This window comes from Crinia signifera, chromosome 3 (genome assembly GCF_055691185.1).
Source record: "Crinia signifera chromosome 3, ASM5569118v1, whole genome shotgun sequence".
Taxonomy (NCBI): Eukaryota; Metazoa; Chordata; class Amphibia; order Anura; family Myobatrachidae; genus Crinia; species Crinia signifera.
The window spans coordinates 151567273-151639361 of record NC_139219.1 but is presented as its reverse complement, the minus strand read 5'-3'; positions in this window follow the sequence as shown (position 1 = coordinate 151639361).

Sequence of the window (72089 nt, the reverse complement as noted above, 5' to 3'; positions counted from 1 at the left end):
GTCACAATAGCCCCAGGAGATAGTCCAAACCCAGAAGAGGTAGACAAGGCCATTGGCACAATAGGCCTGGCTGTGGAGCAGCATGTTTATTCTACTATCTGTGGGAAGGAGTCCGCTAAGGACATGTGGACAACTCTACAAGGTGCTTATGAGAATAAAGGCTTAATGAGAAGGATAAGTCTGAGACGCACACTGTATGGAACAAAGCTGAATGCATGCAAGGACATGAACGATTATATTGATAAGATACTATCGATAGCTCAGCAATTGGCATGTGTAGGAGCAAAAGTGGATGAGGAAGAAGTGGCGATGGTAATGCTGCAGAACTTGACAGAAGAATTTGACTTCCTAGTTGTCGCACTGGAGTCAAATGAAACCAAGCTTACATCTGAAGTTGTGAGAGCCAAGCTACTACAGTTCCAAGAGAGAATCCACAAGGATGCCATGGCTGAGGGTTCTGCCTTAGTAGCAAAGGGTGCGAAACCCAAGAAATGCACGTTCAAATGCTATGTGTGCCACAAAGTAGGGCACAAGGCTTCAGAATGCAGGATGAAGAACACTAGTGGCATGCACAAGCGGCATGACAAGAAGAACGAGTCAGCACTGAATGTAACAGACAAGCCAAGGAGGGATCTCTGGTACATGGACTCGGGAGCCTCTAGACACTTCAGCTGCAACAAGGAGTGGTTCAATTCTTTAACACAGTGTACACCCACAACAGTTACCGGGATTGGTGAAAAGGTCCTTACTGCATCAAATGTTGGGACAATCACAGTGAGACTAAGAATTGAGGGACAGACAGTAGTCACAGATATTCAAGACGTCCTGTATGTACCAGAATTGGGAAGTAACCTCATCGCTATCAGCGTACTCGAGGCAAAAGGCTACAGAGTCCAGTTTGCAAAGGGCAGGTGCATGGTGCATAATGAAAGAGGGACTGTAATTGCTTCAGCAACCCGATGCAACCAACTATATGTCCTAGACACAGATGAATGTGTAGCTTTGGCAGCCTCTGCTGAGAATGAGTCAATGGAGCTCTGGCACAGACGTTTGGGACACTTAGGATATGATAATGTCCAGAAACTAGCTGATGGGATGGCAACAGGAATCACAGTGAAAGACTCCGGAAGACCTGTGTGCGAGAGTTGCATAAAAGGCAAGCAGACCCGCAACCCATTTCCCAAGTCAGCAGGCAGAGCAGAATCACGATTAGCTCTGGTGCACACAGATGTGTGCGGACCAATGGAAGAGGAGTCAACCAGTGGTTACAAGTACTTCATGACTCTCATCGATGACGTAACAAGAATGACACACGTATACTTCATAAGGAAGAAAAGTGAGGTGATCAAGAAAATTGTGGAGTACAAGAACCTAGTGGAAACTCAGACGGGCCTAAAGCTAAAGGTCCTGAGATCCGACAATGGGGGAGAGTACGAAAATGGAGAAGTAACCGACTTTCTAAAAGGGCATGGCATAAAGCATCAGCTGACGATGGCCTATACGCCTGAACAGAATGGCGTAAGTGAAAGGGCGAATCGAACAATCGTTGAAAGAGCACGAGCGATGGTGAACGATGCTGGCCTGGAGAAGAGTTTTTGGGCAGAAGCTGTATCTACCGCAGTATACCTGAAAAACAGAACACCCACAGTGGCCGTGAAGGGAAAAACCCCCTTAGAGGCCTGGTCTGGGAAGAAGCCAGACATCAGTCATCTCCGTGTCTTTGGGAGCAGAGCTTATGCACATATACCAAAGGAGAAAAGGAAGAAACTTGACCCAAAATCAAGACAGTGCATATTGCTAGGATATTGTGAGGAGAGCAAAGGGTACAGACTCTGGGATGCAGAGAACAGACGTCTTCTGAAATCAAGAGATGTGATATTCCAAGAAACAGCATCACCCACAAAAGCAAAAGAACAAGAAAAGCAAGCACTAGTAGAGGTGTGTGAAATAGAAAGCATACCTGAAACAGAAAATACTGAAGAGGGAAGCGAACCAACAAACAGAGCTTCTGTAAGAAGGAACAAGGGCATACCAGCTAGAAGATATGAGGAAGAATATGCAAATATTGCTTTCAGTGAACCTCAGAGTATTCGAGAAGCGAAAGCGTGCAGTGATTGGGCGAAATGGAAATCTGCAATAGACACAGAGCTATCAGCACTGAAAGAGAACGATACTTGGACCATAGTAGATAGGCCAAGCGACCGCAAGACAGTCAAGAACAAGTGGGTCTTCTGCAAGAAGTTAAATTCAGACGGAGAAGTTGCCCGTTACAAAGCCCGTCTTGTTGCTAAGGGATACACACAGAGATCCGGAATTGACTATGGGGAGATATACTCACCTGTTGCGAGGTATAATACTCTCAGGTTAGTAATTGCAGTCGCCACCTTACAAGACTTACTGCTATACCAACTAGACTTCGACTCAGCATTCCTAAATGGAGAGTTACTTGAAGAAATCTATATGGAAACACCAGATCATTATAATGAGGATGAACTTCAGACAGAAAAGGTGTGTCTTCTGAAGAAATCCATATACGGCCTGAAGCAGAGTGGTCGTTGCTGGTACATAAAATTGGACACAGTACTACTTGAAATGAATTTTATTAGATCAGAGACTGACCACTGCTTTTATCACAAAACTCTGGGAGAAAAGTTGTTCATCATAGCAGTCTATGTGGATGATATACTTATAGCAGGTCACGAAGATCACATCACAAGTGTGAGAGATCAACTAAAACAGAGATTCAAGTTGAAAGACTTAGGTCCAGCCAATCATTTGTTGGGAATGAGAATTGTTCAAAACCTGAAAAAAGGAACAGTCACAGTCGACCAACAAATGTACATCGAGGCAACAATCTTGAAGTATGGGATGGCGGACTCCAAGTCAGTAAATACACCAATTGACAAAAGCATCAAGATTACAAAAGGTATGTCACCAACCACACAAGAAGAAGCAGAGGAAATGCAAGATGTTCCTTACAAGAGCGTGGTTGGAAGTCTTATGTATGCAAGTATTGGAACCCGCCCAGACATCACTCATGCAGTCAGTCGGGTGAGCCAATTTGCAATAAATCCTGGAAGGCAACACTGGATCGCAGTGAAGAGGATCCTGAGATACCTAAAAGGTACAAGTTCCTTGAAATTAAAATTCGCCAAGACAAGCAATTCAAATTTGAAAGTCTTCTGCGATGCCGACTGGGGAGCAGATGAAGATGATCGTCGTTCCCACACCGGTTACCTGTTCACACTGGCCGGAGCTGCAGTTAGTTGGGCGAGTAGAAAACAACCAACCGTTGCTCTCTCAACAACTGAGGCCGAATACATGGCTCTTACAGAGACATCAAAAGAAGCACTCTGGATCAAAGAGACTTTGTGTGAGTTAGGTCTACTTTATGAAGAAGAGACTATCAGTATCGCATGTGACAACAGGGGAGCAATAGATCTTTCCTGTACTACCAAGCATCATGGAAGGTCGAAACACATCGCGATAAGACACCACTTCATCAGAGAACTAGTGGAGAACAAGTCCATCGATGTTGAATACATTGCAAGTGAACAGAATGTCGCTGACATGCTCACTAAAGGACTGTCGTCAAACTTGCTTATTAAGTTCGTGAAGGACTGTGGACTTGTCTAAGTTCAAAATGTTGATTTGAAGTTTTGATGTTCTGAATGTCTTTTTCTCTCTAACCATATTTTCGGTTACAGGTATTACAAAAGGACAAAGTATTGTATCAAGTTCTTTTATGTAGCCGAAGACAGCCTTAAGCGAGGGGGAGTGTTAGATTGTAGCGCTCAGCGTCTGTCTCCATACACCGTCTAGTGTGCAGCTTACAGACTGCTTTGTCCCCTTGCAGCACTGTAGTTAGACGTCACCCTGAGTGACAGCTCGCTTAAGCGAATAGCAGGGCAGAGACCCCTGACCCTGCTGGCAGCGTTCCTTTTCCTGTAAGGAAGTCCCCGCGTAGTGTGTGCCTCAGAACGTGTGTGACTCCATCCATGCTGTTTGTAGCTCCACGTGCACCGGAGCGCGTAAGAGCAAGCCCCGCTGTAATCCCGTTACAAGCGTGACCATTGCACAGGGAGATCCATCATCATTGGCAGCAGCAGCGACTGGGAGAGATACCGCCAGCGTAAACCAGTTGATAGCCATTAACCCTGCACAAGCCAAACGCTACAGCTAAGTAACAATCAGACACTGTGATTCCCAATGTACCAGTTGTATTACTGCCTGAAGTTAACTGCAAAAGTACTGTTGTATCCTACAAGCCTGCCGCTTGAATAAATCCTTCAGTTGGTTATATCTTCGGAGTGTGTCGTCTAACAACCACACTGCACGTACTTATAGACACTCTGCCAATAAATCTCACTGTGTGTGGCTTTAAATGTAGCTATTTTAGCTTTTGTAGATTTTAACTCTCGCCCGGCTTCCTCTACAACCAGGACTATCAGGTCCAAGGAACAACGGTTCAATATGCCAATCCATTTCCTGACAAATTCGGGGTTGTGACGCCCGATTGTTGGAATATTACACACCCTGAATCCTCTAGGGATGCGTTTTACTCGATAGTAGTCGGACAATGATGATCCGTGTAACAAATAATCAATTTCTCTGCGTCGCAGCTTGAATAAATGATGATAAAGTTCCTCAATGCCTTGGTGCAATTCAGCAGGTATAATATCATCCTTAAACAGGATATCCTCAATTTGAGCCTCAGAAAAAAATAAAAGTCTCTAGCATAGGGATGGAGAAGTTGGGACAACCAGCCATATCTTGAGAGGCTGTTGCATTCTCCGGCTCCATAATGGTGCAAGATCACCACAGTAATGCAGGTCAGAGAGGTAGAAACAGTGTCCAGCTGGTATAAACAATAAACCAGAATAATTCACAGTGGTGCCTTGCAACAATGCACTATACTCCACAGGGAATAGCACATATATTTGTCCAACTCTGCCAGCACTCCAATAATAAATACATCCAGCCCCGGTGCCCGAAATAAATAAACACAGCTCCCCACAAGAAATGGCACTCCAGAGGCAATTTTCAGCGTTGCAAAAAAATGTGTATTACATCAAGCTTTCGGGGTATAACCCCCGTCGTCAGGACACACTAAAAAACCTACAGCAAATGACATGTGTTTACTCACCATCTTTTATCCATCTCCCTGCAGCGTGTCCGGCCTCTAGGCGGTCCCGTCTCTGCGCTGCATACGGAAGTGGTCAAATGACCTACTTCCTGCTGTACGCAAAGCCCGTTGCCTTAGCAACGCCGGGGCTTGCGTTTCAGGCTGACTGTACATCCGTCATGGCGCCCGTAGCACCAGGAAAGGGGGCTTCGCTTATGGAGGATGGACACTAGAAGAGAGATGGCACATGCATTAGATAACAATACGTACACAGACTACATAAAGTGAAAAAATTACATACAACACATAACACTATATTACATACAAGGCATAAATAGGAAGAGATCATCATAATCAAATCAGCGTATTCCAATTAATCTTGTCATTTAGACCAAAAGGTGAAATGGTATTGAGTCTAAATATCCATCTAGATTCCAGAATCAACAAGCGTTTGGCTCTATTACCGCCACGCAAGGATTCCTTTACCTGGTCTATCATGAAATACTTGAGGTCAGAAAGTTTGTGGCCCTTGAGTTTAAAATGGCGTGCCACCGGTTGGACTATATGCCTCCCACCTAAGGTGAGGTCAACAGCCGACCGGTGGAGAGCCATACGCTCTCTAAAAGTGCGAGTAGTCTGACCTACATAATATAATCCGCACGGGCAGATAATTACATAGACCACAAAGGATGACCTACAGGTGAGTACAGATCTGATGTCAAAGGATTTATTGTTATGCGGATGTTGGAAAGTCTTGCAGGGAATAAGATATCTACAAGTTGTACAATTAGAGCAACTGTAGCATCCTGAGGCTTTAAAATAAGTATTAGGTGCTACAGGGAGGCCCATTCCAGTGATATCTGATTTAACTAGCCTATTTCTGATGTTAGAGCCACGTTTGAATGCTGCTAGGGGGCGAGTGGACTTAAAACCTGGGAGATCTTGGTCCATTTTTATTATAGGCCAGAGAGATTTAGAGGCGTACCTGATAACAGGACTGGCAACCGAATATGTGCTAGTCCAGGGGAGTGTGGCCGATGTGTTACGTACAGTAGGCTCAAGTAATCTAGACCTGGGCATGCTGAGCACCTGATTTTTTTGGGCTTCAAGCATTCCCTGGTCATAACCCCTTAAAGCAAATTTGGTTATCAGAATGTCAAGGCGCTCTGGTAATACAGATGTATCACTCACCAGCCTAGCCACCCGCATCATCTGCGAAAGTGGCAGACCTTTCTTGAGGGCCTTGGGATGGTGACTGGAGGACATGAGAAAAGTATTGCGGCCTACATCCTTGAAGAATGCATCTGTGGATATCACACCATCAGTAATTCTTATTTCAACATCTAAGAAATGGGCCAGATTGGTACTATGGCTATACGTATATTTGATGGTGGAATCCCTGGCATTCACATCATGCATCAGCTGTTCAAAGGCCTCTACACCCCCCGTCCATAAGATAAAAACATCATCTATATAGCGGGTGTAGAGTAATAGATGTACATTGACCTCGGGGCAATTCAAAAACATTTCCTCTTCTTGCTTAAACATATACACATTAGCGTACGAGGGTGCGACCGCCAACCCCATGGCGCACCCTCGCCGCTGCAGGAAGTACTTTCCATCGAAGAGGAAATAATTGCGGGATAGTGTCAACCCCAAGAGTGTTAAGAATAATTCAAGATTGAATTGTCCCTGTTCCAGATGTTGCAGCAAAAACTCTCTCATGGCATCAAGTCCCCCATCATGTGGGATAGAGGTATATAACCTCGCCACATCTAAACAGCACATAATAATGCCCGGAGGAACCACATCAACCACATCAACATTAATCAAAAGTTTAAGAAAACTTGTAGTGTCCTTCAGAAACGATTGGAATACGCTGATTTGATTATGATGATCTCTTCCTATTTATGCCTTGTATGTAATATAGTGTTATGTGTTGTATGTAATTTTTTCACTTTATGTAGTCTGTGTACGTATTGTTATCTAATGGATGTGCCATCTCTCTTCTAGTGTCCGTCCTCCATAAGCGCAGCCCCCTTTCCTGGTGCTACGGGCGCCATGACGGATGTACAGTCAGCCTGAAACGCAAGCCCCGGCGTTGCTAAGGCAACGGGCTTTGCGTACAGCAGGAAGTAGGTCATTTGACCACTTCCGTATGCAGCACAGAGACGGGACCGCCTGGAGGCCGGACACGCTGCAGGGAGATGGATAAAAGATGGTGAGTAAACACATGTCATTTGCTGTAGGTTTTTTAGTGTGTCCTGACGACGGGGGTTATACCCCGAAAGCTTGATGTAATACACATTTTTTTGCAACGCTGAAAATTGCCTCTTGAGTGCCGTTTCTTGTGGGGAGCTGTGTTTATTAATTTGGGGCACCGGGGCTGGATGTATTTATTATTGGAGTGCCGGCAGAGTTGGACAAATATATGTGCTATTCCCTGTGGAGTATAGTGCGTTGTTGCAAGGCACCACTGTGAATTATTCTGGTTTATTGTTTATACCAGCTGGACACTGTTTCTACCTCTTTGACCTGCATTACTGTGGTGATCTTGCACCATTATGGAGCCGGAGAATGCAACAGCCTCTCAAGATATGGCTGGTTGTCCCAACTTCTCCATCCCTATGCTAGAGACTTTTATTTTTTTCTGAGGCTCAAATTGAGGATATCCTGTTTAAGGATGATATTATACCTGCTGAATTGCACCAAGGCATTGAGGAACTTTATCATCATTTATTCAAGCTGCGACGCAGAGAAATTGATTATTTGTTACACGGATCATCATTGTCCGACTACTATCGAGTAAAACGCATCCCTAGAGGATTCAGGGTGCGTAATATTCCGACAATCGGGCGTCACAACCCCGAATTTGTCAGGAAATGGATTGGCATATTGAACCGTTGTTCCTTGGACCTGATAGTCCTGGTTGTAGAGGAAGCCGGGCGAGAGTTAAAATCTACAAAAGCTAAAATAGCTACATTTAAAGCCACACACAGTGAGATTCTGGATGATCCAGATAACACGAGCTGGATGCAGAAGCTCGAGCAGCAGTGTGAGAATTATAAATTAGACTTGCTAAAATTTAAACGCAAGAAACGACACACGGTCCGATTATGAGGAGAATAGAGTTTATGGCTGGCTGGTTGGTGAAGTTGGGCCAAGACGCCCTGAAGGAAAAGATAAAAGACGTAAGCCTTGGCAATCAAGATATGGCAAAGGACGTGGTCGCCAGCAATCCTCTAATAATATGAGTGACAGCGACTTTATGCTGTCGGAATCTGATGACACAGCGGAATCATCTAGTATCCCTTTAGGCCAAGCCGAGGCCCCTTCTGCCAAAACCACCAGAGGCCGGCCACCCGCAGGGGCAAACAGAATGCAAGAAATAAGACGCAATCCGCCCCGCCTGAAAAGGCACTAATATTCAACTTATCTGACCGTGTGCTGTTACCTATGGAAACCCGGGTATTGGAAAAAGGATTATCCTTTGTTCCAACTAATTTCCATGACTCCTTTAATTGGAAGTGTGAACACCACAGACTTATGCGTAAATTACGTTTAAAAGAATATTTCCAATACCACCAGGATAGCACTCCCAACTTCATGAGTATGACCCCTAAATCGAAGTTCGATCCACCCTCTACTAATGCTTCTATTAAAGTATTTGGTCGACTGCTTGATGAGTCGGTGTCTAAGTTTATTTCAGCTCCGGGTAAGGTATCAAAAAACCTCACCAGAGATGAAGCTACTGCCTTACAACAACTGAGCAACTATGACGACATTGTAATTCGGCCCGCCGACAAAGGCGGGGCCATTGTCGTCCAAGGAATTTCCGAATACCGAGCAGAAATATATCGACAATTGGATGAGGTTGAGGTATACCAGAGGTTACCGAGGGATCCTACCAAGGTCTATCAGAAGGAACTCATGGGCGTTTTATCTAGTGCAGTTACAGCGGGTCACATATCATCTAAAGTCTGTCAACATCTATATTCAGAATTTCCTGTAATACCTGTGTTATACACACTTCCCAAATTACATAAGAACAGTGAGATGCCACCCGGGCGTCCTATCATTGCTGCCCGTGCCTCTTTATTCCAGCCCGTGGCACAACTACTAGACACTATCTTGCAGCCACTATTATTGCTCAAAAAATCGTTTCTGAAGGACACTACAAGTTTTCTTAATCTTTTGATTAATGTTGATGTGGTTCCTCCGGGCACTATTATGTGCTGTTTAGATGTGGCGAGCTTATATACCTCTATCCCACATGATGGGGACTTGATGCCATGAGAGAGTTTTTGCTGCAACATCTGGAACAGGGACAATTCAATCTTGAATTATTCTTAACACTCTTGGGGTTGACACTATCCCACAATTATTTCCTCTTCAAAGGAAAGTACTTCCTGCAGCGGCGAGGGTGCGCCATGGGGTCGGCGGTCGCACCCTCATACGCTAATGTGTATATGTTTAAGCAAGAAGAGGAAATGTTTTTGAATTGCCCCGAGGTCAATGTACATCTATTACTCTACACCCGCTATATAGATGATGTTTTTATCTTATGGACGGGGGGTGTAGAGGCCTTTGAACAGCTGATGCATGATGTGAATGCCAGGGATTCCACCATCAAATATACGTATAGCCATAGTACCAATCTGGCCCATTTCTTAGATGTTGAAATAAGAATTACTGATGGTGTGATATCCACAGATGCATTCTTCAAGGATGTAGGCCGCAATACTTTTCTCATGTCCTCCAGTCACCATCCCAAGGCCCTCAAGAAAGGTCTGCCACTTTCGCAGATGATGCGGGTGGCTAGGCTGGTGAGTGATACATCTGTATTACCAGAGCGCCTTGACGTTCTGATAACCAAATTTGCTTTAAGGGGTTATGACCAGGGAATGCTTGAAGCCCAAAAAAATCAGGTGCTCAGCATGCCCAGGTCTAGATTACTTGAGCCTACTGTACGTAACACATCGGCCACACTCCCCTGGACTAGCACATATTCGGTTGCCAGTCCTGTTATCAGGTACGCCTCTAAATCTCTCTGGCCTATAATAAAAATGGACCAAGATCTGCCAGGTTTTAAGTCCACTCGCCCCCTAGCAGCATTCAAACGTGGCTCTAACATCAGAGATAGGCTAGTTAAATCAGATATCACTGGAGTGGGCCTCCCTGTAGCACCTAATACTTATTTTAAAGCCTCAGGATGCTACAGTTGCTCTAATTGTACAACTTGTAGATATCTTATTCCCTGCAAGACTTTCCAACATCCGCATAACAATAAATCCTTTGACATCAGATCTGTACTCACCTGTAGGTCATCCTTTGTGGTCTATGTAATTATCTGCCCGTGCGGATTATATTATGTAGGTCAGACTACTCGCACTTTTAGAGAGCGTATGGCTCTCCACCGGTCGGCTGTTGACCTCACCTTAGGTGGGAGGGATATAGACCAACCGGTGGCACGCCATTTTAAACTCAAGGGCCACAAACTTTCTGACCTCAAGTATTTCATGATAGACCAGGTAAAGGAATCCTTGCGTGGCGGTAATAGAGCCAAACGCTTGTTGATTCTGGAATCTAGATGGATATTTAGACTCAATACCATTTCACCTTTTGGTCTAAATGACAAGATTAATTGGAATACGCTGATTTGATTATGATGATCTCTTCCTATTTATGCCTTGTATGTAATTTAGTGTTATGTGTTGTATGTAATTTTTTCACTTTATGTAGTCTGTGTACGTATTGTTATCTAATGCATGTGCCATCTCTCTTCTATTGTCCGTCCTCCATAAGCGCAGCCCCCTTTCCTGGTGCTACGGGTGCCATGACGGATGTACAGTCAGCCTGAAACGCAAGCCCCGGCGTTGCTAAGGCAACGGGCTTTGCGTACAGCAGGAAGTAGGTCATTTGACCACTTCCGTATGCAGCACAGAGACGGGACCGCCTGGAGGCCGGACACGCTGCAGGGAGATGGATAAAAGATGGTGAGTAAACACATGTCATTTGCTGTAGGTTTTTTAGTGTGTCCTGACGACGGGGGTTATACCCCGAAAGCTTGATGTAATACACATTTTTTTGCAACGCTGAAAATTGCCTCTGGAGTGCCGTTTCTTGTGGGGAGCTGTGTTTATTTATTTCGGGCACTGGGGCTGGATGTATTTATTATTGGAGTGCCGGCAGAGTTGGACAAATATATATATATACATATATACTGTACATGGCCGCCGAGAGGCAGGGGGGGCGGGTACATTTTACCTGGGCCCAGGCCTATCAGGGGGCCCGGGTCCGAGGACACACACAAACACACTTTTTTTTTTTTTTTTAAGTGTGTGCACTGCGCGGTTCTGTGTAGCGGGACTCGGGAGCGCGGGTGGTGGCAAATTAATGGAGGAGAAGGCGAGCGGGTGCTTACTGTGTCTGTCAGTGAGAGTGTGCAGATACTGACAGTGCGGAGCTTCCGTGCAGAGAGAGTCATCTCGCAGGTCTGACTGTATCTGCAGACTGCAGCAGCTAGGACCGGATGCTGCAGCCTACACGTGAGAGACCAGAGAGGGGAAGGTGCGGTGGAGCCGGAGGAGCTGAAAGCTTGAGCTCACTGAACTGTGTGTGCACTGACCCAGAAAATTAAGACAGACCAAGTAAATTCTAAAACACGCTGCAGTGCTTCCTGTAAGTACATTGATTTGCCTGCCCTGCTGCCTGGCTTAATATGTAACTTATATAGATTCTGTCTATCTTTGATTGATCTGTATATATGTATGTGTATATATATGTATGTATGTATGTATGTGTGTGTGTATATATATATATATATATATATATATATATATATACATACATACATACATACATACACTATATATATATATATATATATTATATATACACATATACTATATATATATATATATATATATATATATATATATACTATGTATGAACTACCAATGACACAGAGTATCTGGCTGTATCATACCCTCCAACTGTACCGAATTTGCCGGTACAGTACCGTTTTTTAACGGTCTGTACCGGCAAATCCAGTTTGTACCGAATGTACCGATTTTTCAATCAGTACAGCGGGTACGCCACAAAAACATCCCTCCATCTCCTCCAGAATCTCCCGGGCCCCGCTCTGGCTTGTGCTGCCTGGTCCGCCGGCTCTCCCGTTCCCATGAGTGCATTGCGGGCCGGCCCGTGCGTCATGACGTCATGCGCCGGTACCGCGCACTCAGGGGAAAGGCCGTCTCTGCCTCACTGTCTGGACGCTGCCAGTCTCTGTGGGGGAGTGGGGTGCACGCATGAGGGGGTGGATCCATTCCACAGATCCCGATTTCGCAGCGGAGCGTCCATAGCCTCAGCCTGTGCCACACATCACAGCGCAGAGCAAGTAGGTGGCTCTGCTCGCAGGCTGCACTTCTAAAAGCCCTCCAGTCTTCTTGTCTATAGCATATGACGCAACTATTTGCCAGGCCTGCAGCTCATGTCACATGGGGTTTGCTGGCATATTAAATAAGTATACTTATTTATTAACTAATTATATAAAAAAATATTGATTATACTTAGTTAATAAATAATTATACTTATTTAATATGCTAGCAGCCCACCAAACCCCTATGTGACATGAGCTGCATCAGGTGCTGGGCCGGGGGGCAGGATGTCTGGGGGCATGACCACGCCTACTTTACACATGGCCACGCCCCTTCCTAAAATTGTACCGATTTCTGCCCTCCAAATGTTGGAGGGTATGCTGTATGTAAGTATAAATAACACCTTGTTTTGCACTAAAGGTGCATACACACTGAGCGGCTTTCCCCCTGCCCGGTGCCGATGGAGGGGGGAGGATTGCGTTGCATAGCGGATAGCTATGCAAAGCCATCCTGAAAGCCGCTCATCTGCTCGTATAACCAGTAGATGAACGGCTTTCCCGGCGATGATGTGAGAGCGCGCAGCAGCGCTCATCGCTGGGGCATACACACTGGGCGGCTTTGAGCTGAAAGTCGCTCAAACCTGCTGTTTTGAGCGACTTTCAGCTCAAAGTCGCCCAGTGTGTATGGGCCTTTTATGTAAATTGTCCTGATGACGGGCTAAGCCCCAAACGACGTTGACATGTACAGTAAAATGTGATTTTGCACCAAGACCCAGAGTGACACCTGATTTTATTGGTTATATATCTATAAATATCTTGGAGAAGAACGGCGTCAATCCAGGGTTCAGTTTTTCAAAATTTTTAACAAGTTGTTAAAAGCAAACAACCATACAATAAGCTGACGTTTCAGTGCCTCTAGGCATATGTGATCCGAATGGTGCTGACTATAAACTACAGGACCGTAAACAAACTGGTCGTCTTGTATTTTTCTGCATTGAGGCTATGACTGGTGTCTATATTTGTATCTCTTTATATATACAGTATGGGGGTAATCAGGTAAAAGCCGCTCCACTATAGTGAAATCCCACCCTGCGAATTAATGTGCATGATGTGTGAATAGATGTGTACAGCTGCTAATCTACTCACAGCTGAGCAAAAATGTCTACAGTAAATCCATTTGTGAGACACTCACTATGGAATGATTTTTTTCACTGGTCACCACCGATTGCAAGCTCTGAGTAGCCAGGGATTTACTAGGTGTCTACGATACAACCAGCTTGATCGTGGCTGGAGCTGACATCAAAAACCCTTCCCTAAAGGTGCGTACACACGTACAGATTTTCTATCTGATCTATCTGGTGGGAACAAAAACCTGGAAATGTATGGGAGCATATGACAATCAAAAATGTCCACCCAAATGCAAGATAACAGAAAAAAAATGCTTTGATAAATTTGTTATATCAGAATGATTTAAACAATTTGTCTGACTGATCACTGTCTGTTTTCAAGCATTTGGGAACAATGTTTTGATTGTCATTTGCTCCCATACATTTCCAGGTTTTTGTTCCCATCAGATAGATCAGACAGAAAAATCTGTACATGTGTACGCATCTTTACAGGCTTGGGCACTCCTGTGCTATCTCTGACATCCCCAATGTTTTTTTGTGGGGGCACGGCTAGCACTTTCCTTCCCAATTAATGATCGGCTACCAGCCCTAGATGCTGGCTTCCTATTAAATCACCTTGTTAACAGATTGCTAATAGAAAACGTACTGTAGCAGGACTTAATCGCTGGTTTGAATCGCGCATACACATTGAAGCCCATAGGCATGCTCAGTACATCAGTAATCGTCCGCTGCACAAATTTGCAGCCATGCGATTAAGTCTGAATTGGGCCCTATGTGAGTGTGTTTGTGTGTACAGATGTTTCCCTCGTTGTTTTTTGCAGCTTATCATAGCGGTATTGTATGTGAAATGGGGGCCCTGGGAAGTTGTTGTACCGGGGCCCAGAATTTCTCTTGGCAGCCCTGATACTGTATTTGCTGGCGTATAAGACTACTTTTTTCCCCTGAAAAACATGCCTCCAAGTGGGAGGGTCGTCTTATACGCCGGGTGCACTTATATAACCAACTCTATATTTTGAGTGGAAATGTTGGGGGGTCGTCTTATACGCCAGCAAATACGGTGTATATATATATATATATATATATATATATATATATATATAGTTTTTTATTTGGTGTGTGTGTGTGTGGGGGGGTTGGTAGTGTATATATATATATATATATATATATATATATATATATATTCAGACTCCTCATCATCCCTCCCTGCTGCAGGTGTTGTACTTTTTTGGGATGATGTTGCTTTGGAAAAACAGTGTTTAAAACAGTACAGTGTACATTTGCCAATATGCAAAATGTGTTGCATAGTAACATAGTAATTAGGGCTGAAAAAATACGTTAGTCCATTGAGTTCAATCTATTTGACTTGTAACTACTGACTTGAGTAAGTCATATCTATAGGATTCCCTTAGTGGCCAAAAATGTATCCAGTTTTGATATTACTTCATTAACAGGAGTTGCTTTAACCACCCCCACCGGCAATGAGTTCCGGAATGTTACTGCTCTAATGGTGAAGAATCCTCTTCTTAATTCAGTAAGGAATTTCCTTTCTTCGAGCCTCAGTACATGCCCGCGTGTCCTAAGTATAGGCCTGTTAGTGAACAAATCCTCTCCCAGTTCTATATGATTCCCAATCCTGTATTTGAACATACTAATCATATCACCACTCAACCTCCATTTGTCCAGTGAATACACATTCAGCCTGGTTAACCTATCTTTGTATTTTAGTTATTCGAGACCTTTTACTAGTTTTGTTGCCTTCTCTGTACCTGTTTCAGTTGGCAGGTGGCTGGATTTTGGGATGCTCACCTGGAGGTTTTTCCACAGAAAAGTCCAAACAAATTGGTGGGGGTATGGGGGCTTCCCAAAATTGGATGGCAGTGATAACAAGGATCAATCAATCAGGGAGGTTGGTGGTCCCATCCTGGAGGTCACAAAGGACCTTTGAAAAAGCCACAGCAAGTGGTGAAATGCGTTAAGTGTGACCTCCAGGATTGGACCCCCAACCTCCCTGATTGATTGATCCTTGTTATCACTGCCATCCAATTTTGGGAAGCCCCCATACCCCCACCAATATGTTTGGACTTTTCTGTGGAAAAAACCTCCAGATGAGCCTCCCAAATCCAGCCACCTGCCTTAGAGGATCCACTATCAATATCCTCCAAGTGGGACACTTTCCTGGCTATTGTGCCCTAAAGCCATCTGACCAAGGACATTGGCACCCCAATATCAGCCAGGGGTACACCCCAACCATTCCAATGAGATACAACTAATTGGGTCTAATTGCCTAGTGTGGTACCTCCAGGTGCTCTCACCATCCAGTCACCTGTACCAGGATTTTGGTTCCCCAACACCGTCTAGGGACCAAATCCAGAGAACCCACTGAGGCTCCCCCTTCCAGAAGGTGAAACTTCTTCCCAATTACACCAGAAAAAAATTCTTGTCTGGACACAATACAGTTTGCCTTCATCCTCCAGCGGCGCTTGCAAGCCCCATCTCAACTAGATAGGATCTTCAGACATCTACTAATCTTCATTTACAGACTCCTCCAGCGGCAGAAAGATCCAGATTCCGCGTCATAGTGAGGACCTGTGACTTCATTTTCATCTTCTTCCAAATTGGAGCAGTGAATAACACAGTAGCAGCTATTGGGCTAAGTGCACTTACCTGCCACTGGATCCATTATTCCACGTCCATCCTGAGTGTGAGAATTTTATCCCCCCCTTCCCTTCAATTTTATCATATTTTTTACCCATGTAATTGTAAATTTTTGAATGTTTTCTTATATAAAAATATCTTAACCATAATAAGGTTTGTGTATTCCTTCATTGTAGTACCAGCGCTGCTTCTTTTTCTCTTTTACCATTGTGTTATCTGTCCTAGTGACAGTTCCAACAGGGAGTGACTACCTCTGTTATCAAGCAGCTGCAAAGAAAGACCACTCATACAGATGTAGCGGGATTCATCTTTGCAGGTGATGGCGATGGCATCGCCATCCCCATCCCCTGCCCCGCCGCCATCTGTATGCCGGAAGGGGACGCGCGCGCATGAGGTGCGCGCGTGTCCCCTTCCGACGGTGCTGCCCTCGGTCGCCCGGTGCCCACACCGGGCGACCGCACCCCCCCACAGTGGCCAGAGTTCCCCCCCAGCCCCCTCGAGCGGGAGGCGGACAGTATTGCGTCCGCCTCGCCGCCCGGATACTGAGACGCGCGTGCGTGGGGGACACACGCGCGTCTCAGTAAGATAGAGGCGCCGTGTTGCTGGCGGATCGCCAGCAGCATGCTGCTGGCGGTTCGCCAGCAACAATGAGGCCAGATTCATCTGTATTAAGGCCGCCCTCTATATATTCTCTAGTAGAATATATACCCCCTTTTTTTCTCACTTTTTATTGAACCTTGCGGGACTCCACTTTGGACCTTACACCGGCTAGAATGTATGCCATTTACCACCACTCTATATCCCCGATTGTGCAACCAGATTATAATCCAATTACACATTTTATCTCTTAACCCTAAATTACCCAGTTTTATTAATAGCCTTTTATGAGGCACCGTGTCAAAAGCTTTAGCGAAATCAAGCAGTATTACATTAAAAGATTTCCCTAAGTCCAGTCCCCTACTGACTTCCTCATAGAAGCTAATTAAATTATTCTGACATGATCTATGTTTGACGAACCCATGCTGAGCCTAACATATCACCTCCTGCTCTAAGAAATTTTGGATACTATCTCTTATTATTCCTTCAAATTTTTTTCCCCACAATGGATGTAAGGCTGACCGGTCTATAATTTTCAGGGTTAGTTTTGCTACCTTTCTTCATATTTGTACTACGTTAGCCATGCGCCAGTCCCTTGATACCATCCCTGAGTTTATTGATTCCTCAAATATCAGATATAATGGTAGTGCTATGACAGAACTCAATTCATTTAGTATCCTAGGGTGTATTTTGTCCGGGCCAGGAGATTTGTTACTATTTAGGTTCTGTAATCTATTTTTGACCATTTCCTCACTCAAACATACAAGTGCAGAGCAATTAATCTGTGGGAGATCTTCTAATGATTCTTCCCTTGTAAATACTGAAGCAAAAAATTGATTGAATAATTCCGCTTTCTCTTTTCCTTCTATTACCAGGGTTCCCTGCTTTTTTTTTTAGTGGGCCAATATTTTCCTTCCTTACCGTTTCCCATTTATATAACTGTAGAATTTTTGAGGATTAGATTTGCTATCTGCAGCTATTTTACATGCAGTCTCTAATTTAGTCATCTTGACATTGACATTTGTTATTTTATTTACCCTAGGAATAAATGTTTCAGTGCCCTCATGCAGTATTTTTTTTTTAAAAGATAGGACTATATTCAAAAACGCATCTATACAAGGCAGGCGTAATCTACATCCAAAACGGACTCTCGAGTGCTATTGCACTACCCCATCCGGACGTACAACTCCGAGGCAGCGACTGGAATTACATCTATCCTCCAGGTTCACCATCTCTCCCATCAGAGAAACCATTTTAACAACTGGACTCTTTTGGGGATTGCGATTGGCCACCTGGTCACCTGCTACAAATGGGACTAACATCCGAGATGTCCGTGTGGTAATATACCAATATACACCTGTTCCAAAATATATTGTGATGCATATTGAATGTCCAATGTTTTATTGTAACCCCCTATTTTATTGATAAATATATCAAGTTACCTATAATACAGCTTTTTAGAGAAACTGTTTTAATAAATATATTGTACAGGATACCGTTCTGACCACTATCATTTTCTTAGCCCGCGCTGGTACATTTTCTCTTTTTCCTATCTTGTATTTAATTGGGACCTGACAAGCCCCAGTACCGGCTGCAGATAGTAGCGCACTGATCAATACACTTCATTTTTTTTTTAAAGTTTGCCACCTTTTAGTAGTATCCATACCTCTAAATAATTCCTTCTAGGTAATATCCTTTAAGGACTCCTCAAACTTAGCAAAGTTAGCTTTTCTGCAATTGAATGACCTAGTTGCTCCAATATAATTATATTTGTTAAAAGTTTACTCAAATGTGATCATGTTGTGATCACTGTTCCTCAATGTCTCCATTATGGTTATGTTAGTAAGAATGTCCCCATTGTTGCTTATAAAGAGATCCAGGATATTGTTATTTCTGGTTGGACTTTCAATAAATTGATACAAATAGTGGTCATTCAGGGCATCCAATAAAACCTTTCCATTAGCGGTACTACTTGATCTATCTTTCCAATTTATTTCTGGGTGGTAAAAGTCACCCATAATAATAATAATGTCCCCTAAGCTGTCCGCTTTCCCCACCTGTAGCAAGAGGTCTTTTTTTATCCTATTTATGTTGGGTGTATTATAGCATGTCCCTACTATAAGTGTTTTAGCTCCTTTGATAGTACCTGCGATTTCTACCCATACCGATTCTACTGACTCCATTGTGCTCTCATATGTATCTTCTCTTATGTATGATTTTAAGGATGGATTAACATATAAACATACCCCCCCCCCCCCCCGTTGATCTGCTTTTGAAAAAAAAATCTTACTGTGGTTACATAACATGAGGTATTTTGTATTGTACATTTAGGTGGTCATTCTGTTTGGCTTGCTAAGTAGCGGTACTTCTAATGCCGGTCGCCAGATGTGCGATTGCCCGACCACCGCTGCCCAGCAAATATCCCCACTGCACTGTGGATGTTTTGCACAAGCATTTATTTGCAGGGTAGCATCATTTGATTCGATCATTAAATGATTTGTACAGTGCTTTCTACAATGCTCGGCAGACGAATTACATCCTGTGTCATCAGCTGCCCACCCCAGGCAGGCCGGTGACTGCCTCAAATCCCCCCCCCCCGCTCTGTGCAAGTGCCACAGAGATAGTCTCCATGGCACAGAAGTCCTGCACATGCGCATAAGCAAATATGCGCATGCGCAGTAATTCAACATTGGTCCCCCGTCCGAACATGCAGGGGACTGGGCAGATCACAATCAGGCCCTTAATTTGTGGAATAAATGTTACTATATATATAGTGTTGGAGTTATGTTTGTATTTTTCTTTTAATGGAAGATACTTTTACAATGTGACATACTAATATACAAACTTGCTACACAAATTTGGGGTTTCTTAACCAAGAACAGAGTAACAGCTCAAATTCCTTTGTGAGTTTGTACTTTTCTTAATACAAACACTATGACAGACGATGAAAACTATTCATGAAGCAGTGAAAAGAGTGAAGAAATTAGCAATTGGAGAAGTTGGCTTTGGCAACCAATTAGCTTTGATGTAACATTTATAAAGTGCATTCTATAAATTCATACATAGCAGCTGATTGGATGCTGTGGGCAACTTCATGACTAGCTTACTTCTCCACTCTTTCCACTACTTCATGAATATACCCATATGTTGGTATATGTTATCCCATAGAAACAGCTGGCACTATATTGTACACACCACTATAATGTTTACAAACAGCAAAATGTATTAACAATAGAATTAATTAGTTCTCATAGAGCACATGAGCATGCAAAAACATTACTATACTGACAATCAGCTTAAGAGCAGATGTTAGACATTATTATTGTATTGTTTTGCTTTTATGTGTGCTAAGTAAATACACTGCACTAGTTCATTTTTTAAAACATCAATATTAGAATAAAGTTAATTACGACAACGCTCTTCTATACACATTAAATACACAAAGACTTAAAAGCATGGTAAATAGTACCATATGACTGATATAGCATCCTAGCTTGTTGCACCATTCAAACTACAGTACCTTACCAAAAATGTCTCACACATCATAGAAAATATTAGAACATACATTTCAAGATTACACTTTCCAAAAAACTGTGTTTGTGTTATTAGGTTTTGTAGTGAAGCTACCTGTTCTGCGTGCTTCTCCGGCCTCCCAAGCCATATTTCTTTTTACCCTGTGCTTGAGGTCAGTGAAGTGCTTTTTATATATCTTGTAGCTGCGCTTGTTAGAGCCAGGAGTGGATTCAGCCCCCCTAGGAAAAGTCTAGATCCGCCCCTGAAAGCAGCCAGCCCCCCGGCCAGCTCCTCACGCGAGCCAGTGTCAGCGGCCGGGTCACAGCCAGCCAGGCAGCACACAAGCTCCTGGTGGCCCGGATCGGCTAGCCCTGCACAGCAAGTTTCAACAGCCGGGTGTCATCCAGGCAGCACACAAGCTTCTGGCGACCCGGAGTGGCCTGCCCCATGTGACTAATGTCAGCTGCCGGGTGTCAACCAGCCTCTCACAGGTGCGGATGCAGAGCGGGGCGATTGAATGTGCATTGCAGCAGTGTGATGCCAAAGCTGTGGTGACAGCTGACTGGGGCATGCTCCAAACAAAAAATTCTGTAAAAACCCTGTTTTCTGGGTTTTTACAGCATTTTCATATGCAGCAAAGCCCCACCACCAGGGCTTTGCTGCGGGGGGGGGGGGGGTCACACCAGTTGTAGATGGCATAACCCCATAGAACCTTATGGCTTCCCTTCACTTCCCCTGCTGCCCCACGCGCCCATCGCCAATCCACGCTGCCCCCCCTCACCTGTGTCCAGGCAGCCTCCTGCCGTGCTGCCCGAACTGGAAGAGGTGCAGGGAGGAGGAAGCGGAGCTGGGTAAGGGTCCAGGGAGAGAGGGGGGACCTGCTGCACATCGCCGGTCACAACGCAAAGGACAGCTCTTAATGCAAGAGCCCTCTGCTTTGACTGCCTTGACTACCTGCTCACTTATGGCGGTCTTTTCCCTTGTGGAGGTCATGGCAGCATTTGGACCATACATGAGCTTGCGGTGCTTCATGACTTCTGTGACTAGCGCCAGGGCCGGTGCTAGGATGTGCAGGGCCCTCCTGCAAAATCTATAATTTGTGCCCTTCCTCAGATGCTGTGGAGAGATTGGGGGAACAGATGCTGGGTAGAGAATGGGGGTGCAGATGTGTAGAGAGGGGCAGATGCTGAACAGAGAGGGATTGGAGACAATTGATGGTCAGTGATAGGGGGGCCAGATGATGGGCAGGATGTGAGGGTACAAATGCTGGGCAGAGAGAAAGTGGGAGATATGTTGAGCAGAGAGAGAGAGGGAAATAAGCTGGGCAGAGTGAGGGGGAGATACAGTGGGCAAGGAGAGGGGGAAGATATGGTGGGCAGGGAGGGGGGGACAGATGGTGGACAGAGAGAGGAGGGACAGATGGTGGGCAGGGATAGGGGGGGCAGATAATGGGCTGGGGGAGGCAGAAAATGGGCAGGGAGAGGGGGGCAGATAATGGGCAGGGTGAGGGTGGACAGATAATGGACAGGGGGAGGGGGACAGATGCTGGACAGGAGGAGGTAAGAGAGAAAAAGAGAGAGAGATAGAGAGAGAGTGAAGCTGCAGATAGAGGCAGGACACCCCCGGAGCTACAGAGACAGTGGAGGCAGGGTGCATAGTGCATGCTCACAGTCAGACAGTCAGGTCCATGCTGTAAGAATGAGGATCTCCGTGTTCCAGTGTTCCTGTGATCAGAGAGGAGCTCCTCCAATAAGGGGCACTTCTATTCAGCATGTGCCGAGCACCTCCAATCACAGCTCGGCACATGCTGTGTGTCCTGGCCCTGTGCTGAAATGAAGAGGGAGGGACTCAGCACCGCAGTGAGGAAGGAGCAGAGAGACTTCCCTTGCTGCTTCTAACCCAATCTGATGTAAGTGCTCGCTACTGCTGCTCCCTAGTGGATTATCTCCATTTCAAATTCATTCTTTCCTCCTTCAGCTCTGCCATTGCTCTGGCCAAGAAATCCTACTTTAAGTCCCTCATCTTTTCCCAATCATCCAACTGCTGCAGGCTCTTCGCCACCTTCAACTCCTTGCTCTCCCCCTCCTCTAGCTCTTCCGTCCTGCATCGTAGCTGCTGATTTTTCTATCTACTTTTCAACCAAAATCTCCTCTCTCAGGACTGCCATCACTGCTGCCATGACCTCACCCTCTCCCTCCTCCCCTCCAACATCTCCACTCCCCTCCTTCCCACCCCTGTCCTCATTTTACCCCACCACTGCCGCTGAAGTCCATTCTATCCTTCAATCCGCTTCTCCCTCCACCTGCCCGCTCGATCCTATCCCCTCCAATATTTTCCGTCATCTCAGTCCGTCAGTCTGCTCTCACCTGGCTCACCTCTTTAATCTTTTCCTATCCTCTGGGATCTTCCCTTTCTCCTTCAAACACTCTCTTGTCTCCCAAATTCTCAAAAAAAACAAATCTGGAACCCAACTCTCCCTCAAACTACAAGCCCATCTCCCTCCTCCATTTTGCCTCAAAGCTCCTAGAATGTCTGGCCTATAATCGTCTCCTAAACCAACTTACTGCTAACTCCATTCTAGACCCCCTCCAATCCGGGTTCCGCCCTTTACATTCCACTGAAACTGCCCTGACCAAAGTCATTAACGATCTACTATCGGCTTAATCCAAAGGCCTGTTCTCTATCCTCATCCAGCTTAATCTGTGGCCTTTGACACTTGACCACCCTCTCCTGCTCAACACCCTCCACTCCTTTGGCATCACTGGCAAGGTCTTCTCCTGGTTCACCTCATACCTCTCAGATCGCTCCTTCTCCATCTCCACTCTGAGCTCCTCCTTTCCTACTACCGCGCAGCCAGTCTGTGTTCCCCTAGGGTCAGTCCTTGGCCCTCTCCTCGTCTCCCTTTACACCACCTCTCTGGGCACCCTCATCAGCTCCTACGGCTTCCACCTTTATGCTGCTGATACCCTAATCTATCTCTCCTCCCCCAACCTATCCCCATCACTCCTGTCCAAGGTCTCTGAATGTCTCACGGCCATCTCAGCCTGGATGATCCAACGCTTCCTAAAAATAAACATGGCTAAAACTGAACTTCTAATCTTCCATCCCCCGTAAATCCCCTCTTCTCCCACTATCTCCATCAGCATTGGTGAAACCGAGATCACCTCCACTGACCAAACGCGCTGCCTCAGTGTCATTATTGACTCCTCCCTCTCTTTCACCCCCATATTCGTGCTTTCTCACAGTCTTGCCGCTTTCACCTCTGCAACATCTCACACCTTGACTACTGCAATCCTTCTGTCTGGGCTACCTCTCACCCGTCTCACCCCTCCAATACATTCTTAATGCCGCTGCTAGGCTCATCTTCCCCTCTCGCCACTCTACCTTCGCCAACCCCTCTGTCTATCTCTTCACTGGCTCCCCATTCCTTTCCGAGTTCTCTTTAAACTCCTCACCACCACCTACAAGGCTCTCTCCTCCGCTGCTCCTTACCTCTCTTCACTGATCTCCACCGACCACCGCCTGATCTCTCACCTAATCAACCACTCCTATGTCCAAGACTTCTCTAACGCTGCCCCCCTGCACTGGAACAACCTCCCGCCACCCATCAGGCTTTCTGATTCCCTTACCTCCTTGAAGCGCTTACTCAAAACCCACTTCCGACTAGCCTATCTCTCCTCCTCCTAACCTCTTTCACTCCTCCTATCCTGCCTACCCTACCCCTCCATCCGTTCCCATCCATTCCTACTTATCCTATTCTTTTTCATTTGTCCACCCACCTCCTTTTAGTCTGTTAACTCTTATGAGCAGGGCCCTCCTTCCTCACATACTCACCCAACCTCATTACCTCACCAGCGCTCCTGCCCTGTTCTTCCCTTCCTCTACTTCATCTTCAGTCTCCTCGACAATTTCGACACCTACTTCAGAACTGATGCTGATTTTAGTTCTACCAGCTATACCATTATTTATGCTGTATTTTAACAACATACCCTGTACGTTACCTTGTAATTTGTTTTGTGTTTGCTATGTACGGCGCTGCGGACACTTTGGTGGTGCCTTATAAATAAACAAACTACTACTACTACTAAACTGCACAGAAACAATAGAACACCCAATTCTAACTATATCTGCACATGTTACATCAGCCCCACCTGCAATGCATATGATTTTGTCCATTAGAGAGTGATTGTGCCTTTCCGAGTGAATCAGAATAATCCCCTATATGTAAACAGACTGGTTGCATAGCTGTTACTATATTGGATTCTGTCACGTATTCTCAGCAACCAGGCTCACATGATCAGTCCAGCCTTTTGTCTCTGACAGCACCTTCTTAAAACTAGCTGTGGTGCTCAGCCCACTGTGACTCTCGCTTGTCCCGGACTGTGGGCACCACCATTAATCCAATCAGATGAGAGCAATTGCGATCTGGGTTCTTTGCTGGCACAGAAACCAGAGCAATGCTTCAGATAGTCTGCCTATTTTCAAGTATCCTTAAGGTGCCCATACACTGCTGCGATGTCTCGCAGCAGCGTTCGGACACCCGATACCCCTGCAAGCTGCTGGGACGCATGTGATGGATCTCATGCATCCCTGCTTCTCGCCCGCCCCAGAACGGTTGGTTGGACGGCCAGCCAGTCCGACCACCTAGTCAGGTCTGATGTGCACGGGACCACGCATCGGAATCGACTGCATTTCAGGGAGAGGCGATTTGGTCCGATTTAACGGGCCGATTGGTCACAATCGGCCAAAATCGGACCAAATCGCCTCAGTGTATGGGCACCTTTATCATCTGCTCAAGTGCATTTGGAATATTCTATGTTTTTCAGTCCAGTCGAGTACACCTGAAAATGCTCAGTTTCCCTGTTGTCTTCAACAGGGGCGGATTGGGATGTAAAACCAAAATTTATGGAAACAGCCATGGGGGTGGGGTCTGCTGAGGGGTGGAGACTGTCAAGAAGGGGTGGATCCCTACTAATAGAATCTGACTCAGCATTGCATGCAGTTGCAGCCTTCCTTGTATTTGTGATGCAGTTACATATGCAACTTTATGCTGTTACACTGCCACCATTGGCTGCATTATTGAAACTTTCACCAGCCCTATCCTAGGTGCTGATCATCCATCTCAGTATGGCCTCCAAAGCGGGCAAATAAGCTTCTCTGTAAGCAACCACTTTCAGCAACTCGCACATATCACTCCGATAACATGCCCATACTATGAATAGCTGACCCCCTGTAACCCCAAAAAAAGCATAACACATAAATAATACACTTGTTGGTGCGTGTGCCTCAGCAACTCTGTACCAACACCATTACATTAGCCCTCAAATAAATAAATAAAAAGCATTGACCCCAACAGGTTACAAAAATACTGCCCCCAAAAAAACAAAAACATATGCGCCCACACGAATATATATATTGTGAAGATTGGCCATTTCCTCAGGATGGTGTACTTTCGCGCTTTATGCCACCATGCTGATGAAATGGCCATACGGGTAATGAAACGTTGATGATACTGTCGTACGGGTAGTGTATTTCTTTGTCATTTAACAATAAGAAAAACTATTTACTTATATCCGAGGAATGCCGGATATAAGTAGTTTTTTCCCCCCTAAAATAATTAGATTTTTTTAAAAATTACCTCACACATTTAGAATCCAGCAACTAGATGGGACCTCCATCCCTGCACCGCTGGGCCCAGCAGCACATTTCTGCAGGAGACCAGGTGTGGGCGGACCATATGGGGCAGGCAGCGTCAGTGCTCCCTGATGCACTTTGTATCATAGGCAAGCAGTGCGTCCGGCACCGCTATTACATTACACAACAGGCAGCACTGCATCAGACCTCCTCTGCTCTTTAAGGGAGAGCCTCTCTCATACTTGGGGGTTGGAGAGGCTGACTAATTATATACATATAAATATATATATATATATATATATATATATATACCTATGCTCATGTGTATAAAGCCAAAACATATTTTATTTATATATGTATATAATATCTTTAGGTCCAGCATTCCCAATTAAATAATGGAAATACAGCTCCAGTGCCCTCACGAAACATCCAATATGTTATGCCACACGGAATGCACCGAAATTCAAATTACGCCACACGGAATGAGCCAAAATCCATGTTAAGCCACACAGAATCAAAATTCTGTTATGCGGTGGGATGGGGGGCGTTCTATATGCTGGTATGCAGGGGTGGGGCTGGAAAGGGGTCTCTTCACAAGTAAGTACGTGCATATAAGTTGCTGCCCATGATAAATAACCTGGTGTACTTCAGTGTCCAAAGTACTGTACTTCATGTAATTTGCTGTGTGTGTCTGCAATTCCCTCTATTGTTTCCAGTAAGACCAGTCTCCAAAACTCGTATTTTAACTTCTTCTCTTCTAGAACCAAAGCACTTACAGTGTTGGAAAGTATAGAGGATGTGGGCAGAGGGCCAATACATGCACATTGGGTACAGCAGAAGGCCATACCTCCTTGCAGGGATTCCTGGTGAAAAACCCCGGCTTGTTTGTTTTCAGGCCTATCACTGTCTTGGAATGGGGAATTCCAGTCCTGGAATTGGCTTGACCTGACAGGGTGCAGGAGATAATCAGTGCATAATAGTGTTTTTAATGGACATGACATAGTCATGAAATAATTTTTTCCTTGGCTTCCACTAGCAATGGGTATCAGGAGCGACCCAGGATTCTCAGCATTTGGCAAGATTTACTCACTTAAAGGATTGGGACTGATCCTGAGTATGGAAAAGATAGACAGGAAGGTTTTCTTTTCTTTTATATACTTTCTATTTCTGACAGGCAAGATAGCTGAAACAACATATACTTTGAGCCATCTCATCTGTGCTAACCATGTGTATGTATTTTTCCTCTGAAACAGCAGCAATTCACCTTGTAGTGTGAAAAATTGCTGTTATTTTTAAATAGGACAGTGTGTACATTTGAAACATGGGGATGCCATTTTAGAACATGTGTTGCTTTGATGTACAATTTAGAAAATAACTTGGTTTAGAAACAACACATCAAATACCACATTAGTAAATATGCTCCAAGGTTCTATAAATGAAAATAGGTTATGTTGCCCATAGCAACCAATCTGATTTTGTCTTTCAGTTTTCTCTTGCATTCTAGAAAATTATAAACATAATGCTTTGGTTGTTATGGATAACATCACTTCTTTTTAGAACCTTTTACTCCCAAGTATATTTTCTTTGAGCAGTCTAGGGAATGCGCAGTATGGTATACTATGTGAATTGTTATATTTCTGGATGCTATGATTATTATTAATTAATATGCTGCAAGTGGTGTGCAACACCGCTCATACAGTAGAGATAGAGCAGGGTAAAAATGTACAGTAAATTGCAGTTAGCAAAGCATAGCCAGAACACAATTGCAGGGTAACAGGTGCTGGAAGATTTAGCCGCTACAAGCAGGCAGAGTTCTGGAACATGTCCAGTATGTAGGTGTAATAGAAGTACAAGATAAGAGGGCTCGGAAAACAGAAGGAGGAGAACCCCGCTCCTAGGAGCTTAAGGGGATGGGGAGGAAGATCATTCTGGCTGTAGGCAGTAAGTTGGCTATGTCACTGTATTTTGAATTGAAAGATAGGTCTCACCACTTGAACTTGGGTGTTTTCCGGGCTTGGGTCCAGGTGTCCTCACTAGGATGCAGTTGAACAATGATTGTAAGGGGCCGCTGGAGGACGATCAGGGACCTTGTGGAGCTTTCCTAATGTGGTAGTCCTCTTGTTGGTATACAGTTTGCAAGCAAGGTGTGCCAAAAATTGTCCTGCTAATGGGAAAGGTGCAAGAGGTGCCAAAGTGGATGCTGTCCATAATACAGTGCAATAACCAACTTACTGCCTACCTTCCATAAAGGACTAAACTAGTATAAAAAAGATAAATGTAGGAGAAAAATGAGTACTTTTTAAACCATAATAGGAAAAACCTCTCAGATGTAAATGTAATGGCAATATTAGTTTAGTGTAAATTTCAATATATCATACTGTACATAGCAAAGGGATCCTCTGTAACTCTGAATCTTGCAGACACAGAGGTCTAAATGTGTTATAAGGGCATGGACTGTCCCACTATAATTCTTCCTGCTTTATCTCTTTACCGTGTGCAGATGTGATATGTCTCACAGTCCAGCCAGCTCACTGGGCATGCATGAGATTCTCACAAATCTAGCAAGATCTCCAGTGTAGCCCATAGATGTCCCTGCCTGTGGTGTACAGCCAATGAAAACTGCAACTATTGATTTTGATACATTGGTTTCTGACATTGGTATACTATATTAAATGTATCAGCACCGATAATGAAGGGGCACATAGCATCCTTGTCATGAAGCCTGCTTCTCCTCCTTCATATGTTATGAGTACTGACACCGCTTCTCCCCCACATCGACTTTTGGTACATACGCTTTTCCGACTGCATAGAGGAATCCGCTGATAACCTGTAGAAGCATGACCGTTGTTTGTTGACCACTCACAAAGATGGCTGGCACCTGCGGGGCTAGATCTTCACCTTTAATAGCCATGTATGGAGGGGCAAATGAAGCCCGTCCCAACTCTGGTGCCACCAGGTCTTTCGTGGGAAAAAGTACCAGAGATCTTTATGAGAGATACAAAAGGTGAACTAACTGGGAAACCTAACAAGAACTATTAAACTAAAACTTAATGGCAGCTTGCCATAAATAACTAACTCTGCTAAAAATGCCAGCGACATAGTCACAAAACAACCGGCTACCGAGTCGCATACATAAGATAATAACACCACACAAAAAAAAAAACACCACACAATGGTACAAACAACACAGATAAATACTGGAAAAAAATGCCATTTACGGGTTAACTCCCAAATGGAACCAGACAAACTGTTTTTAATAATTTCATCCTGTATTCTAATTAATTTATCAATTTTATTTGGATACTATTTTGATTTTTTTTCTGTAGAAATTCATACACATTTAACCCTATGCCAGCGGATTGCCATTCTTAGTTACAAACATTGTCAATTAATTGATGACATGGAAGTAGTAGAGAAACTTGATTAAGTATGATTAACAATCTAATTTACATAATGATATCGATGAGCAATCTGCATCTCCAAGAACACTCCCTGCCACTCCCACCTTCTTCATTCTCTACATGCTGCTGGAGTGAGAAGATGCGTTGTGAACCTTCAGGAGTATATTCTTTCAATGTTTCTACTGTGCAACCAATGCTTTCACTTGAGGGGAGGCTCCCCTGCTGTGTCACCAATGCTATTGCTGGCGGTGAGGGTGGGTGGCATCCCACTCCACAAAAAACCTGTTTCGTCCTTGCTACCTTTGACCAGGTTCCAATCGATTCAGGCCTCCCCTTGATTCAGCGTCACTGTCTATTTAAATGAGGTCGATCAAGTATAGGCGTCTAACTAGAAGCCATCGACCTCTAGCTAATCCATAACCCTGTAAACCACTAATGTTAGAAATGTGTAATGTGGGAGATTAATGAATTAAAATGCAGACGGAAGTTTGTGAAAGAACAAAACATATCTAGATTAGATAGGACGAAGAGTGAAGCAAAATAATTTTTTAGCAGTAGTAGTGAAGTAGTAAAATTAATCAAAGGAACTGGCAATTGAAGTAAAAGTCTTATACCAGAGTATATCAAATATTATCTAAGGAGAGGTAGAGTAAAACTTAAAAATTACCCTAAAGAAGTATGAATGTAATGTGATATTTATAATGTACATTAATAAACATGTGAATACATTTCTTCTTTAGATTAGAAGAAAAAAAGATATTAGAACACATAATTAACAAATATACATTCATTCTTCAATGCAAAAATAAAAAAGTTAACAGGTAATTGTGGCTGTGTTAACCAGAATATATATATATACACCTGTTACTCCTTGAAACAGGTTTTTTATGGAAGGTGGTAGAAACGGAAAAGCATTTGTCAAAGTCTAATCAAAGCAAATCCTAAAATGTGTAGAAGATGTTCAAAAAAAACAAAAGATAAACATATTTGGAAGTGTCAGACATATCAAGAAAGTGAATAATGAGTTGTTTTGTTTAGTCCTGAAAGCTGTGTGATTATTGAAAGAGTGAATACGTATGAGACTAATGTGTACAGCAATCTGCAAAATGCAAAGAGGAAAGGTGAATGAGAACGTAAGTGAAAAATGAAAATTGTTATTGGGGGTGAATGAAGAGATATAGAAAACTGTGTGATACAATAGTGAATACAGAATAACACCAGTTTTAAATCGGATTAAAAAGCTTTAAAAAAATAAATGGAAAATTTAATGGAAGTATTAATAACTGGAGTGAAGAGATGATAAAACAAAGTTTTGAAGATATGAAGGGGGAGTATTGATTTGAATTAATAGATGTTGAATTTCTTCAGGTGGCTTTTTCTTTTATCAGGATACTAATTACAATTTTTATTTAGAATAATTCTAGCACTGTTGCACTAAATTCTATAAGAATAATGTATCAGTCAAAGCTGTGTTGGAAGCCAGACAATAAGCTAGTTTAGTCAAACTCTAGTGGTGAAAGCTGTGTTTATCATATAACATTTTTATTATTTTAAATGCGTACATAATCATTAATACAAGTCCAAATGACTGGCACTCCAGCAATGGAACAACGGCGCAGGTGCCTTTCCAAAGAAAAGTGCACATAAGTCCAAATGACGGATGGCACTCTGCTTCAATAATAATGAGTAGGCGACACAAGGTGTGTGTCGCCTACTCATTATTATTGAAGCAGAGTGCCATCCGTCATTTGGACTCATAATCATTAATAGATATCAAGAGATAAACATCAAAAAATGTCACACAACAGAAGGGGAAAAAAGGCGATGGGAACAAATATAAAGGAAAAGGGATTACATTCCATGGGTTACATAGTAGATATTTAACACATATTATACAACCTTTAACCCCTTCACTGGTAATCCCGAGAATTTTCCGGGCTATGCTTTAATGCCCAGGCTGGCAAGCCCAGAAAATTCTCGGGATTGACAGTGATTAGCGCCCGGCAGCGCTGCTGAGTTCATCGTGAACTCAGGCAGCTTCAGCGCTGCCTGGCTCCCTCCCCTCCGCCGTGCCCCCGGCTCACCCCACCCCCAAGCTGTTACATTATAGCCTGTGGCGCCGGCTTATAACAAGCCGGGTTGCAGCATGTAGTGACGGGGAGCCGGGGCGCAGATCTGGGCAGCGGCCGATTGACGATTCAGCTGCAATGCCCGGGCCCGGGGAGATAGTGGTGTTTTTTTAGGGAGCACTCCCCATAAAAAACTTGCCCAGTGGGGAGCGCTCCCTAAAAAAAACCCACCATTGAAGGGGTTAACAATTGACATTTAACTACCCAGCCTTATTTATCCACATGGCTCATATTGTCTATAGTATATTGCACTTTTATTCAACCTATAGTCCTCTTATTTCCATCTATATTCCTTCCTCTTCTCTCAGTTGCTTCATGTTCCTTAAAGCTAAATTTTAAGAGTTACCATCTATTTTTTTATTTTATATATTCATCTTTCCCTCACCATCTGTAGCATATTTATACCATGCCCTCCATTTCAACTCCATTGTAAAGTGGAACTGGGCCTTAGAAATCCCTTTCTGAATAGGAGGAGGGGGTGGGGGTGGCTTGCTTCCAGCATTGGGCCAACGCTGCCCGTGCTGCTATACAGATGTGCCCCAATACATATTGTTGGCTCTTTACTATGCAAGAGAGCCAGTGGTGGGGAGGGGTGTATTATGATTCCTAATACCTTATAAATGAGATTGAAGACCTCTATCTAGTACTGTTATATCCTTAGGCATGACCAAAACACATGATATATATGTCCAACATCCCCACAGCCCCTCCAACAGAACTGTGCGCATGATGGCCAGAATAGTTGTCATTTATTCAGAGTCAGATATAGCCTATTTAGTAGTTTATCTTGCATTTCGCAGCGGTTCAGGCATTTTGATATATTAAAGGAAATAGTGTAAATTGATTCCCATTGGCTTTCTGATAATTGAAGGCCTAAGTCCCTCTCCCATCTTTGTTGAGCAGATTATTTAGGAACTTGGCCTTTTTCTATAAGAAATTTAGGTACTTGTTTCCTAGCACGGCGCCCACGATTTTGATCTTACAGCATCTTATACATCTCATCGCATACAATATAGTGGCATGTGATGCATGCGATGCGATGCGATTTTTAATTGTACAAGCATCCAGATAAGTGCTTACAATGTTAAATTCCCGTAGCATGGCGAGCGGACGCCGATGACTTAACATGTATTCCGCGTGCGCTCGCCACACTTCGGGCTCAGTGGCTTGCTGCCCTCGCCACACTATGTAAAATCAACTCCACGCCGACGTGAATAGTGGGGGTATGAAAAGGTCGGAGGACGTGTACCGCCGCCCCACATGGGCTCGCTGCGCTCGCCACGCTTTGGGTTGGCGTTAATAGTGGGGGTGGCGTGAACAATGGGGGTGGATTTAACATTGTAAGCACCCATCAGGGTTGTACAATTAAAAATCGCATTGCATCACATGCCATTTGCTAGCATGCGATGCTGTGCGATATTTAATTGTACAATCCGGCTCATTTACCCGATTATCACATCGCATACCAGTAGGGGGGCGACTGAGTCGCAAAGTGATGCAGATGGTGAAGGGTCCAATGGATGTCAGCTGATCCAGTCCAGAAAGTACCCTAACGCGTTTTGCTGCTTAGGGAGTGCCTGCACTCCCTAAGCAGCGAAACGCGTAAGTAGTACTTTCTGGACCGGATCATCTGCATCACTTTGCGACTCAGTCGCCCACACACATTGGACTCCCCACTATTTGGATCACCTTGCGACCCAGTCACCCACACTCCCCCAGTCTGTCCTGCCACGACAGTAAAACTTATCCCCTTACCCTTTCCTAATTGCTGGCCATCACCCCAGCCACCACAATAATTGTGCATTGAATGCAGGAATCGAGGTTGGCAACTTCCATCTAAAATCATCAAAGTGCACCAACCTTGAGGACACCTGCCCCATACCATCCCTGAGGTTGGAACCTTTAGCGATGTGGGAAACCCCTGGCTGTTCATATTTCCAGCCCCCATCACTACTGGGTCAGTGCCTACTGTGGCCCCACTGCCGCAATTATATAAGGACACCTTTGCAACCTTGCACCTGGGATTGGACCAACTGTGACAGAGTGTGGTAACTATCAGCCCGTTGGGCACGTTGACTCATTTCATTCACTGCTACACCCCTGATCCATTGGGATCGATTTCACTATTTGTTCCATCATTCAGCCTCCGGTCCAGATTCAATATATTTTATTTATTCACCTATTTTTTAGTTTTCTTCTCATATTGCTGTGCAATTGTACCGTATGATTTTTAATTGTTATTAAATATTGTGATACCTTTCATCAAACCAGTGCCACTTTCATTTCTCTTTTTTCTTTGGTTTATTGGGGCTGACAACCCCATTGCTCAGTGGCAGCTTATAGCGAGGCACCCTTGGTAGCGCCTGTCTGTGCACCCCAGGGAGCACACTGCATCTCTTTCTTTCTGCATACCATCGCAGACCTTATGTAATGGTATGCGATGGGCGCCGTGCTAGGAAACAAGTACCGAAATTTATACCAAACTGAAATGCCTCCACTTGTTCCTATTTTATTCAGTTGAGTCAGGAGAGCATTTGGAACCTGACGCAATATATCAGATGTACCCTTTGCTTTTCATACCCAATTTTGTATTTGCATATAGTGTAAAAACTCTGTCTCATGTACTCAAAATCTTGTCTATATTTCTGAAAAGGATAACAATATACCTCCCTCCGTAATATCTCCCAAAACTATTAGGCCTGAGGTGGTCCATTTAGATAGGACCAAGTTGGGAATAAGAGTGCTTAGTATTCTTAGCGGCATATTTAATGAAGGGAGAGAAAACAGTGGAATTTTTATTCTAATTTTATCACAAACTTTAAGCATATTATAATAGTAGGTAGAAGCTGCTATCTGTTTGGTCTCATTGTCTGTGGAACCCATAAGAGATCCTTTGGGGAAAATCCCACACAGCTATCCTGTTCAATTGTCACCCATCCCATAGCTCTTTGAACCAGTCTTGCATTTGGGCTAGTAAACCTGCCTCCTTGTATCAAGATCTGGGAGGGCTAAGCCTCCCCTACATTTTGGTAGTACCATAAGTGATTTTGCTAACTTGGGTGGGTGTTTTTTCTATATATCTTTCATTATTAAAGCTTGACATTTAACTATATGATGATGGGGAATAGAGCATGGGATTGTATGGAAGAGGTACATAAGTTTTAGATGTACCATCATTTTATATGCAGACAACCTACCTAACCAAGAAACATCATATATCAACCATGAATTAGTAATGGAAGAAAGATTTTTAATCATTTGAGGCCAATTTTCCTCAAACACTAATTCAGATTTACTGTATATGGAATATTAATAACTAAATATGGAGCAGAGGTATTCTTCCAATGATAGGGATATAGTGGCGGTGAAGGCTGTCTTGAGTTGAAAAAATGCCATTCAGGTGCCAAACTTGAAATTCTTACTAACATGTCAATGAATGTAGTTATAGTGTGCATCTATGGCAATCATGCAGTATGGTTTATTTAATAATACAGCCTTGTTATTTAATAGCTACACCTTGTAGACCAGGTTTTCTCAACCTTGAGCCTCAAGATGCACAAACTGCCCTTGTTTTAGTAGTTTCCCTGTCATGCAGTACACTGTAATCTTACATCTTCAAGGAGAAGAAACCTGTACTGCAAGGGAATGATATTTCCTTATGGAACACAGAATTCTTATTATCTACACTTACAATGTTTCTGATTCTAGAAGAGAAAAGGCAAACACATGGCAAATATAAATATTTTATCTATTTTCAAAGACAGCTATTTTTGCAAGAGGGAGAACATACAAATGAATAAAGAACTCTGCTTTACTTTGCACCTTATAATTTTAGAACATGTACTGCATCTAATGTATAGGCCTTGGGGGTATTATGGGAATACTGATCCTGATAATATAATGTTTTGCTTGAATTTTAAATGTTATTTAAAGCTTCTACAAATGCTGTGAATTTTAGATTTGTAAAGTAGGATCAGAAAAGTATCAAAGTATGTAGACTAGGAAATGTAGTTTTTACATAGCTGTATAGAATCCAAATGGTATAATGTGTTTTGATTACTTTTTCAAATAACCACTGTTGCTGCAAGATTTCTAGGAACAAAAGAAAAACAGTGTGGCTAAATAAAGTACAGTAGGTGGTAAGGGAATAACATTCTGTTAATACATAAATTCTCAATAATAAAAAAAAAAAAAGGAAATTAGCTTAGCAAAGACTTAAACTAAATAATAGATCTCAAATCTGTTTTTGATTGATTACATTGGTAAATTGTTAGAGTGCTGTCTATCTCTACTGCTCAAATAAACTATTGTATTTATAATACAACTGAATTGCTTTTGACATGTGATTGGTGGAGAAACGATAGTACAGTATGTGACAATAGATTTGGGATAAAGTACTTTACATCTTGGCATGTACAGTATGGAGGCCTGTTGGTCTGTAAAGTGATCCATTGCAAATCACAATATTGTTTACACTTTTATTCACTGCACACATTTAACCTTTTGTGTGGTATGCCCGGAAATTTTCCAAAGGATTTATCATATCCTAATGTAACTTGGGTAATGAATACAGTAAAAGGGCCACAGGATGTTCTTGAAATAGTGCCTTGGTTGTGTTGGAATGGATAGAGCCATCAATGACTGCTTGATCCAAAATGTTTTTGAGTTCTTTATTATATATGACTGTGGGGTCCCCTGAAAGTGGTAAGTATACCTCTGTGTCATTAAATTGGTGGTATAGTTCATCTTTGTATTGTTGAATATCCTGTACCACAATCTACCCCCATTTATAGACAGGGTGGATTGTAATACTTGGATCTTGACTGAGTTTTTGTAAGCATTTCCGTTCAAGTTTGGACATGTTAGGTACCGTTGTTGTAGGACGCTGTCCTTCCGTGGCTACCAAAAAGTCCAGAGATTTGTTAAAGCTTTTTAATGTGGTGTTATTCGTGATTGGATCAAACATATTTTAATCAGGCATGTGTCTTGAGGTAAAGCAGGGCCTTTTTTGGAATGTTTGGCATGATATTCCCACAGGCATAGTTTCCGATTGAAGCGATATGATTCTATCTTCCACTGAAAATCATCAAATTTGGTATTGGGAATAAATTAAAGACCCTTGATTAAGACACACATTTCTTCTTCCAATAACGTTCTTTGTGACAGGTTTTACACTATCTGTTCTTCGTTTTGTCGTTTTTCTTTTTTGAGGTGCCTGATGAATTGCCCACCTCTTCTAGTAGGATGTCCCTGTCTTCTACCCGCTGTGTGTGGGTTTTCACCCCTAATGGAGGTTTCCTGCTGTTAGAGCTATCCTCGGGTTCACTTTGTGTCGATGCTCCTCCACTGGATGTATCAGTTTCTCCCCAGCATTTTTTATTTCTAGGTTTTCTGTACTGACGTCTTCTATCAGGTCCAGTTTTCTCAGTAGAGTTGTTGACCCAAGTATATACTTTACATTCAAGATAATCCCTTTTGACTATCTCTAGTTTATTTCTTTTAAACTTGATCAGCTCTTTACGGTAGGTGTCCACTTGTGTCGTTAGTTTCTAAAGCCATTCGGTGTCTTTATCTGTTTTCAGGCTCTCTAGGTGTGTTGTTTCAAATAGTGTAATTTTATCTTTCACAGTGGTCAGTTCACGGGTTGCCTCAGTTATAACCAGAAGAACAAGGTCCAAACTACATTTATTGAGAATGGCGACCCATTTCCGACAAAAGTCGGGCTGTACTTGCCGATTGTCGGAGTGTTGTGAATCTGAACGCCCCTCAGTATTTGTCCAGCGCGGTGACAGTCTGATAGCATTACTGTATATATAAATATATTTATATATATATATATATATATATATATATCTAGAAAAGGGCAGAGAGAAGGCGCTTCATGGTGCAGTATAGCTTTAAAAACATTTATTGGACAAGTAACAAATCCAGGCACAGGCAAATGGAGACTCGTACCACAAGTAAAAGCACTGTGGACTGGGTACCACACGGTTTAAAACAATAGCCACAGGCTAAGCTGCTCACACGTCTGCGCAGGACCAGGATCCACCGTAAACACCGCTAAGCTGGCTTGCAGGGAGGTATGCAGGGGGTATCCAAGGACCAAGACAGCTGATGTGAGGACAAAGGAGCGTCGTAGGCCACGCCCTGACGCGTTTCGTCACATAGACTTCGTCAGAGGGCGTGGCTACTACGAACGCTCATCAGGTTTAAATAGGGATGAAGTAATTAATCAATAAACCCATCCATTAGCGGCATTGGATGCCGTTCTGTGATGGGCGCGCACACGCATTGCGTAGTGCACGTCCCTCCAATGACAGGGAGCCAGGTATAAAGCCAATGGGAGGGGGGACGCGTCATATGACGCGCCCGGCCGTAAGTGGACGGCTATGGTGTAATCCGGACGACGTGCATGTAACGCGTCGGATGACGCGCACTGCACGCGAACGCCGGAGGGACGTCCCGATGTCACGTCAGGTGACGCGCATCGCGTCAAATGACGTGAAGAACATCAGGTGCCGTCTACCAGGGCGCATGGGATGTAAGCGTCACATGACTAGGATGGGGGCCGGGACGGACATACGTATGAAGCGTCAAATGACGCGCACTACACACTGCCATCGAATAAACATATAAGGCGTCAGGTGACGCGCATCACGTCAGATGACGTGAGAAAACGTAAGGTGCCGCATAACAGGGCAAAACCCGTATCCCAGGACGCCTGTATACCTTGGTGACCGGAATTAAAGGGGAACAACAATTTTAACAACAGATGAACTAGAAAAATATATAAATATAAATGTATGGGGCCCAAATATGTATAGGCATCTAAGCCTACATAACAAATGGCCTGAAGGGGCCAAGTTTTTATTAAATGAAAAAGAATTCAACAAAATAATAACCTACATAGGGGACACATAAACAGAGAAAAACATATGTAGTTTAAAACATATAAAAATGAAAAGGCTTTAAAGGATTAAACCACCTGATAATATAGATGGCTGAAAAAGAAAAAAATATATTATTTTATATTTTATCTCAAACTGGCAAGCAGCTGACAAAACCTATGTAAAAAAGCGCTGCATGTGAGCAATTTAGCCCGGACTTTACAAATAAAACATGAATGATAGATATACTAAAACATGCACAAAAATAAACTAAGAGACATTATATAAAATCAAATAGTTAAAATACTCTAACAAAAGATCAATAATGAATAAACTATGCTTACTTAAAAGAAGACAATAAAGTAAGCCCTATCTAGAGAGTGACATTAAGGGTACGACCGGCAGAATTAGGGGTTCTCTATTAGTTAATAAAGGGAATTATCTCATAACCCTCGTTAAGACCCACAGGTGCCAAGGTGTTTAATTTGAGAATCCATGTGGTTTCACGTTTTAGCAGCAATTTCTCATGATCACCTCCTCTCTTACTAGTATGAACCAATTCAATACCTTTGAACTTAAGAGACCTTGGATCACAATTGTGGGCTTCCTTAAAGTGCCTCGGAACGCTATGATTAAGCACTCCGTGCTTGATGTTACGGAGGTGCTCAAGAATTCTAATCTTGAGACACCTCTTGGTCTTGCCCACATATTTTAAGCCGCAGCCACAAGTTAAAAGATAAATTACAGATGTTGAATTACAATTAATAAATTCATTAACTTTAAGATCTGTGCCATCAATAAGAGGGCCCTTCTTCATGTATTGACAGACCTTACAATGAGCACATGGAAAGCAACCCTTGATAGTAAGAAATGTATCAGACAGGGCTCTTTCATCAATTTTCTCTAGCTGACTCTTAGAAACAAGTGTTTTGATGGTATTGGCTCTACGGAAGACCATCTTTGGTGCATCAGAGATGTGGCCTTTGAGGATGGGATCCAATTGGAGTACACCCCAATGTTTCCTAAAAATTCCCCTAAGTTCTTTCTCATGGGTGTTAAATTTGGTGATAAACATAGCATCATTAGGATTATTAGAAGAAGATGCTGGTTCACAACTTTTTGGCTGGAAAAGCTGTTCTCTATTGAGGTTACGTGCCCTCTGAAGTGCACCATGAATAATCCTAAGAGGATACCCTTTCTCCGTGAACCTCTTTACATAAATGAGTGCTTGTTTCTCAAAAACTGTGGCATTAGAACAATTCCTGCGCAACCGCAGGAATTGGGAATAAGGAATATTATCCTTCCAGGCCCCCAAGTGGCAACTGGAATATTCCAAATAGCTGTTAGCATCCACAGCCTTAAAAAATGTGGAGGTCTGGATTTTCCTCTCACGAGGGAAATCATTCACATCCAGTATTATATCCAGAAATTCAATTTTGGTTTTATTGAAGGATGAAGTGAACTTAAGGTTGTAATTATTCACATTCAATTCAGCAACAAATGTCTCAAAAAGGGCCTGGTCACCATTCCAAATGATGACAATGTCATCAATATATCTTTTTATTAGAATGACATTGTCCATCAGGGTACCTATAAGGGTGTTAGTCTCCCATTCTGCCATGTAAAGGTTGGCAAGGCTAGGCGCACATATAGTGCCCATAGCCGTGCCACACGTCTGCAGGAACCAATCACCAAGGAATTCAAAATAATTAAATTGTAACACAAACCTCAGACATTCGCAAATGAAGTCCCTTCTAACCTTAGTGATGTTAGGGTCAAGACTTAGACGCTTCTCCACAGCTGCAATGCCCTTATCATGGGGAATGCTGGTATAAAGGGCCTGTACATCAATGGTTGCTAGACCAAAACCCTCTTTCCATTCCACACCATCAAGAAGTTGTAGAAGATGAGATGAGTCACGTACATAGGTACCTATACATGGCACATATTTTTTAATAAAGGCATCAACATATTCAGAGATACGACAAGTAAGTGAGCCCACCCCGGCGACAATGGGACGTCCAGGGGGGGGGCACCACTATCAAGGGTTGCTTTCCATGTGCTCATTGTAAGGTCTGTCAATACATGAAGAAGGGCCCTCTTATTGATGGCACAGATCTTAAAGTTAATGAATTTATTAATTGTAATTCAACATCTGTAATTTATCTTTTAACTTGTGGCTGCGGCTTAAAATATGTGGGCAAGACCAAGAGGTGTCTCAAGATTAGAATTCTTGAGCACCTCCGTAACATCAAGCACGGAGTGCTTAATCATAGCGTTCCGAGGCACTTTAAGGAAGCCCACAATTGTGATCCAAGGTCTCTTAAGTTCAAAGGTATTGAATTGGTTCATACTAGTAAGAGAGGAGGTGATCATGAGAAATTGCTGCTAAAACGTGAAACCACATGGATTCTCAAATTAAACACCTTGGCACCTGTGGGTCTTAACGAGGGTTATGAGATAATTCCCTTTATTAACTAATAGAGAACCCCTAATTCTGCCGGTCGTACCCTTAATGTCACTCTCTAGATAGGGCTTACTTTATTGTCTTCTTTTAAGTAAGCATAGTTTATTCATTATTGATCTTTTGTTAGAGTATTTTAACTATTTGATTTTATATAATGTCTCTTAGTTTATTTTTGTGCATGTTTTAGTATATCTATCATTCATGTTTTATTTGTAAAGTCCGGGCTAAATTGCTCACATGCAGCGCTTTTTTACATAGGTTTTGTCAGCTGCTTGCCAGTTTGAGATAAAATATAAAATAATATATTTTTTTCTTTTTCAGCCATCTATATTATCAGGTGGTTTAATCCTTTAAAGCCTTTTCATTTTTATATGTTTTAAACTACATATGTTTTTCTCTGTTTATGTGTCCCCTATGTAGGTTATTATTTTGTTGAATTCTTTTTCATTTAATAAAAACTTGGCCCCTTCAGGCCATTTGTTATGTAGGCTTAGATGCCTATACATATTTGGGCCCCATACATTTATATTTATATATTTTTCTAGTTCATCTGTTGTTAAAATTGTTGTTCCCCTTTAATTCCGGTCACCAAGGTATACAGGCGTCCTGGGATACGGGTTTTGCCCTGTTATGCGGCACCTTACGTTTTCTCACGTCATCTGACGTGATGCGCGTCACCTGACGCCTTATATGTTTATTCGATGGCAGTGTGTAGTGCGCGTCATTTGACGCTTCATACGTATGTCCGTCCCGGCCCCCATCCTAGTCATGTGACGCTTACATCCCATGCGCCCTGGTAGACGGCACCTGATGTTCTTCACGTCATTTGACGCGATGCGCGTCACCTGACGTGACATCGGGACGTCCCTCCGGCGTTCGCGTGCAGTGCGCGTCATCCGACGCGTTACATGCACGTCGTCCGGATTACACCATAGCCGTCCACTTACGGCCGGGCGCGTCATATGACGCGTCCCCCCTCCCATTGGCTTTATACCTGGCTCCCTGTCATTGGAGGGACGTGCACTACGCAATGCGTGTGCGCGCCCATCACAGAACGGCATCCAATGCCGCTAATGGATGGGTTTATTGATTAATTACTTCATCCCTATTTAAACCTGATGAGCGTTCGTAGTAGCCACGCCCTCTGACGAAGTCTATGTGACGAAACGCGTCAGGGCGTGGCCTACGACGCTCCTTTGTCCTCACATCAGCTGTCTTGGTCCTTGGATACCCCCTGCATACCTCCCTGCAAGCCAGCTTAGCGGTGTTTACGGTGGATCCTGGTCCTGCGCAGACGTGTGAGCAGCTTAGCCTGTGGCTATTGTTTTAAACCGTGTGGTACCCAGTCCACAGTGCTTTTACTTGTGGTACGAGTCTCCATTTGCCTGTGCCTGGATTTGTTACTTGTCCAATAAATGTTTTTAAAGCTATACTGCACCATGAAGCGCCTTCTCTCTGCCCTTTTCTAGATTTGCCTTACTCTGTGGATTCCAGAGTCCCTCCCTGAGAGTGAAGCAGCTGCAGGTCCATAAGTGACTTTGGTGCCCCCTCCCCTTGTTGTTATACAGGGGTATTGTTTACTGGTGGACTTTACTGAGATCACACCTGGCGCACAGGTCCATGCCTTTTACAATATATATATATATATATATATATATGAAAAAGGAACAGGGTTTCAGAGGGCGCTGAGGTAATAAACCAACTTAAATTGACAGATAATATTTAATACATTAAAATGGATAAAAAATTTATACTAATAACATAAATATTATCCTATTTGGGTGTTGCAAATAAACAAGATTTTACAAATAAATGAACAACTCATGACTTCATCAGGGGCAACAGCGTGGTATTCTCAATACAATCCAGAGAGGAAATATCCAAAATAGAAAAAAAAAGTGATTCTCATCAGAGAAAAATGTGGTGTAGGCTCAGCGGAATGAAACCCACACAATAATGAGTTCAAGATAGGATGTGCATACAGCATGGATCTACCAAAGTGAATACATATATATGCAGTGTGTATATATACACACTGCTCAAAAAAATAACACTAACTTAACACATCCTAGATCTGAATGAATTAAATATTCTTATTAAATACTTTGTTCTTTACATAGTTGAATGTGCTGACAACAAATCAGACAAAAATTATCAATGGAAATCAAATGTATTAACCCATGGAGGTCTGTATTTGGAGTCACACTCAAAATTAAGTGTAAAAACACACTACAGGCTGATCCAACTTTGAAGTAATGTCCTTTAAAACAAGTCAAAATAAGGCTCAGTAGTGTGTGGCCTCCAGGTGCCTGTATGACCTGCATACAATGCCTGGGCATGCTCCTGATGAGGTGGCAGATGGTCTCCTGAGGGATCTCCTCCCAGACCTGGACTAAAGCATCTACCAACTCCTGGACAGTCTGTGGTGCAACGTGGCATTGGTGGATGGAGCGAGACATGATGTACCAGATGTGCGCAATTGGATTCAGGTCTGGGGAACGGGCGGGCCAGTCCGTAGCATCAATGCCTTCGTCTTGCAGGAACTGCTGACACACTCCAGCCACATGAGGTCAAGCATTGTCTTGCATTAGGAGGAACCCAGGGCCAACCGCACCAGAATATGGTCTCAAAGGGGTTCTGAGGATCTCATCTCGGTACCTAATGGCAGTCAGGCTACCACAAAATAAATTCCTCCCCACACCATTACTGACCCATTGCCAAACCGGTCATGCTGGAGGATGTTGCAGGCAGCAGAACGTTCTCCTTGGCGTCTCCAGACTCTGCACGTCTATCACATGTGCTCAGTGTGAACCTGCTTTCATCTGTAAAGAGCACAGGGTGAATTTGCCAATCTTGGTGTTCTCTGGCAAATGCCAAATGTCCTGTATGGTGTTGGGCTGTAAGCACAACCCTCACCTGTGGATGTCATACCACCCTCATGGAGTCTGTATCTGACCGTTTGAGTGACACATGCACATTTGTGGTCTGCTGGAGGTAATTTTGCAGGGCTCTGGCAGTGCTCCTCCTGTTCCTCCTTGCACAAAGAAGGAGGTAGCGGTCCTGACGCTGGGTTATTGCCTTCCTACAGCCTCCTCAACGTCTCATGATGTACTGCCCTGTCTCCTGGTAGCGCTTCCATGCTCTGGACACTATGGTGACAGACACAGCAAAACTTTTTGCCACAGCTCGCATTGATGTGCCATCCTGTCACATCAATGAGCCCCTTGTGTGGGTTACAAAATAGAAATTATAGGAACCCGCGCTTCCTATTGGGGTACGTGATATAAAACTGGATGAGATTTTTTCTGTAATAAAAAGTCCTCCTCCTTTGAAGTCCTCTCTCCGAGTTCACACCTCAAACATAAAACAGAAAAGATCTCATGGTGGAGATTTTCCCTAAGTTCAAAAATAAAAATAAAGATCAAGCAGATATATGTTGGTGCCAGTACCATATTAGGGCCTTTCCTTAGGCCAAAGAATATAGCATAGTTCTCCCTGGCTTCAAATCCTTTTCAACGTTCCTCCCAATTTCCTCGAAAAAAAAAATATGTGGGGGAAACAGTCATCTCGTAAAACGCTTTATTCACATAAAAACATACACATAACCATAAAAACAAACAAAGCATGGTACCGTATTGGGCCTATTTATGAAGCATATGGGCATTTAGGTAAGCACTTGTCCATGTTTGTTTGTTGCAGCTCCCTGACGAAAATCATAATAAATCATTGAAACGTTGGTATACAATACCTTGATTGGGACGTTTTTTTTCTGGCTGAGTGCCGCTGACTGGAACTTATATATATATATATATATATATATATATATATATATATATATATATATATACGGTATCCACGTTGCATCCAAGCAACTGCAGCAGCACACGGGTAGAAGAAGAAGGACACGAGGAGCAGGAACTACTGCAACGTTTCGATTTTAATAATCGTCATCAGGCATAACAAACAACATAAAGAACTCACCTTATATCCCCGTTCACCCGTGTACGCACGGACACGTTTCCCGCCAGGAGGCGCACACACTGCGTCATCAACGAGCGTCCGCCGCGTCACTGTAACCATGGCCACCACCACCAACAAGCGGGGCGCGTCACCAAGGAAACCACTACGCCGGCATGACACACAGTCACATGACCGCGAGGCCATCCTGAATGAGACAACACGACCGTCCGTAAACTAAAAGGCTGTCAGGGGAAACAAGGAGCCGGATCCCCGGACATATCAATACAGCAGTATGAAAATACACAATATAAAACAAATGCAGAGATAAATCCCGCACACATAATACATATGCAAAAAGAAAATACACATAAAACATAACGCAGGTAACAGTATACAAAGGCATGATTATGAAATATAGCAATCCATAAAAGAACAGACTACAAACCTATGTTAATAAGAAGCATTTTTACTGTGGAAAAAATATATCAGGACTATAGAAATGCATGAAATCCTAAATGGTCATTCAGACCAAAAGGCGTCATAGTCTTCAATCGATGAATCCAACGTGATTCACATTGAAGTAAAGCCAAAGACCTATTGCCACCCCTCAATCTAGATGGAATATGGTCAATAATAATATATTGTAAGTTTGCCATGCTATGGCCAGCCTGTGCGAAGTGTCTCGCAACAGGCTGGTCACTGGTCCCCGAGGCAATGGCTGCCCGGATAGCCATCCGGTGCCCAGCCATCCGCTCACGGAGGGTCCGGTCGGTCTTCCCGACGTAGTGCAAGCCACACGGGCATGAAATAAGATACACAATATATTTGGTAGTACAAGTGACCCTATGTCGTATTAGGTATCTTTTACCACTAAAAGGATGGTTGAAACTATCACTCCTAGTAAGGCTCCTGCAAGTAATACAATTTAAACATTTGTAACAACCGTTCTTCCTTCCAAGAAAGGAGGTTTGTGCCGTGACATCAGGGCGAGGGGTGATGTCCGTACGGACCACCCAATCCCTCACATTTTTGCCACGGGTGTAGCAAGACATCAAATCAGTATTGGTCAATCCCAAGTCCTTATCATAACTAAGGATAGGCCAATGTCGCCTAGCCACAGAACGTATGGTGTTAAGGGCCCCATACATCAGCAATTAATTGTGACAATTTTCAGATATGGAGATTATTGCCACAATTAATTTTAGATGTGTGGGCTCCCCCTTTTGGCAATCCCAATCACAATCGCCAATCGATTGCTTAATCAGGTTTTTAAACATGCTTAATAATCTGGTATTATCTGCCGATCTTTTTTAGATGTGTGGGCATTCCCAATTCGTTTTCTTCATCTATTTACATTATGAACAGCTGAAATGACAATCGATTGGGGCAATTTTCAGATATGAAGATGCAATCTTTAGATGGAAAAATCTGCCGATCACTGAAAAAAACTGTAATGTGTGGGCAAAGTCGGATAGATCTGAAAATCCATTTATCTGGCCAAAATATCCCAATATCTGAAAATCCATAAATTGTGATTGCTGATGTATGGGGCCCATTACTCTGGATGTTATAATGGTTAACCCAATGCATCTTAATTCTCCCATGTGGACTAAGTTTTATTCTGGGCTTCAAAAGATCTGCTCTAGGAACCAACAGTGCTTTATCCTTAGCTATTGTAAGGAGCTCGAGATCATAGCCCCGAACCAGAAAGTTTCTAATCATGAAATCAATCTGGCTGATGGCTTCTGATCTGTCACTACAAATACGGCAGGCCCTAAGGTACTGGGAAAACGGTAAGCCAAACTTAAGAGGCCTGGGATGGAAACTCGTGCTGTGCAACACAGTGTTGCGGTCAGTGTCCTTCCTGAACAAAGATGTTGAAATGACACCCTCCGCAACACTGACGGCCACATCCAAAAAACTAACAGTAGTTGGACTAATCACATAAGTAAGCTTAAGGGGTGACACAGATTGATTATGGCGGGTCAGCACATCAACAAACTGCTGTTCACTGCCTGTCCATACAAGGAAAATATCATCTATGTATCTGGTATAGAAGTATACCATACCAGATACATAGGGATCCCTAAAGAATATCTCCTCCTCAGCAGAGAACATGTACGCATTGGCATACGATGGGGCCACATTGGACCCCATCGCACACCCAGAGCGTTGAAGATAGAAACAACCATCATGAATGAAGTAGTTGTGGGTCAGAATTAATAACAATAACTCACATACCAAGTCCACTGAGGGACCAGTATAAAGTGGATGTCCATCAATTAAGTCACGCACAGCCTGTACTCCAGCACTATTAGGAATTACAGTGTAAAGACTGGATACATCAATACTACAAAGAAAACTTCCAATTGGAACCCCCCGTAATTCATGTAGCTTGTTTATAAAAGACATGGTATCCAGCAAATATCGTGGATGCTGCACAATACAAGGCTGCAATAAAGAATCAAGATAGACCGAGCAATTCTGGAAAAGGGAGCCATTAGCGGCTATAATGGGTCTCCCCGGTGGTACTGTAGGGTGTTTATGTATCTTGGGGAGCGTGTACATAACAGGGGTCACGGGCCAAGATGGTACCAATGCCTCCCCAAGAGTTTTACCTATAACACCATCCAGAACTGCGCGGTCAATTGTAGTCGAGAGCAGGCGTGAATAAGCCTTAGTAGGATCACTACTCAAAAGTAAATATACATCAGAATCAGCAAGCTGACGTTCAATTTCCCGTCTATAGGGATCCAAGTCCTGTATCACCACCGCCCCACCTTTGTCAGCGGGGCGAATGATGATATCAGGATTGATTGCCAATGATTTAAGGGCACGAAATTCAGCCACAGACAAGTTGTTATGCACATTAGCAATTTTAGAAGAAGCTTTAATAGACAAATTGACATCGTAATCCAACATCCTAGAATAGGTTTAATCGACACATTATTCGACAATGGATCAAATTTAGACTTAGGGAGGAGTTTACGTAATTGGGTGGGTACAACAGAGACAACAGATTCATGCTGAGATAGAGTGGGAGTGGACTTTGCAAAATGTTCATGGAGGCGTAACTGTCTATTAAGCCTAAATTTTTCAATCTGCCAATCAAAGTCACTCAAATAGGATGTAGGCACAAAAGAAGGTCCACGACTCAAAACTTTAGATTCAGAAGGAGATAAGCAGTAGGAGGACAGATTAAATATTATCTCAGTGTCCTGTTCAAGGGCGGCCTTCCTGGCCTTCTTCGCTCTGTACTTTTTACCACCGCGTCTTGATTTATGACGTTTCCGCGGTGGAGCTGTTTGCGAGTGAGAACCCCTAAAGGGGCCGATGCCCCAGAATTAGAAGAAACACCATATTGATCATAATTACCATCGGAATCACTAGTGGTATAGTGATCCCCAGACCTTGCTGGGCGCCTATTATACTGACGAGTACCAGATCTTCTCTGATGACCACGGGCCCTCGGTTCAGTATTAGTCCATTGATAGACTAAGTTATGTTCATAGTCATTTATAACTTTATCCAACTTATTACGCTTATATTGCAAAAGTTCACGTTTATAGGAGGCAAGTTGAGTTTTTAATTTTTCACACCAGTCCATGGTATTATCAGACTCGAGAGCTGGGGTATGAATGCTCTCAAATGCAGTGATCTTCTCACGAGTACTCTTCAACTCACGCCCCGACTCCTCAATGACGAGGAGCATGAGGTCATAACTGCATTTGTTCAACACGCCAATCCATTTGTTGCAACCTTGGTTTCCTTGGTGACGCGCCCCGCTTGTTGGTGGTGGTGGCCATGGTTACAGTGACGCGGCGGACGCTCGTTGATGACGCAGTGTGTGCGCCTCCTGGCGGGAAACGTGTCCGTGCGTACACGGGTGAACGGGGATATAAGGTGAGTTCTTTATGTTGTTTGTTATGCCTGATGACGATTATTAAAATCGAAACGTTGCAGTAGTTCCTGCTCCTCGTGTCCTTCTTCTTCTACCCGTGTGCTGCTGCAGTTGCTTGGATGCAACGTGGATACCGTATGTTATTGCCTTCACAGTGAGGTTACAGCTGGCACCGGGACTCTTATAACGATTTATGGGTTGTGCCTGACCGATTGCTATTTATATTCGGTGGATTCCTGTGCAGGTTGGAGTCTTACCAGGTCGTTGGCACCCCGGATCTATTTGTATATCTCTGTGGTTCATCTGCCATTTGCACAGTTTTGTGCCTGGACTTTGTCTATTTTAAACCACATTATGGCTGAAGGCGGAGCAGGGGCTGAGATGCCTGTGGACTGTATCAATATGGCCAAACTTACGCAAGGTATGGCTTTTACTTTCTCCGAATCGGAAGTGGAGGATGTTTTGTTTAAAGATGCATTTGTGGATTCTTCTTCTAAATCCCCTGAGGTGATTTACAGAGATTTGTTGAAGCTTAAGCAAAAGGAGCTTGATTTCTTTTATCATGGTGTAACCCTAACCGATTATTATAAAGAGAAACGGATACCCCGTGGGTTTAGGGTTAAGAACTGCCCGACCATAGGACGCCACAACTTGACCTTTTGCAAAAAATGGATTGGCGTGTTGAACAAATGCAGTTATGACCTCATGCTCCTCGTCATTGAGGAGTCGGGGCGTGAGTTGAAGAGTACTCGTGAGAAGATCACTGCATTTGAGAGCATTCATACCCCAGCTCTCGAGTCTGATAATACCATGGACTGGTGTGAAAAATTAAAAACTCAACTTGCCTCCTATAAACGTGAACTTTTGCAATATAAGCGTAATAAGTTGGATAAAGTTATAAATGACTATGAACATAACTTAGTCTATCAATGGACTAATACTGAACCGAGGGCCCGTGGTCATCAGAGAAGATCTGGTACTCGTCAGTATAATAGGCGCCCAGCAAGGTCTGGGGATCACTATACCACTAGTGATTCCGATGGTAATTATGATCAATATGGTGTTTCTTCTAATTCTGGGGCATCGGCCCCTTTAGGGGTTCTCACTCGCAAACAGCTCCACCGCGGAAACGTCATAAATCAAGACGCGGTGGTAAAAAGTACAGAGCGAAGAAGGCCAGGAAGGCCGCCCTTGAACAGGACACCGAGATAATATTTAATCTGTCCTCTACTGCTTATCTCCTTCTGAATCTAAAGTTTTGAGTCGTGGACTTTCTTTTGTGCCTACATCCTATTTGAGTGACTTTGATTGGCAGATTGAAAAATTTAGGCTTAATAGACAGTTACGCCTCCATGAACATTTTGCAAAGTCCACTCCCACTCTATCTCAGCATGAATCTGTTGTCCCTGTTGTACCCACCCAATTACGTAAACTCCTCCCTAAGTCTAAATTTGATCCATTGTCGAATAATGTGCCGATTAAGACCTATTCTAGGATGTTGGATTACGATGTCAATTTGTCTATTAAAGCTTCTTCTAAAATTGCTAATGTGCATAACAACTTGTCTGTGGCTGAATTTCGTGCCCTTAAATCATTGGCAAACAATCCTGATATCATCATTCGCCCCGCTGACAAAGGTGGGGCGGTGGTGATACAGGACTTGGATCCCTATAGACGGGAAATTGAACGTCAGCTTGCTGATTCTGATGTATATTTACTTTTGAGTAGTGATTCTACTAAGGCTTATTCACGCCTGCTCTCGACTACAATTGACCGCGCAGTTCAGGATGGTGTTATAGGTAAAACTCTTGGGGAGGCATTGGTACCATCTTGGCCCGTGACCCCTGTTATGTACACGCTCCCCAAGATACATAAACACCCTACAGTACCACCGGGGAGACCCATTATAGCCGCTAATGGCTCCCTTTTCCAGAATTGCTCGGTCTATCTTGATTCTTTATTGCAGCCTTGTATTGTGCAGCATCCACAATATTTGCTGGATACCATGTCTTTTATAAACAAGCTACTTGAATTACGGGGGGTTCCAATTGGAAGTTTTCTTTGTAGTATTGATGTATCCAGTCTTTACACTGTAATTCCTAATAGTGCTGGAGTACAGGCTGTGCGTGACTTAATTGATGGACATCCACTTTATACTGGTCCCTCAGTGGACTTGGTATGTGAGTTATTGTTATTACTTCTGACCCACAACTACTTCATTCATGATGGTCGTTTCTATCTTCAACGCTCTGGGTGTGCGATGGGGTCCAATGTGGCCCCATCGTATGCCAATGCGTACATGTTCTCTGCTGAGGAGGAGATATTCTTTAGGGATCCCTATGTATCTGGTATGGTATACTTCTATACCAGATACATAGATGATATTTTCCTTGTATGGACAGGCAGTGAACAGCAGTTTGTTGATGTGCTGACCCGCCATAATCAATCTGTGTCACCCCTTAAGCTTACTTATGTGATTAGTCCAACTACTGTTAGTTTTTTGGATGTGGCCGTCAGTGTTGCGGAGGGTGTCATTTCAACATCTTTGTTCAGGAAGGACACTGACCGCAACACTGTGTTGCACAGCACGAGTTTCCATCCCAGGCCTCTTAAGTTTGGCTTACCGTTTTCCCAGTTCCTTAGGGCCTGCCGTATTTGTAGTGACAGATCAGAAGCCATCAGCCAGATTGATTTCATGATTAGAAACTTTCTGGTTCGGGGCTATGATCTCGAGCTCCTTACAATAGCTAAGGATAAAGCACTGTTGGTTCCTAGAGCAGATCTTTTGAAGCCCAGAATAAAACTTAGTCCACATGGGAGAATTAAGATGCCTTGGGTTAACCATTATAACATCCAGAGTGACACCATACGTTCTGTGGCTAGGCGACATTGGCCTATCCTTAGTTCTGATAAGGACTTGGGATTGACCAATACTGATTTGATGTCTTGCTACACCCGTGGCAAAAATGTGAGGGATTGGGTGGTCCGTACGGACATCACCCCTCGCCCTGATGTCACGGCACAAACCTCCTTTCTTGGAAGGAAGAACGGTTGTTACAAATGTTTAAATTGTATTACTTGCAGGAGCCTTACTAGGAGTGATAGTTTCAACCATCCTTTTAGTGGTAAAAGATACCTAATACGACATAGGGTCACTTGTACTACCAAATATATTGTGTATCTTATTTCATGCCCGTGTGGCTTGCACTACGTCGGGAAGACCGACCGGACCCTCCGTGAGCGGATGGCTGGGCACCGGATGGCTATCCGGGCAGCCATTGCCTCGGGGACCAGTGACCAGCCTGTTGCGAGACACTTTGCACAGGCTGGCCATAGCATGGCAAACTTACAATATATTATTATTGACCATATTCCATCTAGATTGAGGGGTGGCAATAGGTCTTTGGCTTTACTTCAATGTGAATCACGTTGGATTCATCGATTGAAGACTATGACGCCTTTTGGTCTGAATGACCATTTAGGATTTCATGCATTTCTATAGTCCTGATATATTTTTTCCACAGTAAAAATGCTTCTTATTAACATAGGTTTGTAGTCTGTTCTTTTATGGATTGCTATATTTCATAATCATGCCTTTGTATACTGTTACCTGCGTTATGTTTTATGTGTATTTTATTTTTGCATATGTATTATGTGTGCGGGATTTATCTCTGCATTTGTTTTATATTGTGTATTTTCATACTGCTGTATAGATATGTCCGGGGATCCGGCTCCTTGTTTCCCCTGACAGCCTTTTAGTTTACGGACGGTCGTGTTGTCTCATTCAGGATGGCCTCGCGGTCATGTGACTGTGTGTCACGCCGGCGTAGTGGTTTCCTTGGTGACGCGCCCCGCTTGTTGGTGGTGGTGGCCATGGTTACAGTGACGCGGCAGACGCTCGTTGATGACGCAGTGTGTGCGCCTCCTGGCGGGAAACGTGTCCGTGCGTACACGGGTGAACGGGGATATAAGGTGAGTTCTTTATGTTGTTTGTTATGCCTGATGACGATTATTAAAATCGAAACGTTGCAGTAGTTCCTGCTCCTCGTGTCCTTCTTCTTCTACCCGTGTGCTGCTGCAGTTGCTTGGATGCAACGTGGATACCGTATGTTATTGCCTTCACAGTGAGGTTACAGCTGGCACCGGGACTCTTATAACGATTTATGGGTTGTGCCTGACCGATTGCTATTTATATATATATATATATATATATATATATACACAGTATATGAGTGGAGGGATATAAAGTAGCTGCCAAACATCAGGTGGGACATGGGAGGACAGTGCACATGATTGCCCATCCCATGATTCGCGGGGGATTAAAAGGGGCAGAGCCTAATCCCGGAGGGGGTAGGGCTTAAATCAACGCCAGCAGAAGCGTTTTTTTATCTTGAACAAGAAAACTGGACTGTCAGGGGGTTCTGGGTACTTAGAAACCCCCCCTGCATTCGCTAGTGGCACACAGATATACAAATGTCGTCTCCTTGTGAGTACTAGTCACATTGCATTGCAACTAAAACAATTGGCAATGAAAGCAGAAAATATACCCAGTGTTAAAAGATTAACAAGTGACTTGGGGTGCCAAGAGGGACTGTGTGGCAAGACTACAGCAAATATGTATTAGGACATATCTATGTAATACATTTAACTTACAAACAAGGGACAACATCGGATCCACAGTGGATTCTGATCCACTCGGAACAGGCCAGCACTGTATTAAGGCTAATGTGGCTCAGGCTCTTACACTTTTTGTTCTCTTTATTTGTCATGTGTATATTTTGTGTAGAATTGATAAAGCTTGTGATATCTGACCCCTGGATGGATTGACTGCATGAACTTCTATCAGCCTATGCCCAAGGTGATTCTTGGTGTCCGGGACCTTTGTGATCTAGATTCCTGTTACAAACTGGATGGGTAGGCATTTGGTGCAGGGATCTATCGGGATACTATATGTGTGATTTTATATGCTGTTTTTTAATGTGAGAATTGTGAGTGCGTTGTGTGAATAAAATTGTTATGCTTTTGCAATATGTTTCATATTGTTCTCTCTGCTTGCCTTTCAGATTACAAGAGTCTAAGATAAATATGGAATTTAAAAGATAGAATAACAATCAATCCAAGTTGAAATTCCTCCTTGAAACAAATAGAAAATTTACTATTTCATAATTACACATGGCATGGACTTGCTTATCGGCAATACCAATATTGGCTTTTAGCGATTTATTTATTGTTACTTTTTAGATTATACACTATGTACCTATCTGCAAGTTGGTGCAGGTTGTATCATATTTGTTGCATTATATTTTTGTACTATTATACTATTATGATGTAATACCATTTGGTGCCATTCTTAGACTACTCTGCTTTTTTTGATTCTTAAGGTAATCACATTAAGTTGTTGAATTCATGAAATGAATGAAACTACTGGACAAAAATAGATTGAAACAATAAACAATCCTTAATAAAAATTAAATATAAATTTAAATAAATTAAATAAAAATTTCATTAAATAAAAACATTTAAAATATGTGTTCTATCTATATGTGTATCTAAATGAAAATGTTTAATGGTCTATTGTAATCTCCATAATAGGCTTCCATTGTCTTCTTACTTACAAACAGGAAGTCTGGTATGTAACTATGAAATAGGACTTCCTGCAGAAATGACAATGCTTTTGTACATATCTTCTGTGCTATCTACGTTCTGAATCTTTTGCATATTCATTTGTGAATTTTAAATGTAACGGTCCTTTATCTCATGGTTTTATTATCCAACTTGTAATGACTCCCTACTAAGATATAATAACTGTTCAGCTTCATTATTTACACAGCTCTATCATTTTTCTTTACATTTTCTGTCACTATGAAGACAATAGATATCTCCCCAAATGATGTCCTTTTGTCACTTTTACATGCAAAACATCATTTCCTCCCAGCAGTCTAGAATTTGCAGCTATTGTAAATCATTTCAGTGCAGAAAATAATATATTAAAAGGGCATGAAAAAAGAGGCCATATGAATTACACATTATTAATGATTGATTCTTTGACAGAGAATAAAATTAAGCAGAAATATTTTATCAAACACTTTAATTTGTAACTGCTTATTATTACAATGATTTCAGTGATCTCCAAGCAAAGATTAATGTACTTAGAAATCCTTGTCTCTTCATCCTTTGCAAGCCTTATGTGTATTTGAAGAGTGGGAACAGTGAAAATAGTGAAGGTCTTTACTGGATATAAGACGCTTTAAAAAATTCCTATACTATAGAAATGTTTAAAACATTACATCTTAATAGAAGTAAATTTTTGTAAAAATGTTGAAGCTGTTTTTTAAAGAATGAGAATACAAATGAAATGCACTTTTATAAAAGAATAATGACTTTGTTATAAAAACTACGCTGTGTGATATCTTCTGTAGTTAATATGTAGAAAATGGTAAGCTGCAGTATGTCACACTTTGTTCAATTGACATTGGGTTAAGAATAGAGACAAATCATTATCTTCTAGCCAATTGTTTTTGAGAAATACAAAGAAGTCTGTAAATTAGTTGAGCAAATGGATTAAAATTACATTGCATGAAATAAGTGCTATATACTCGAATGGTCACATAGGTTATTTTATAAAATGTCAGTATGAACAGGGCGAGCATTTTTCTGCCCATTGTGCATGGGGATTGTAGCCATCAATGTTATTGGTCTCTTGTAAAACTATAGCACAACTGAATCAGAATTAATAGGCCAAATTAAATTCTGCAATACTGCGGAAAACATAATTTTCAGTTTTAGAACATGTGCTGTTACTGATAGAACATCCGCACCGCCCCCCCGGAGCGCTTATAGTGCCCGCTGAAATCACCCCCCCCACAGAGGGGAGAGGGGGAGTGAGAGAGCGGGGGGGGGGGGAGGTGCGCGTCGGAGGGGATCGCATGGGGTGTAGAAAGGCTTTGCACTGGCCATGAATATAGCTATAACATAGGCATAAATTGAATACATAAAAATGTGCAATTGGTTTAACCCTTTGAGTGCCAACATTGCTGTGATGTGCAAACGATCAACTTATTAATGCCAGGGCCATTGCCGAGTTATATGAATCATTTTAGTTATTGCTGCATAATGATTTTAAGTCAATTAATTGAGGTTTAGTTAAATATTGCATCCAAAATAAAAGCCTTGCTGTGATTTGATACACTTAAATTCTGGATAACCAGTAGATACCCTGTGTTCATGTACAAAAAGTTCAGAAGGCTCAAAGTGGTTAATACACAGAGACACTTAAATTCTGCTGGGTAACCAGTAAATACCCATGAGTTTAGAACAGAGTCAGGTTTTGTGTCCTATACTGATTATTTCCCTTGGGAATGGTACATTTCAATACTGGTGTAGTTTTTAAATTCCCTGTGTGAGCTGATGTAACAAAGTACCTGTCTAATATAGTAGTCTGGCCCTTTAGTGTCCAGTCATAATCTCTGAATTCTCTGAGTCATGCAAACGTGCCTTGGACTCAGGATGAGAGGATCAGAGCTGCGCTGCGGGGTCAGAAAGAGATAGAAAAGAAAAGACACTTCTCTTCTTGGCAACTAGGTTGCATTTAGCCTCTGTTGTTCCAGTGACATTGCAGGGTATTGCACTGCCCTAATTGTTCAGTTAGTGAGTGCTAGAGTAATGAGACAATTGCACAGATGGCCTTTGAGGTGAGGAGAGAAAGGAATTGCTTTAAAGTGAGTTTGAGTATAACATTCTGCTGTTATGGAGTCTTGCTTCTGCAGAGGACTCCACAACGAGAGAGGTGCCATCAATACACTGTTTAGCAGAACTTACAGTAAAAGGAATCGCTTTTTGTGCTAAATGCTGCTTGCTGCCCTGTTGTGCATAGCCAGAGCAGGGACAGCATGTGCAAGTCACAAATGAGAGGGCGAGCCACCAGGGTGCGAAACACGCGTCATCATCCACTGATTGCTAGCGCTGGTGGGACAGTGCCGAACAGATTGCACAGCAATCAGCCGCACAACACGGAGAGCTGCAGCCACAAGGAGATCACCCGGCAACCTGCCAGCACTCCTGGCACATCTAAGCTGCTTAAGCAAGGTACTATATCACCCTCTCATTTGTGACTTGCATATGCTGAACATAAACACTGGATATTTACTGGTTAAGTGTCACTATGTATTAACTAAATCGAACCTTCAAATTCTTGCACATAAACATGGACACTTACTGGATATTCAGCTGAACTTTGGTGGGAGATAGAACTAGGAATTACCTACTATCTGAAATATTTTGCATTTCTGTTACTTACCTTGCTCTGAACTACCCACTAGCAGTCTCTATTACAACAGGGAATTTAACCCTTAACATAAAATATTTAACTACTTATGTCAATTTGCCTCCAAACGAGCCCTAGTTTAAGCAAGCCTAAGGCTACACTAGGCACACATCTCGTATTTACTACAAAACAATTGGTCCCAGCTTTGGAACCAATATCCCAGTGGCACAGCGTATATTTAAAAATCTCACTGCCAGACTGGAAATCAGAGTCAGTACCAAATCTCCAGCGCATAGCATGTATATATTAAAAAGCTCACTGCAAGCTAAATAGTCCCACCCTTTTAAACTAAGCAACTAATAAAAGTTTTATTTCAATCCACACTATACAGTGTCCCACAAAAAGAGTCTTCTTTTTCTCCACCACCAACTTAAAAAACTACCCTCCCATATCTGGGATCTAGACCACAAAGATAATTGGTACCAGGCTACTCAGGCCGAATCCCACCATAGGGTGGGGAGACCTTTCTTGATCTTGCCTACCGGAGGTGGGCATAACCCAGTGCGGAGCCCAAAAAACCATACCCCTATACCCTTCTCTCTATGTCAGCAAGCTTTCTGTCCATACCAGTCTATCTGCCCTTCTGTCTGTACCAGTCTTCCCCTTCTTTTGCTCACTGTACATTAGTGCAATTCTCTCTTCCTTTTTTATCTTTGCCAATCTCTGTCTCTCTCTGTCACCATGGGCATTATTCTGGTCGATGCGTAACTTTCCGAATTCTTTCGGATGGCGTTTTTTAGCCGTCTTTGCATGTGTAGGAAACGCAATGGGCATGTGCCACGCACGGTCGCCGTAATCGTTCTCACTAATACCGTACAGAAATGTGCACCGCATTCACTCGGGAAATATGGGCATAATATGGGCGTCATTCGGACCTACACAAGGGCGTAGTTTCAAAGTGGGCTAAACTGGGCGTAAATATGGCCGTACACAAGGGAGTGCACTAACTCTGGTAGGCATGCATTCGGACAGAACACCGACTGCAAACGAACCAACAGCCAGGAAATATGCGGTCTTCATAAGCAAGTTTCACTTTGCGGACACCACTCGGTCATGCGCTAGGCATTCGGATCACCCAATTAGTACGCCCGCACCTGAACCACTGTCAGCTGAACACAATAAAATCCACTCCTCTACTCATTACTCATTAATTACACTCTTTTCATTGCTTCAATTGGAACCAGTGCAGCCTAAATGGACCATTGCTAAACACACAAATGCTGAAAGCACGGCTGTATTTTCTACACACATTTACACTGCAAGCAATGGGCAGAAATTGGTATCACTAATATAAATATACATGTCACCTTTACATTCATCAATAACAGCACACGTTTGGGGATACAATGAAAAATGTATTACCTTTAGGGAAAGCATAACATTTTAATAGCATGTTATTTGGCACATGCCAAAAAATAAAGGACCATAACACGAATGTACAAATAATAAAAAAATGTACAATTTTTTTTTACTTTTCATACATAGCCACAGCAGAATCATTAGGAACACATCAGGTGGCTTCACAATAAAAGTATAGCACCAACACTTCAAGTACAGCAGACAGTAATGGTAGCAGAAAGAGGGCAACAGGGGAACCAAACAAAACATTTGAAACGAAGGCAAATGTGAGTACCCTGTGCACGGGATTGGGTTGCACACATGAAGCTGACACACACAGCAAAATGAAAGATTTGGGAAGACATAAGGGTGGAGATTAATGTGGAGCCAAGTTCACTAGCGGGACCGTTTGGCCCTGGTAGGGCCCTTGCCACGTGCAGCAGCTCCTCGCCCACGGCCACGTTGGGATGGTGGGGCAGGTGGAGCAGATGATGTGGAATGGGGGGGATGGTCTTCCCCTTCTGCCAGCAGGGAGTGCTAGTGTTGGGAATGCACCAGAAACGACTGACAATAGGGCCCTATTGGTGTTAAGTAGCTCCACCACAAGCTCATTATGGTGGAGGAGGAGGTCATTTTGGCGCAGGGCTTGCTCTGCCAACACCTGCAGGCTGCCAGCTATGGACTGCTGGGTGGCAGCCATGGCCTGCTGGGTGCCAGCGATTGTCTGCTGGGTGCTGACAATACCCTGCATGACCTCATCGGTCCTAAGCAGCCGCTCTGATGCTAACTCTCCCTGCTGGCGAATCTGCCCAAGCATCTGCAGCCACCTGTCCAAATCCTGTGTGGCTGTTGGCTGCTGCTGCTGCACATGGCTGCCACTGGTGGCAGGTGTCACTGTCTCACTCCCGCACGTTGGAGATGATGCTGAAAGAGAAACGTACAATTACAACACATTCCTAGAAAATTAGTACAAACTACTTATGCCATGCAAACAAATTACCTTCTAAATCAGCAGAAGCAAAAAAAAGACTCCCAAGGGACAAGTAGTGGTAAATATATCCATCTTCTAAACACGCTAACTTGAACCAAGTGGAAATCTTTAAAATACCATCTCAGTTCAAAAAAAGAACTTTATTGGTCCACATTGGGACTTCTTTACCCTACGGCACAAATAGGACGGATCCTATTAACATTCCATATAAAGTGGCATTCACTGAGGGCCTTGAGCTTTTATTCTTATATATTTTATTGTTCATTTTGTCATTATATTGTTTTATTTATGTGTAATGAATTTTTATATTGATATTCCTCATTTGCAAGCGCTACTTTATCTCTCTTTTTCCCATTATTTACCTTTTGGGGACCTACTCAGTCCCCTGTAAGTAGCAGCTGCACTTGACACACATCCCATTAACAGCGCCCTCCGACTGCCCTCGGGCAGTCTCTTTCTTGTAGCAAAAACTTCCACTGGGGCCTCACTGTCCATGTTGCTCACCCCCCGGACCTCCTCAATAGCAATGCAGGGCACAGCCAACTCCTCCAGGGGGGTGAGCTGCAGTTGGCCTGGCATGGGGCCAGCCCCAGAGGTGTTGCTGTGGTTCCAACGTGCGGTCATTTTCCTCTTGAGGGTGGTTTTGAAGTCATGCCACCTGCAAACAAAGGTTAAATATTATTACATGTTACCCCTGACGTTTGATTTAGCATGCATTTTAATCTGCTACAGATTTCAACGTGTGCTTCATTCAACATAACTTACATTATTTTAAACTATAAAACCAACACTTTGAAGAAACATTCACACTCACCCTATAATAAATATCGAAAAAATGACATGGCAATCATGTCTGTTGCTCCTAGCAACATGACCGGCCATTTACCAAATCCATCTAACATCTAATAAAAACATTAATGGTCTTGTTCTGCTCAAATTTAACACATTTGAACTTGCCTCTTTTTGACGTGCTCAACCTCACGAACTTGTGGAGCTACCGCATTAATCTCCACAGTTATGTCCTCCCAAATCTTCCATCTCCTTGTTTGTGTCAACCTCTCCTGTGTCAACTCTATCCAATCCCGTGCACGGGGTACCAGTATGGCAAGCTCCTGCGCTTCGAGTGCCATGTTCCTGCTGCTTGGTTCCTCTGTTGGCCTCTTCCGGCCACGCCCACGGCCATGGCCACGGATACCAGTCGCTGTACTTGAAGTGCTGGCCAGGCTACTCTCTTGTGAAGCCACCTGCTGTGTTCCCAATGATTCTGCTGAGGCAGAAGATGGCCCAGCTGTAGATGGCCCAGCTGTAGGTGAGGTGCACATTGGAGGTGATGGAGTCCAGCTGAGCTAGGAGGCGCTGATGCTCCTGTTCTCCCTCTGATTGTGAACCAGACATGTTTGCAGCACAATGTTGTTTTTCTTGCACACCTATATATACACATTGATGTAATTGGGGTACATCAGCCCCACCCTGCGTTCTGTGCGGCAGCGTACCTTACGGCGACGTACACCGTGGCGTTTGTGCGGCACTTAGGCCACGCCCATACCAGCGGAAAATCAAATGTACAAAACCAGGCGTTCATTCCAAGTCTGATTTTGTACTCATTGCCAGATTTTGACACCAATAAACACCTACAACTTTGGCCAGACATAAATTATATATGTGAATGTTAATTGTTACTGTGCACTTGTTTGGTATGTACAACAAATGACACTAACCCATTCCATATGTTAATAAAGTCCACAACTCATGCAATAGTAATCACTGCTTGCATCCAAATCACATGTGCTAGGCCTATAAATACTGTCTTGATGCTAGGTACATTTTAATCCACATCTATAGTGTGGGCCGGTATAAGGTAAGTGTTTAAATGGCACCATGGCCTAATAATGTAAAAGGTATAGCACTATTTTGTATGTTAGTGGTGTATTGGTTTCAGACCAATAAGGCTGTCTAATTTAGAACATTGTACAGATATGTGTAACTGTATATTGTGGCACAATATTTCACCTGTTGTTTTCACCCATGGTTGGTGAGTATTTTGGATCTCCTACTTCTTTCACCCTCTCTGCTTTGTATGTGTGGCGAAGGCCAGGTCAGAGATGCAAACCTATGGCAAGGGTTGCTTGGCGATGCGATGTTGTCGCCGATTGTTGGGCGCATACACAATGTTCATGTCAATATGAATAATAAAGTTAATACCAAATACTACACTTAACAACCAATCACAGGACATGAATATTTTGCATGCGCCATTGGTAAAATGGCTTCATTCCAGTGTGCAGCACCCTTCAGCACTGCGGAGCTGCTGGCCCTAGTCTCCGTTATGGAGTGGAGGCTGGGACGTGCAGGGCCCTATATTTTAAACAGGGACAAGCGCCGGGCCTACGTTGCTGCCCGGCGCCGAATCTTCGCCTGCACAAACGTGCGGAGGACCGTCGTCCAGCTGGTGAGGCGATGGTCCAACCTGCGTAGGTGGCAGCCGGAATTACTCCAGCGTTTGAGGCGGCGTCTTGAACGCTGTAAGTATTGACGCAAATCACACATAATTAACAGTGATTGGTTTCCTTTTCACATTATTAACTAATTAGATTACATGAGGTCATGTGGGTGGTGAGGATTTTCAAATGGCATATACTATATGTGTGATACTTCCTCTTTCACATGCATTAATGTGGATATAATATGTACAGTAACAGAAATTGGATTGTGATTCGTACTATAATGACTGTTAAGTGACACTCATCCATTTTGTTCATTTTCCCAACAGCACGGGAGAGAGCCAGACAGGCCCGTGAGGAGGCAGCGGACCAGGAGGCGGCCCATGAGGAGGTGGTGGTGGAGACCCAGGAGGAGGTGGCGGAGGAGGAGGTGGTGGTGGAGGCCCAGGAGGAGGCGGCCCATGAGGAGGTGGTGGTGGAGGCCCGGGAGGAGGTGGCGGAGGAGGTGGTGGTGGAGGCCCAGGAGGAGGAGGTGGTGGTGGAGGCCCAGGAGGAGGTGGCGGAGGAGGAGGAGGTGGAGGAGGAGGGCCAGGTGGAGGTGGCGGAGGAGGAGTTGGAGGAGGAGGGCCAGGTGGAGGAGGAGGAGGCGGGCCATGCGGAGGTGGATGTGGAGGAGGAGGGCCGTCAGGAGGCGGAACACTCCCACTCCACTCCCCCTACCCACACCCCTCCCCCTAGCCACTTCCCAACCTCATCATTCTCCCTTCCTTCGCCACCCATGTACCCTGCTCATCAGGAGCCACCCCTACCCCCACCCAACTACCCACCACCCATCAGCCTGGATGATGACATGGGCGTGGAGATGCCAGCCAGTGGTACGTAGACATAATGGCTCATTACTTACTTATTTTGGTACAGTTTGATCTGTGGCACAGCTGATTTTATTGTGCTTTACACTAGTAAAGAGTAGTAAAACCAAGTGGTTAGCAAAATACACACTTTGGGGTTAGAGGGCCCTGCTGCAAACGTAGAATCTGGAGGCTCATGTAGGTGATTATTGATTATTTATGATGGGTCTTTCTATACAAGAAAAAATAATACATAAATGGAGTATGGCCAGGCCTGAATTATAATGGAGTCACAAATGGTCAGTGCCCCTGGGCCCCCCTCTAGCCAGTGGTCCCGTGTTGTTGCCATGTATTTTTGAAACCAAATATGTAGGATGGATTTTACTTAGAAAATGTTTTGTGCATGGGAGTGTATTAGTGTTGCACCTTTACCTATCTGGCAATGTGACAATGATTCATGGAGTAAGGGGTAGAGGGACTAACCCAGCCTTTTCATGTGGTATATATGTAATATTTCCTATCTATCTATCTATCTATCTATCTATCTATCTATCTATCTATCTATCTATCTATCTATCCTGCAGTTTAGCATTGAGCAGTGACATGCAGGTTCATATGTATGGCAAAATGTGACAAGTTCTAGTGGATGTTGCTTTCTAGTACATTGGTGAGTGGTAAGGCAGGACAAGTGTGAGACAAGTGTTGTTGTGCTTTTGAAACATACATTGGCAATGTTATAAGTAACATATTGTATAGTGTAAGCCACTGTGTGTGTGTGTCACCATCATAGTATTTATTTGCATTTGAAACACTATTGGCTATGTAACTGTGTGTATGTATGATTTATCATACTGTAGGTAGTTAGGATTGAATGTAGGTATCACAATGTACAATGTTAACGTGAATAGCATACTTAAATGTTGAACCCCCTTTAACAGATGACCAGAGGGAAGAAGGCGAGGGTGTCCGAGGGGCCCTACAGAGAATGCGCCATCACCTGCTCCTGTTGGCAGCCGATGTGCAGGACCTATGTGATCTGCTGTTATAATTTTGTTTTCATAATTTTGTAGTTTAATAAATGTTTTGTTGAAAGTTAGAAGTGGTCTGTGTGTTTTTGTATCATTTTACAGTATAGGTATAAATAGTGTTGTATATTTATGTAAGTTGCAAAAGGTATATACAGTATATAGATGGGTTTATTGCATACAAGTGCTAGAAAGTGAAGGGTAATGGAAAGATGTAGATAGTGTGTTGGTGTGTATGTGTGTGTTTGCATTTGAAGAATAATTTATGATCTAATATGCATACATAACACATGGGCGTACAGGGGCAAGAAAGAATGATTTTCATTTTTGATGTAAGGGTTAATCTAAAGTGGTAGTAATGTGTTTAATTATCAATTCGAAAATAATTGATGACCAATAAAAACAATCCCTTTTTTATGAGGTAGCCTAATTGCATAAGTGTGTCATGTGTGTGATGTATGAGTTCCGATGATAGCAGTATGTTTTGCGGACATACCCCGCATCGGTGCGGACGGGCAGCTTCCCGTCCGTTCTGCCGCTGTAAGACCGTGCAGAATATGTGTGTGGCCTTTGCACACGCACGGTTTGGATGTAGTCCGAAAACACACCCTCTTCTTAAAGAGTGAGTCCGTCCGAATGCGGAAGACCTGTTGGCGTTTCTTCTTACAATGTCCGCACAGCGTGGCGTGCGATCCGCTCCGAAATAATTCGTAAAGTTCCGCACCAACCAGAATAACCTCCCATGTGTGTTGGCAGAGGCTTTAGATGTGGCTACTATGCCCACATTAACCTCATCTTGCCACAGCATTGACTATAGATCATTTGCTTTATCAATTGTAGCCTAATAGATAATCTGCAAATGGAGTGAACTTAAATGCATTACCTTTCACCCATACTTTTGCCAGAAAAATAGCAAAAATCAATTAAATATAAAGTACAGAAATGTGTATGGGCCACCTTGTTGTGATGTTGACTTGGTTTGGGATTTAATTTGAATTGTAAATTGGATCAGTCTACATGCAATCCAAAACTAATATCCATTAAAAAAAAATATGAGATCTGAATTTACAAATGACCTGAGGCAGGACTCTGTTCGACTTGAAGCCCTAAATTTTGGGTGTGCTCAGATTTTAACAAAACCAAGCCACTCGTCTTTAAATAATGATTACACTCAATGGAAATCACTAGTTTTGCTACTAGAAAAACTTGTCTAGGCTTGGCAAATTTGGGTGTGCTGATTCCAAATTTGAAATAAAAATTACCTCCCAGATAAGGATTTCCACTTCTAGACACTACCAACATTTAAATTGTACTTTTTATATAGTGAAATTAAAATTAAGCAGAATTATTTTACATACCATATATTGTATACTTCAATAATACGAAATAAATATCGCAAGTAAATAAGGACACAGAGTAATACAATCCCTTTAACTGTTCTGCTGCAATTGTAATCTCTAAAGCAAAGGAAAAAACACAATTAAAAGCAGACATTTTTTTGTTTGGATACTGACTTGAGATCTTTTATTTAAAAAACAGGAATGCTATTTGTACTTTAATTCACTGAAAAAGTGTGTGCTTTAATTATAAATCTCAGATTACTTTTGAAAACACAATTCATTGCAGCAAACCCACATATGAATTATGTTTTTTTTTACATAAATATACATTTATTACATTTTTGAAGCAAATACATAGAACTGGAAATTTATTTTGTGATAGTAAAAGCTATTTTTCCTCTGTGGAACTGAAATGTATTGAGAGATGAGAGTGTATTCCAATGTGGTGTGATGAAGTAATGGCACAAACATTACTGATAATTGGTACATTTTCTGATGTTTGTTAGAAAAATCATGCATCATACAGAAGCTGGAATTCAGCACCAGTGTGAACCATTATTTGAATTCCTCACCTTCTGTTGTTGTGCTCAAAGCTTGAATAGCAGAAAGGGCTTGGGGTTATAGCACACACGATCTCAGAAAACAAGGATCTGTGTCTTACAGCAGCATTACTGAGCATACACAATATGTACTTATAGTCAGTTAAAGTAAATAGATTGTTGTTAATGCTGTTAAAATTAACCTGATTTAGCAAGGAAGAAAAATGGGGACAATCTGCATTTGGTAAATGTTCTAATAATAATATAATATATGTTTATTGGGTTTTAAAAATAAAGTACAAAATGAGCCTTGTGTCAAAGCATACAAGAAACAATACATTTTGGATTATATGCAACAGAAAAAGATCATGGATCATCATTCTTATCATATCTGCAAAGACCATAGGATCTTGTCCATAACAAATCATGCAGGTTAAATAAAATCGAAAACTGACAAACATAGACATACAGAAGAAGGGAAGGGATAGAAGGAAAGGGAGTAGGGAAGTTATAGAGGGAGAGTGTTTGGTGCCCCAGAGGTTACATCAATAATCTATGTAAGTGCCAGATTACCCATATAGATAAATCAGTTTAACTCATGCAGTGTTTAGAAGATACAAACAAGAAGACTTAAATTGATGGACTGAGTGTTGTACGGTAGCAGGTTTGATTATGTACTAATTCTTTCAGGCTAATAAAACACAAAACCCTTTAAAAAGAGATAGCAGATATCACAGGTATTGTAGTTACATGTAGTGACTAAAAAAGTGGTACAGGTAACAATTTTTTTGTTGAAGGCCTTCTGTTATTATTATTATTATTTTCCTCATAAAATAAATAGTTCAGTTAGATACTATATAACTGCGGATATATACTATATAACTGTGGATACTGTACTTAATGTTTTTTTCAAGGGTGCATAATATATGGGTGTGGGAACCAGTCAAGGATGGCGTTGAGTGTGCCACTGCCATGGACTCCTGGTAGGGACACATTCTGCATAAAATCTGTGGAGATTATTCTGGTTCACTCCTGGCAAATTCCTTCTTAGATGGAGGCTAACCCTAAATATCCCTCTGCAGCCTAACCCTTCCTATTAGTATCTAACCCCCCTAATCCTGACCCTAACCCCTCTAGGACATAAATCTATAAAACACACACGCCTTGTAGCATATCCCTAACTCAACCCAGGAAACGGATGAAAGGATGCTGGCTGTTGAGATTCTGGCAACGGCATCTGCAACAATGTTGAGATCCTGGTGCCGGTGTTGTTGCAGTTCATGATTCCAGCATCAGTATTTTGACCCAAGGCATCTCAATCACCGGTATGTTGATTGCATCCTGCATGTGCAGATCATTAGACATCTTAAACTTCCATACAGATTTACGCATCAGATTTACATAAATCTGTGAATCTGATTCTGCTCTAAGCTTTACAAGTGATAAAATGTAGAGTCACAAAAAACCAACCAATCAGCTCCTGCCTCACATTTTTCAAACACAGCCTGTGACATGGAAATTAGGAGCTGATTGGTTGGTTGCTTATCACTCTCCATGTTATCACTTTTGAAGCTTAGTGCATCTAGCCCTATTGCTGGCCATACACGCTGCGATACGTGTGTGCGTTCCGTGCTTAACTAGCACGGATCACATTGCATTGCATTGCCTGTGCATGCGTTGTGCATGCAATGCGATGCAATGTGATGAAAACAAAGTACGAAAAGTATGTGCAAGCACATACTTTTTGTACTGTACGATGAGGTGCCGCGGGAGCGCGCACCTCAAAGCACATAACGCACAGCTCGCATCGCAGTGTGTATGGGCCGCTTATAACATGTTTGTTTTAAATTTACAGTATTTAAACTTTTAAACTGTTATAGTGATGTAATATTTAAATTCTCAATTCTATTTGCATTTAATGCTTTGAAAGATAAATATCTTCTGGGACTGAAAAATAGATAAAGCATGACAACTACATTAGAAGAAAGTTACAAGAAAGATAATTGCTTTGGAGTTATTTATTGAATAAGTTAAAGTGTCTTTAAACAGCAAATTTCACACAATCTGCATTTCCCTGCAGTGGGCACAAAAAAAAAAAAAAATCTCATGTGGGAATAAAATATAATACAAGCTGCATTGTATTCTTTATAAGTGCGTGAATGATCGGTGCACAAAACGTAATGATACCCTTTCATTGACATCATCTGACTGATAATATCTTTTTGTCTGTGTCATCAGAGTAATAATAACCTTTCATCCATATCACTGCACAGAACATTTTTTATATTATTCTGCTTTATCACACACAGAAAAGGGCTAGATTTAAAAAAAATATATTTAAATGGTTATCCACAAAATCAGGAATCTCTAAAATGATTCTAAAAAGAGCTGTTTTTTTTAAATGCTTAGAAGCATTCTGTGTTTCTTTATTCTTTTTTTTTTTTTTTCAAATATACACATATGCAATTATTGTAAATAGAATTTTATGTTGGATTACTGTAGGAGAAACTGCTGTAGCTGATTTTATTGTTCACAACATTGTGTGACTTCTGCAGTGAGAAGTGACACATATTAATGCTTTTTCATTTTCAGTCACATCTTCAGTCTTTTGAATCTCATCACATCTATGTCATAAGAGTTACACTACAGTAATTCTGAAGATCTCTGTCTGAAGACATTGTCATCAGCAAAGTTGCAGTCACTTTGGCTGTGTCTGTGTCATAGCATTTTATGAGTCAGTTTGATTATTCCTCGGGTGAAATTACAAACAATCAGCTTTCTTTGCAGCCGTTATTCAGTCTTCATTTCTTGCCCCCACATGTGAACAGTGTGCTTTCAGAACCTATACAAAGCCTAAGCTACTGTACAGTATTAATTGTATATCTTATTTGCCAGCTTGAACCATTATACTAAATCCAATAAACATAACTTGATACCAATAAAAACTGGCACAATGGCCCTGATTCTAAACGACTCAGTAAACTGCGAAGCTTGCGGCTTACCGAGTCCTTATGATGCCGCTCTTCCAAATACACGTACCCCTGCCGCCATTTCCCCTTGCAACCATGCAAGAAGATGTGTACTGAAGACACATCTACTCTCATGTGCAATGTTTTTCATCTGTACATGTATCCTGATTTTGTTCATTCAAAGTCACATTATAGATGTGGGGTGTTCATGGTGGGTGATTAGCTGGTTACAGGGTTTGGCTAATCAGACACATGAGATGAATGGGAAGACCATGCCTCTACAGCACTTCCTGCTTTGCCGCTTTACCAAAGTGGAGCAGGAAGCACTTGTACAGAGATGTATGAACGTCTAAACTGCTGGAGTGGAGCGATCCTTACCAGGCCCCCTCAGTGCATCAGCCTAGTGCAGATGGACTGTGTCTCTCCTCTTGGCTAGCTCACTAGACATGCATGTGATCTCACTACTATCAAAAGATAGTCCTTGCAGTCTGGAGCCAGCAGCAGCCATAGCCAGGAACAGCTCTGTCCCTGTTATGTGAAGTGAGCAATAACACCTGCAGCTGTCAAAAGTGATAGCTCCAGAAACACAGGCATCCTATCCCTGAGGAAGCCGCCAATGGTATAGGAGGTGGAGAAACGCGTTGGTTTTCTTGTTGGTACCAGTTCTTTCAACTCTATAAGAGATCATTCTTCCCATGGGCAGACCCAGTCTGGAGTGCTAACCAGGATAAGCTGGGAGCCAGGAGCCAAGGAACACCTTCAAATAACAGGTGGCCACCTGTACCTAGTTTTCAAGTGTGCTTATTGTTGCTGTGACTACATATTTGCTGTGACTACATATTTCACACAAGAAAGTGGTAATTATAATCCTTATATCCATTTGCTGGTATTAGCCTAAAGCTGCATCCACCGTAGCCTAACAGCTATTGCTTTGTGCTTGCTAACAAACCTCCAAGCTTGCCGCATGACCTGCTTCATATTTAACATATAACTAATTGCTACAATACTTCGTCATTTCTGGAACTTTAGTTTCAATAATAATTGATTTCACAACCGTTAGGAAGTCTTTTCATCTGCTTCTATAATAATATTCCCTTTGGATTATCTGACTTGTTTTATTGTTACATTGTATTGTTTTGTATGTATTTTGAATTTTTTTTATGATTAGAATAAGTATTTTTTTATCTTAGAATTGAATATTAAATTACTTTTTGTATTACTCTGTCTATCTGGTTTTATCTATTTTTCGTGTGGTTAAGTACCCACATCTCACTGAAGCTCTGAATAGTAAAAGTCAGCTTGATCTATACATAGAGGGCCTATATAGCGCTAAGCCACCCACCCTTGTTTTTTACCTTATTATAAAAGTGATAGCTGCAGTTGTCAGAATGGTCAATTATACTGACCATTCATACACTGCATGACATAACGGCATGTTGTCTTGTAGATAGCAGGGCTGATATAAACAGGGGGGAAATAGCACCTCTGTCATTTAGCACAAATATCTGCTTTCATAAATGGGGAGATGTTTTATCAGCACACATAACGGGGTAGATGTATGAAGCAGTGACACGGGAGGAGAAGTGAGCCAGAGGAGAAGGGGCCCATGGCGACCAATCAGTTGCTCTGTATAATTTTATTTTATGCAAATTATAGTTGTTGCTTCAGTGCTGATTGGTTGCCATGAGCCACTTCTCTGGCTCACTTCTCCTTCCGTACCATTGCTTCATACATCAACCCCAATGTGTGCTGATACCACTTTTCCACCATGAAATCTTTGTGCCTTATAGGAATCTGAGTTAACTTTTTTTGGTATTATTATATTATGCAAAGGCATATGCTTTCGTATTTTTCACATGACTATGTCTATGACATTTTGGGACAAACTCATACTTAATTTCTGCACTTACAGCCCCCCAGAAGGACAGGCAAATCTAATAATTTTTATATGCCCCCCTCCTGACCAGCCACCTTTCATAGCGAGTAAAGTTGGCCACCTGGACTGCTGATGACGCAATTCTGGCTAAATCACGTCATCATAGCCATTCCTCCTTCTTTACAATGCTGGTAATGTTGACGTGAATGTGGCTACCATGCCCCCCATCCCACCTTCTGTTTGCTGTTTTGCTTTCACCCTGCTCCCTTTTCCTACATCACTCCTCCCTGCACTACCCCGAACCTGAACCGACCTGATTGCCCTCCCAGAGAGAACAGCCTAGAAGTTGGCAACTATGCTGCAATCAGTGCGGCCAATATTGTACAAGACAGTGGTAACATCATGTTATGTGGATATATTTACAGAATAAATTCACAAAATATAGTGTACACTTATAGATGAGTGCAGGCCCCTGTATTTTCATTTTGGTTCTAAATCACTGTATATATATAGGTTGATAATAGTTGCGTCATTTTTGTTAAGCCATCCTGTACTGTCATACTAGAATGTGCTAGAAAGTGTCTTTTTCACACATTTCCTGATTTCACTGTGTGAACCAATTGTACTAGTATAGGTTAAGTATATGGAATATGACCGTGTTCTATTTTGTAACCATCAACCTGCATTATTCAAGATTACAAGTTTTTGTTAACTAAAGACCATGACACTTAATACACTGTATAATCATTATGACACACTAACAAAAGAAACCTGTTAAATTTTATCCACATACAGTATGTTAATAATAATGGGCCTAGTGTACATTTGTAAATAAAGCAAAAATAATTTGACATGCAAGGGTAGGAAATACATTTATCTTTTTTTCTGTGCAGGGTAAATATTGGTTGCTTTTGCATATAGCCCAGAAATGTTAGACAGCTCAATTTTTACAATACTAAAAGAAAAATTTGTGAATTCTTAAAATTTGCGCAAGAGCAGCCTGTGTGTAATAATAATAATAATAATAATAATAATAATAATAATAATAATAATAATAATAATAATACTGGATAGGCTATCACTTACAAAACTTAAGTTGGTCATACTGTACATCAGTACAACCAGCTTGCGATCCTGATTGTGTCATGATCTCTTTTGAACTCCCCTGCAGTCCTGGTCTCACAATTTAGTGCATTTTTGACACACAAAATGCCAGCGATGTGCTTATGATAGGTATGATCCAGCTGCCGCATATAATGATCCTCTGATGATCGATTGTATGCGTCACAAAAACCTAATGATTGTCTTAAAGATTGGAGCTGAATTCAAATAGTGAGCCTGCCATACTAGGGGGTATTTAAAGCAGGCACCATTTTAACTCTGTGCCCTTTGTTTTTTACCCTGCTGAACATTCCACATTGCTAGCTACTGTAAATTGCTTTGCTTTGCTTGGCATTACAAAGTGCTTTATACTGCTTATTATCATGAGTTGTATATTCTGTATTCTGTGGTTGTGGATCCCTGTCGCCATAGAGTTCTGATGTCCTATGTTGTGGTCAGGCTGAGTGGGCAGAAAGAGAGGACCCAGCACAGGAGGAGGATGAGTTCGTGCTGGATCAAGACTT